General features: G+C 37.0%; 6 protein-coding genes across 8 annotated transcripts in view; 5 read left to right on the forward strand and 1 right to left on the reverse strand.

Moving 5' to 3' along the window:
• The window catches only part of LOC135470477 (NCK-interacting protein with SH3 domain-like), a 9,698-nt gene extending 1,144 nt beyond the window's left edge, over nucleotides 1–8,554 (forward strand). Inside the window, exons 3-11 of the mRNA XM_064749452.1 lie at nucleotides 654–820; nucleotides 1,209–1,885; nucleotides 2,301–2,468; nucleotides 2,817–2,903; nucleotides 3,458–3,596; nucleotides 4,779–4,859; nucleotides 5,700–5,921; nucleotides 6,294–6,466; nucleotides 6,603–8,554. Of these exons, the coding sequence (XP_064605522.1) occupies nucleotides 654–820; nucleotides 1,209–1,885; nucleotides 2,301–2,468; nucleotides 2,817–2,903; nucleotides 3,458–3,596; nucleotides 4,779–4,859; nucleotides 5,700–5,921; nucleotides 6,294–6,466; nucleotides 6,603–6,797 (1,909 nt within the window). The 3' untranslated portion in view covers nucleotides 6,798–8,554. The remainder of the gene's footprint in view (nucleotides 1–653; nucleotides 821–1,208; nucleotides 1,886–2,300; nucleotides 2,469–2,816; nucleotides 2,904–3,457; nucleotides 3,597–4,778; nucleotides 4,860–5,699; nucleotides 5,922–6,293; nucleotides 6,467–6,602) is intronic.
• Nucleotides 8,555–10,489: 1,935 nt separating this feature from the next.
• On the reverse strand, nucleotides 10,490–18,470 carry LOC135470195 (GDP-fucose transporter 1-like). Its single transcript, XM_064749004.1, has 5 exons — nucleotides 18,426–18,470; nucleotides 17,903–18,043; nucleotides 17,345–17,461; nucleotides 16,488–16,596; nucleotides 10,490–14,111 (listed from the first exon to the last, which is right to left on the reverse strand). The coding sequence occupies exons 1-5, from the start codon at nucleotides 18,468–18,470 to the stop codon at nucleotides 13,564–13,566; spliced, it is 960 nt and encodes a 319-aa protein (XP_064605074.1). The 3' UTR covers nucleotides 10,490–13,563.
• A 2,166-nt stretch (nucleotides 18,471–20,636) lies between these two features.
• LOC135471744 (dolichol-phosphate mannosyltransferase subunit 3-like) lies at nucleotides 20,637–24,447 on the forward strand. Of its 2 annotated transcripts, none has more exons than XM_064751069.1 (5): nucleotides 20,637–20,852; nucleotides 22,077–22,196; nucleotides 22,758–22,787; nucleotides 23,870–23,947; nucleotides 24,316–24,447. In XM_064751069.1, exons 1-5 carry the CDS (start codon nucleotides 20,847–20,849, stop codon nucleotides 24,367–24,369), a joined length of 288 nt encoding a protein of 95 aa, XP_064607139.1. In that variant the 5' UTR covers nucleotides 20,637–20,846; the 3' UTR covers nucleotides 24,370–24,447. The 2 variants fall into 2 exon arrangements, with proteins under 2 accessions (XP_064607139.1, XP_064607140.1); XM_064751070.1 differs by having other exon boundaries at nucleotides 20,839–21,179.
• Nucleotides 24,448–30,081: 5,634 nt separating this feature from the next.
• LOC135470517 (G/T mismatch-specific thymine DNA glycosylase-like) lies at nucleotides 30,082–40,394 on the forward strand. Of its 2 annotated transcripts, none has more exons than XM_064749507.1 (9): nucleotides 30,082–30,482; nucleotides 31,691–31,800; nucleotides 32,145–32,252; nucleotides 33,861–34,026; nucleotides 34,316–34,385; nucleotides 34,688–34,820; nucleotides 35,409–35,491; nucleotides 35,750–35,826; nucleotides 36,213–40,394. In XM_064749507.1, the coding sequence occupies exons 2-9, from the start codon at nucleotides 31,757–31,759 to the stop codon at nucleotides 36,969–36,971; spliced, it is 1,440 nt and encodes a 479-aa protein (XP_064605577.1). In that variant the 5' UTR covers nucleotides 30,082–30,482; nucleotides 31,691–31,756; the 3' UTR covers nucleotides 36,972–40,394. The 2 variants fall into 2 exon arrangements, with proteins under 2 accessions (XP_064605577.1, XP_064605578.1); XM_064749508.1 differs by having other exon boundaries at nucleotides 30,202–30,325.
• A 949-nt stretch (nucleotides 40,395–41,343) lies between these two features.
• LOC135471106 (DNA repair protein complementing XP-C cells-like) lies at nucleotides 41,344–58,855 on the forward strand. The gene is made up of 23 exons (XM_064750166.1): nucleotides 41,344–41,444; nucleotides 42,120–42,241; nucleotides 42,906–43,244; nucleotides 43,515–43,605; nucleotides 44,299–44,383; nucleotides 44,620–44,832; nucleotides 45,203–45,259; nucleotides 45,564–45,650; nucleotides 46,419–46,924; nucleotides 47,259–47,416; nucleotides 48,909–48,959; nucleotides 49,369–49,461; nucleotides 50,223–50,378; nucleotides 50,715–50,772; nucleotides 51,416–51,527; nucleotides 52,260–52,304; nucleotides 52,742–52,786; nucleotides 56,018–56,107; nucleotides 56,324–56,405; nucleotides 56,929–57,022; nucleotides 57,527–57,620; nucleotides 57,919–58,008; nucleotides 58,320–58,855. The coding sequence occupies exons 3-23, from the start codon at nucleotides 42,980–42,982 to the stop codon at nucleotides 58,464–58,466; spliced, it is 2,619 nt and encodes an 872-aa protein (XP_064606236.1). The 5' UTR covers nucleotides 41,344–41,444; nucleotides 42,120–42,241; nucleotides 42,906–42,979; the 3' UTR covers nucleotides 58,467–58,855.
• A 3,318-nt stretch (nucleotides 58,856–62,173) lies between these two features.
• The window catches only part of LOC135469986 (transketolase-like), a 13,957-nt gene continuing 7,524 nt past the window's right edge, over nucleotides 62,174–68,606 (forward strand). The window contains exons 1-5 of the mRNA XM_064748664.1: nucleotides 62,174–62,534; nucleotides 64,605–64,722; nucleotides 66,262–66,375; nucleotides 66,889–66,986; nucleotides 68,020–68,211. Coding sequence (XP_064604734.1) covers nucleotides 62,308–62,534; nucleotides 64,605–64,722; nucleotides 66,262–66,375; nucleotides 66,889–66,986; nucleotides 68,020–68,211 — 749 coding nt within the window. The 5' untranslated portion in view covers nucleotides 62,174–62,307. The remainder of the gene's footprint in view (nucleotides 62,535–64,604; nucleotides 64,723–66,261; nucleotides 66,376–66,888; nucleotides 66,987–68,019; nucleotides 68,212–68,606) is intronic.

Genomic DNA, 68,606 nt, shown 5'->3' on the forward strand with positions numbered 1-68,606 from the left:
TAAATTTTTTATCTGGCTGTTATTTGAACATTTGTCTCTCCATGCATAGCAAAATATCTAGCCCATGAACCTACCCTTTTGGAGCCAGTTGAACACTTTATTATCTGAGTTATATGATTCAAGTCTCCCATAACCCATAACCAAGCCTTAATCACTCCATCCCAGAAGTGTCTTGCCTTTTTGATACATATTCATAAATATAGTGGTGAAACAAGCCCAGATGTTTTAAGTCTTATAGTGTCCCCCTCCCATCCCCAGTTAAAACACTACTGGCTTTAGCATTGATGTCCATCTTTAATCCTCAAATTGAAATAGGTTCAGCTTTTCCTTACATCTTGGCTTCTATTTATTAAACAAGTTAAAACTGTGCTTGTTAGGTTGTTAAGAAATTGTTGTGGGTATGGTGTTCTACACAAAGAATCAGTGTACAAATTTTAAATTTTCTAGAGCTATGAATTGCAGTTATGCTTAGAATTTATGAGTTAAGTCTTAAGACATTTGTTGACTCTTGGTCCAGGACCAATTCTTGATCTCCACAACACTTTTTTATTCTCTCCATGTTTTTTTCTGCGTCAGGAAGAACATAATAAGTTACATTTTGTTTTGTGTTGAAATTGTGATTGACATTTTTATTTTGTTGTTTAATAATACAGGGCACTAGTTGAACATAGGCAGAAAGTCTCTGTAGAACAAACTGCTGTAAGATCAGGGCAAACCACTCCTGTGTCACCTCCTAGTGATGTGCCACCTCAGCCAAAGAGACATGCCCCAACCCTGAATTCACCTATTAGCTCTGACCAACAGCTCAGCCATAAAGAAGGTACAGTATTTACAAAAAAAATAGAAACAAAAAAAAAAAAAAACAGAAATATACTTTTCAATACATTCATGTAGTGTAGTTCTTACAGTTCTCATAAGTACTTGAGACAGCATTCATTGCAGAAATAGAGCTCTCTTCTCAGAAATGTCTGAGTTGTTTAAATGGCCAAAAGAGTGTGCCTAAATAGTGAAGCGGAGGCTTGCTTAAAACTATTTTTGTACTATTTTCCTGGAGTGAACATGCCAAAATTAATGATCAAGCTGATGTCACTGTGATTTTGGACATGTTTCCATTTGTTGGAAATTTATATACTTGTTTATCACATTTTGAAAACATGGTGTTTTTTTATTTGTAGTAACTTTACATGTTTATTTATCACATTTTTAAGAGATGGCAGAGAAGAGGCGATCCTTTCCAAGGCGAGAAGCACCTGCTCCTCCTCCTAGAACAACTTCTCAGCTGCAAACACCTCAGGAACCTGAGGCACCAACGCTGATGATGGACACACCCGAGGATGTAACATCAGATCCACTCCAGTCCGACATACCAGAGGATATGGTAGTTGTTCAAAGACCTGTCACAGTGAGTGCACAAAAGCTTTCAGCAGTCTCTCAGTCTGAGACTTCTACCTGTGCCCTCCAGGAAAGACATGTCCCAGAAGCTGAGGTGCATGACTTAGGTAGACCAGTGTTTGATACAGACTTTCCCAGCCCTCCTGAGGACATATCCACGGACTTTCCTCATCCCCCAGATTTCTTGTCCGACGCTAGCGTACCAGGAAGTTTGCCAGAAGACACTATGCCAGTACACATCTATACAGGAGACAGTTGCACTACAGCAGTACATGCACAGCCTGCTGTGAATGCCATGAGTAGTCAGACAGAATCAGGTGATGCTCATGTCCCTTTAAGCCTGGGGCATGACCTGCTTGAGGATGTCCGTCGGAACACAGGTGTTAGTTACGACAAAACCATAGTTGCTGTGGAGACTGTGGTGAAACTGATCAGCTTCCATGTGCCAAGCACAAAACACATCATGGAGAAGGTGTCACAAGTTATATACCAGGTGGGTTGTGCTGTAGTCTTGTTTTGGGTGTGATTGGCATTGTGTTGGGCAGAGATGAAATACTTGACTGTGAGTTAATGTGATATTTTACAAGTACTGTCCATTGCTTGTCTGTTCTATACTGTTTATGTATTTATTTGATTAATGGCGGCCAGCATTATGGTGGGAGAAAACCCAGCAGAGCCCAGATAAACCCACAACCGTCCGCTGGTGTGTTGGTTACCTGATTAAAACCTCTAGCTTTAAAATACAGAAGTTGATAAAATCTGTGAAATTACTGTTGACTGATTTGTGAATTGGATTACTATGCTTCTCTTTTATGACGTGGCACCAGCAAGTGTGGTAATCCTTAGCCTTTCAAGCACTGAAAAATTTGTTTGTATGAACACAAATTGATTGTTATTAATTGTTGCAGGTTCAGGAGGGTGATGTGGTGCTGGCAGGTTGCCATGACGCTGAGAGACTGCAGATCCTCTTTTCAGAACTCCGTGACTGCAAGGATGACTCACAGCAGCGCAGCTGGGCTTTGTACGAAGATGAAAGCATCATACTTCACCATCTGCAGGAAATGATCTCCATCTTGGTGAGAATTGATTTTTAAGTGAGCTCTGCATGAGTATATTTAGATGTAGTTTTGCTTCATTCAAAGACCTACAGATTCCTAAACAAATTCTCAATTAAAAAGCTGAAAAAGAAGAAAAAAAGCATGTAGATCTCCATTTGTTTGGTTGTTTGATATAAGTTTTATGTGGATATCGAAATACAACTGTACACCTCGAAGTTGTACTATTTTTGAGATGTGTGAAATATGTGTGTGTGTAGACAGACAACATGCAAAATAGAATAAGTGAAGTTTCGTTAATATACATTTTCTTGTATAATTTTGTATAATTTGTGTATGAGTTTTTTTATGATTTTATATCCATTTTAGGAAAATGCCAACCCAAAATTATGTAGGAAGTGTATCTCAGCTGATAGTTATGAACCCATCCACACCCTTGTGCAGTATTACCAAATGGTGAGTTCTGAGAGAAAGCACATGAACCTTTGAAACTAAAAAATTTTTGTACTTTTTTTTTTTTTTTTGCTTCAATATCTTCAAAGCTTCTGACCAATGTGAGTCTTTGCCTTTTATTTGGCAGTCTCTAGCATGCTAGTGCAGCACAATGACTCACGAGCCTCTCATCAATGCTGCCACTTTAAGTTCTAATCCAGCTCATGCTGGATTCCTCTGTGGTTGCTCGTGGGAAGGGAAGCAACCTGTGCATGGTCATGGGTTTCCCCCTAGGGCTCTGCTGGATTTACTCCCACCAAAATGCTGGTTACCATGGTGTGACTGAGATATTCTTGAGTACAACGTAAAACACCAGCCAGATAAATAAGTAAATAAATATTCCTAGCCAAACTTTCTGAAGGATCACATTTCAATCTTTTCAGTTTTCTGAAGTGTACATATCAAGCTAAAAGTATTTAATATTTAATTAGTTGACAGCAGTTTTCTTTATCAGTGAACTTTTAATTTATTTGTAACTAATTAATATAATGCTTTTTACCTTCCCATTGTACTTACAGGAGACCAGATCTAGTATTAGACTTACAATGCTAAAAGGATTTGCAGTGTTGTGTAATTTGGATTCCCAAGCGGTCACTGCTCTTTTATATTCTGTGTTACCACTGGAGTTGTGTAGGGATCTACAGAGCAATATCACTGGTGAGGAGACAACTGAAGGGTCCCAATTAAGACATAGTGGACTACAGTTTTGTTCAGAAAGAGGCCACAGAACATGAAATCTGTGTTAATGCTATAATATAGATGTGGGGGCACGTATTGATTGAGTTGTTAAGTTTGTCAACTGCTAGGACACATGAAGTACAGATTCAATCTCTGCCCTGGACAGGGAATTCATGGATTTCATGGTAACAATATGCAGTCAGCAGAGCACTTTGAAGACTACCAATATGGTGTGCATATATATCGGTCGCTAGACAACAGGTTTTGTTCCAGTAGGTATATTCTGAATTACCCCCTTGTTACAAGACAGTGACTATGACATAACGCGAGATTAGTTTTTGAGGCGTGAAACTAAGAGAAGTGGGACCTTGCTTACTAAAGTATGCACTATGTAGGTTATGTCACGACAATTACAAATATTTTCTAGACAACAGAATGTAAAAAAAAAAGCATAATATCAGTCCATGAAAGTCGCAGAAATGTAGAGAGAGCTGTTTCAAAGCTAGGCCTTCAATTAGCTTATGCAGCTTTAACTTCAATACTAGCCATTAGCCATTTTCTGAGGTCCCACCTAACCACAGCTTACTCCTACAAACACACCTCTAAAATGGGAGAGTGACCTCAAGGGCAGTAAATTGTGGATCTTAATTTGGTGCTGGCCTATTTTCCTGACTCATAAATCTGACAGATAACATATAAATAAAAAATTCTTGAGAGCTGCAAAAAATAACAATCTATTAATCAGTCAGTCGGTCGATCGAAGGGTTGATCTGGCAGACTGGTGATGTACATGATGATGTGATTGGGTGGGTGGTCCTGGGTGGTATCATCAGTTTGATGCTTCTGTGAAAACGCCTTTGCAGCAAACCTTACTACTGTTGTATTCAATGAAATAATGTTAAAGTCAATACTAAATCTGTACTTTTGTGAGGCATCATGTTTCTTATTACCACATCTGAGTTACACCATAATAAAAGTATTGTCTCATACAACACTGCAAACTCACGCCTGTATGAGATGAAACTAAATAACATGTAAATAGAATATTTGTTAAGCTATTGTTAAAAAGGCCTTGATTTTTGATGGTAGTGTTTGTTGGAGAAATGTGTCGGGTTCCTACACAGAATTGCTGCTATTACTTCTGCCCCTTAATTTTTACAGATGCAGAGAGGACATGTGCCTCAGCAAGAGTGTTGACAATGATCCTTTCTATGGGGGAAGATATACCAGTCCACCATTATGGTAGGTGTGTTGTTGACACATGATGTAACACATCTGATAAAAGACCATGTTTCAAAGTACACCAGTTCAGTGTTTAATCCACCCACCTAACCACAAACATCACCTCAAAAAGAATTTCATATTTGACTGAAACTACTTTCACAAGGCTAGTTTTTACTGGCCTGAGTCGTGAACTGGAAACTACAGCAAAATTGTTTTTAGCCAAGACCTTAATTTCAGATTTTGACCATTCATGAACATCACAATGTGCTTGTGGTACACGCACATGAAGTATAAAAGCAAACCTGTGCTGGATAGAAATTGAAGAGTCATTGTTGTGTTAAACAGTTATGTCTTGCTTTAGTTTTTTGAACATGTCTCCCTTTTTTTTTTTTATTATCTTTCATCTTGCCTCTGTGACAATATATTCTCAAGATCTTTAAGTGATGAGAGAATAGATGCTGTCCAAAGTCATTTGATTGCATGTTATGTCACCAGAATCTTGGGGCATAGTTAGTGGCTCACTGTTAGTCTTATGTCTTTACTCAGCAGCGATGTGACGTTAAACCATAATCATTTATTTATTCTTACACAACTTTGTTAAAGTCAGGATAAGAGTATAATCGTGTTTCAGTATGCATTGATGCTGCAACAAGATAAGAAGTCTGGAAGTTTTAGGGTCTACAGTCTGTCTGCCCAGCCAGAGTCTTACACCACTGTTACAATGCCAGTGTTGAATGACATTTTGGCCGTAATACTGGAATATGGTTGAAAGATAGCTTATGAGAATATATTTGTGATTATTCAATTTACATATAAGGCATTTATGAGTAATGAAATAGTTCACGATTTGTGTTTCAGTTCATCTGAACAAAGATTTTGTTTCCTTCCTGCTGGATTATATTGAGGCACCTCCTGCTAAGGACACATTGGAGGAAATCCCTAATTATTTCGTGAACTTGATCTTGGCGTTTAACCTTCACTTTTGTGATTTGCAAAAAAACTCTGTGATGGTTGTTCTCGGGGAGCGTGGAACAGCTACAGTGTTTACGGAAAAACTCATGTTACTGGTCAATAGAGGAGGTGAGGAATTAGACTGTCATACATTTGAATATTTGTTTGTTATTGTTTTTAATTTTGTTTCCAAACTTGGTAAAAGTATTGTACTTGCATGAGGGTAATTTAGTTTATGGATGGTCTAAGTAAGACTTTTGGCATGCAGGAAGCCATCACACCCTTTGCAGAGCGCCTGACAAACTTTCAACCTAAAGTGTAATTGCGAATTATAATACGTGTAGCTATAAACTTCTTCACGAAATGAGTATACATGTTGGACTAATGGCCTGGTTAATATTTCATCATACACCACTTTATTATAATAGTGTATTTATCAGTATTGCTTTTGTGAAGAAGTCAGACTTACACTTGTATAGTTGTTGTTCTAATCTGTTTCAGATGACCCTGTACGAATGCTACCTCACCATCCTAAGCCGGCAAACGCTCTCCTCAAATTCCTAATGGATATGTATGGTTCCCCGGTGACCTCTGACCTGTTGTACACAAATGATGCAATGGTTCTGATTGACATCATCATTCGAGAGCTGGCTGACCTTCCAGCAGGCGATCAGGTGAGTATATTATGGAGGTAAGGTGTCTTACCAACCAATTTCCTATTCTGTTTTTGTTTTATCCCAGAGTAATGCCTGGGTATGTGTTATCTTGTAACGCTACTCATTCTATCTTTTATTTGTTGTCCTATTACAGGCTCGAACAGAAAACCTGAGGCTGGTACGTTTGATTCTGACAAACTCACCTTACAGAGAAAGAAAGTATCGACTTGACGATTTACGGCAATGCCTGTTGAACATCGTTAAGGAAGAAGAAGTACCTGACTGTGACGCAAATGAGGTTCAGAAGATTTTCCGGAGTCTCCCTTACCTCTTTCCGTCATGCTGCTAATGCCCAGGTACAAGGAGCTCTCGGAAAAGTTCTTCCCATTCCACTAGTCAATATCTAGGCCTTGTTCAGAGAAAAAAAACGCTATCACACTTTGTCCTGTGTATAAACCTGTGAGATGGGCTTCCATGTCAAATGCAGTCTGTATATATAAGGATTTATGTTAACATTACTACTGCCTATAATTAGAAGTGTTTTTCTGTTGTTTTTTCGTTTCATGCCACTTGCTTCTTGCTTTGGTATGGTTTCTTCATAATATTCTCCGCAATGATAACGTCTTTCACTGGTGTCAGAGATGCAATATTTATTTATCTAAGAATATTGTTTGTATAGTGCTTATGACTGATACATTGTTATAAACATTTGTGTTACTTGTAATGTTCCATTCCATTGTTGTCTAATTTGTCAAGTACGTTTTTTTGATCATGAGGGAATTCTTCATACTCATGGCAGAGCCGAAAGGAAAATATCAATATCTGCCAGGAGTGCTTGACGATCACTTGATGTACGTCTTAAGCTGAAACAGGTAATAAGATAATGATAAATAAAACTCCTTTAATAATCAGTTATTTTTAATTTTTTCAATTTTACATACTATTACATGTATTTAGACAGAAGCTGGTGTTATAAACACGAAAAAGCTGCATAATATGATTGCATGATATTATACTAAACAATCATAACTGGTAGCTAGGTCTTTCCAATTGAATTTAAAGCTAGGTCTTTCTGATTGCAGTTCTATAACTTCGTGTAGAACTGGGAGTTTCTCCTAGGAAAATTAAAATATGAAAAACGAAGTTGGCCGAAGTCTTTGGCAGGTATGCTAATATAAACAGTTGAGTATGTCTAGACATAGATCCTGTTGGATACTGTACCCCTCCTCCCCTACCCCCTTTACTATTACAGAACTGTATGTCAGCTGTATGTCATGGTTTTCTTGATAATTCCGGTGTTTTCTTAATTTACCAGTAAAAAATGTGACAGTAATAATGAAGTGAGAATACCATATAATATATACATGTATATTTAAGAAAATTGTCTGATAGATGTTTTCTTCCTTGAAAGTTTGTGATATACAATGTCTATTTCTGTTAGGCATTCTGAATAGATTGTACATTTCACTAGCATATACCATAGTACAACAGTTTGATATGCCATTGGTGATATTATTGTCTATTTACCTTTCTTACTGCCATTCCAGTTTATGAGCTCGGTGTACTGTAGTCAGAATTTCTATGCTACACTGTTATATATTTATTCCTCATTTTTATTTCTGGTCAGTTGTGTCTGGCATAATATTTCAGTTTCAAATAGCTAAAAATAGCCAGCAGTACACCATTTTGAGTAGAATTCTGCTTGTCAGTGAATTGAATCTGCTGTGCTGTAGATGCTTGATGAAGCTTATTTGTGGAAAGGTGTAGTGCTTACATTTCATTGCTTGTCTGTACTTAAGGGGAGCCGTTTTGTAAAGCAGTCATAACTTGCATCTGGTGAAGCGTCTATGGCAAAGTATGGCACCTGGCCTTGATAAATGCACTTGGCCTAACATTGTGACATCTTTGTGAACAGGCACCTGGATTGCATGCTGATTTTTTGATAGCCATCTTAACTCTTTTACGTATAGATAGGCTTCGTACAGCATTGCTTGTGCTCCTGTAAGTCAAATAAAAAGTAATTCCTAAAACTTGAACTTTCATGTTTTCAGTGTTTCTGTCACACATTATGTACTGTCACAGCTAAAAATAATGTACTTGTGTATGTATACCTTCTGCTTATGTTGCACATCATGACAATGACACTTATTTGAGTTTATCATGACACAGGCATTCCTTGCGCGGACACAAAGGTGAAACTATGCTATGGTGATCATCATCTATGTTTGCAGTGCAGATTTGTTCTGTTGACTAACATATTATAATTCCTGGTTATGATCAGGTATAGTGAATTGCCTGGATTTAGGAAGTCTCAAGCAAGCCTGTTTCATATACAAGATGGATTTCTAAGCTCACGGCATTTCGAAGCCGATACTAGCATCATTTTTAAGTGGTTGACATCAGTAAAATTACAGAGTTTATATTTGTACAGCTTGAGGTACAAGTGTCAACGAGAGATAACAGAGTTCAAAAGATTAACAAAGTATTAAACAGAGGATAAACAATGGAAAGCTAATCTAAAATAAATCAGTTAACATAGTAGAATGGTATACATATAATAGGATTAGGCTCTGTGGGGTTGCTGGAGGATTAACAGATCAGTAGGAGAGGGCAGGTAGATACCGGTGTCTCTATTGAGGGCTGGATTATGGCGTCTGATCTGCAGGGATTCTTGTAGTTTTCTTTGTTTCCAGTGATGTAAGTTGGTGTTAATGATGCTAGTATCGGCATTGAAACGTCGTGTGCTTAATAAAGAAGTTGTTATCCATAAGAAATCTATCTTGTCTCAGCTCAGCGTCCAAATGCCATTGAAAGAAGTCACTGTTTCATATTGCTTTGCCTTAGGTTTGTTTGTTGACTTGCCATATTTTATATTTATTCTTAAATTACATATAATGATATAACACATGAGCGTAAAATACAAGTTTGAGTACCTTAACCATTATATATTTATGACTACATATATGATTATGATGTATTTGACTGAAAACCATTATGTTTTCTGACATTAGTGACTGAGGGCAAGTTGTTACATTATTTGGCATACGCGAGTGTTTACGATTTGACCTCAGAGTCTGTTCCACTTTGGCTGTGTCTTTAGCTTTTGTGTACATTATTGTGGTCTGGTTTTGTGAATGGAGGAAACTAAGCACAGTCAAGCCTCTACACCTCGTCACACCAGGTATAAGGTACAAACCTGGTGGCACAGTGACAGCCGTATTGGCACCTGTGACACGACTGAAGTTCTGACAGAAGCCATTAGTGCTCTCAGCCAGCCAACATCATCCCATTAACAGATGCTGCAATTTCACATAATCAACTTTGGGGGAGGCCTGCAGCCATCCACTATTAAATTTTCAGTTTTGTAACATCATGAAAATGGCAGCTCTAGAAAGTGTGCAGTTACTAACAAACCTAAAAGAATAAGTTGCTGTCACTTGTCTCCAGGTGTAATGTGTATGGGGTTCAGTTTTAAAGTTATATGCCTATTGGTGTCCGCTCTGTACAACCAGTTGATTACCAGTTGAGTTACATGTTTGTAGAGCTTGCCGAAATAGTCTGAAGTGTAGCAGAATAGAAGAATATTTCACTTATATGACGGCGGCCAGCATTACACTAATGGAAGGAAACTGGGCAGAGCCAGGAGGAAACCCACAGCCATCCACACATTAAAAACAAATAAATCTATGTAAATTACTGGAAAAATAATGAAACACTACATTTCAATAGCTGCATATTTAGCTAGAAACTCAAATTTACCACCTTATTTCTTCAACCTTATCACATGCTTGAGGGAAAGTTTAAATGCTACTGGTCCACCTTAACTTTTGGATTATAGCAGCAATTTTTGTTTTGACGTATTTGCTAATATTAGGGATTCACAGATAATTCATTTTTGTCAGTGTAGCCAGAGAAATGCCCTCAACATGTTCTTAAAACAATAGGTTAACATGTGAAAAGGTTTAAGAAATTGTGTACACAATTCAAATTGGATTGCTTCTATGGTATACAGTAACAAAGTCTTTTAAAAGCATTTCCTTCTAAATATTTGAAACATTTTATTATTACATGTACTTGCAACAGTCACATTCACTACATGAAGTGAAAATCCCAACATGATGCTACTTCTAGAAACATCATATGAAAGATGCAAATAATAATGGTTCAATGTGTGTAGTAAGCATAAATTTTAAGGCATCTCTAACAAACATATAAACATTGTTGAGTAAAACAACTGTCTTAGACATACATTAATATCCCACAGGAAACATTTCTTTATCTACATGAACACCTCCCCACCCCCACAAAAAGAAAATAAATTGTAACAAAGAGGAAACATATTCCAGAGGAGAAACATTTGAAATCAAGAGGAAATATATTCCAGGGGATACTTTCATAGAATCATAATAAATGAAAGTTAACAATACAAATGTTTAGCATGTGGGCAAAGGAATGTATAAATTCTACAACAGCAGCCTTCTAAATGACGATAAATAAGACATAATTAAATCTTTTTTTTATTTTCACCTGAATAATAAACAAAGGTGTTAAAACAATAAAAAATTTTGAGCATGCGTTGCTCAGAACAGAAAATATAACCAACACTGATATTATTCTGAATAGTATTTGAATTTCATTTTGCATGAAAGTTGCATCCAATATGATGGATGATCTGCATCATGAAATAATCCCTTCATAGTTGAGACTATTTCACTTATTGTGCATTAGTGTGGGAGGTTACCGTGCAGAGCCCCAGGGTAAACCCACGACGATCCTTTGCTGCCTGACACGCTAACCACCTTAAATAGTCCAATTCATTCCGTAGATCATACTAGTTGTGGCATAAGGGTGTATGTATTTCTTCACTTAGCACTTTCATACTTATAAAAAATGAAAATATATTATCTCATGTTTAGTGACATTTAGTGAGTTTTATGTAAAGCAAAATGTTGTTTACTGTATCTGCTGAAATGGACAAGCTATATGTACAAAAAAAAATCAAAATCACAACAGAACACATTGTTTTCTTCCGTGATGCTTGCATGTTGCAATGTTTGTGTACTACACATGTAGGTGTTTTATGAGGAAATACACACCAATAATTGTGACATAATAAGGAAAGAACAAAAGAGTTTCACGGCTTCTCCAGCTGCTTTGGTTAAACATGGACGGAGTCTAATGAGCTCCCCACTAGCAGGCCTACTTCAGAACCTTGGCCTAATCCACAGCCAAATATCTGAAAACATGTCAAGCCAACAGAAGAACTGAAGTATTAACAGACTTACCAAATGGCATGTGGACATTTGATAAATGATTCATATACTTCACTGAAGAGAAGTGGAGAAGTGAGGGAGAGTAAATTACCCCAGTTCTTCAACTTTTTCAACAGCCTCTGCAAACCAGTATTTTGAAACATTGTGAGAGAGCTAATGGGTGACGAGATCCCATTTACAGTTTTATAAGTTTGCATCTTTACTGACAAAAACAAATCATTTTATCATAATTTTAATAATCATTGTATGCTTAAATTCCACTGCAAAACAGTGCTTTCGTGGTTGAAAACGTTGAAGATTTACAGAACGGAGTATGTATCACTTGCAGAAAGGCAGAGCCAAAAAAATGAAGTCGCTGAGGAGCAACGAGTAAGCCCTGTTCCAGTAAGTAATAGTAGGTACACTTCATTGTAACTCCCTTATGGAGACATGGTAGTCACAATCGGTTTTAAATAAACTACAGTTGATTTCTGGTACGTGGAAATGATTTGTTAGCTGCTGGCAGAGCCAGTGATCCTCTCGACAAATTTTCTGATATGTTAACCTTTGTTCTCACGACTGGTACACTGTAAGCACTAGCCTTCTACTGTCACATTAAGTATTAAATTTTAATATATACTTACTACACATACTTACTATCAAAAACCAGCCCTCTTTTTACCAAACATTTAGACACATATTTTCTTTGGTAACTAACAAAATGTCAACAATGAAAAATATTTGCAAAAATAACCAGTCATTCATTCTGTTAAAAAAAAAGTTATCCCACATTAATAAAAAAATGTAAATAAATGCACTAATATAATCACAATATATTTATCAACCCCCTTATAAATCTCCTCATTGACAAACACCACATATTTGTCTAGAAAGTACTTTGACAACGGCTGTTGTCCATTATCCTTGGCATAGGAGTATTTTCTACTTGACACAGGAACACATGACGTATGCATATTTGCTGCCAGGGTACTGGACAATCAACATAACTTTCACCCAGCAGACAGGTCTGACCCATACTCGTAAATATAATATATAGTTTATGTATCAAAAATCTTATCACTGTGTACATGAGCACTCAAAAAAAAATCTGTGCAACAGAACGCAAGGTATGTCTTAGTTCATATACGTTCAGAGCAATTCAGCCAAAACAAAATTGCTAATAATGCCCACCACCACATGTATGATTGGGCTATCATAGCATACCTGAACTATGTGACTATAACACACATAACATGTGTGCTACAAATGTAGCAGACAAATTATGAACTATGGAAATAGCTAATAAATAATTTACTCTATTTCACCTGAAGTTTAGCATCTTTCAATTTATTATTTCACCTTATAGTTCTACTTACGATTTTTGTTAAGTTTTATTAATTTCTTATCAGAAAAACTTAAATGTTGAAAAAGTGAAGTCTTGAGGCCTTTATACACTTCCAAAAGTGCAGTTTTACACACCAAACTTTAGGTGAAATAAAGTAATACTACATGTATCTGGTTTTCTACACTTTTAAATTCATGTAGAAGCCCAGAATTATATCATCCAAGTACTTTGTGTACCATTATCATGATTAGCGTAGAAATCAACAGGTGAAGGATTGGTAAAAATGTGCACATGGGTTGATTAGCTCACACTAGAACCATGCCAACACAAACTGACACATACTATGGTAGTGTGTGTGGCTTGCTGCACACATATTCTCCCCAAGGTGTTGAGTGAGCCATCTATTATGGTCTGCAGTCTGAATAAAAATCAGAATAGATATGCTGACTAGTGGCTAGTGTTATACTTAATGCTGAATGCTCAAATTGGAGACCTGATGAGAGTATTTCTTATCTGCCCTAAGCCATGGAGACTCTGGGTTTGTCCTGATCCGTATCATGTGTAGAAGATGCTAGTTCAGCTACAGCAGCCTCATGAGCAACTTTCATTTCTTGCCTCTTCACCTCTGTGTACAGGCCTGAGCCCACCAGCACTACAATGTTACTGGTCCACCACAGGGTGGACTTAATGTGAGAATAGTATATACAGGCAATCACAGTTTGTGCACATGCCTTGGCTGTCCCAGATATGTTGTGGGTCAAAGGGGATGTAACTTTGATCTGGAGGCCAGAAACAAAGCCAATGGCAAACCCAAAGCAGCCAGTGATAGTCATAACCATCCAGAAGTATCTGCTGCCCAGCAAGGGAAACGACCAAACAGTGGTTACCTCTTGAAACAATAGCATTAGGGGAATGAACAATACAGTAGCATTGACATTGTTGTAGAGTGTCAGCTTCCACACGTTGTTGTCAACTTTTGGCAAAACTTTCTTGGTGTATATAGCATTTAAGGCCACACAAGCACTCGCAGATATTCCGTACACAACGCCCAATTTTGAAAGATGACCTTTAGGAAAAAAGCAAATACAGTATCAGCTAAGTTTCCCTTATTAAGCCATAAAAAAAAGTCATTAATAAACAAAGTCTGTCATATTATTAGTTATTACAGGTAGTAAGCCAGTATGATTAATGAATCCTTTGTCATACCTACACTGTAATTATTGCAACCATCATTACTAACAGAGCACAGATGCTACATACAGTACCACTCAGGCTAAAAGTCAATTGTTTACCGCTCAAATCGCACACCCAGACACTGAATAACGCTCCACTGACGCGTGACAAATCCTCTGCTGAGCTGTGTTGGAGACCTACTGAGGCGCACAGGATTATCGTTGAAGGTGTCAATATAGACTAATCATGGCTAGTTTGCAAGTCAAGGTGCAGTCCCCGTGTATTCAGCTATGTGGATAAATAATAGCGGTGAAAAGCGAAAAGTAGGCTACTTCCCGTTGACGGGCATGTATAGGCCTGACTGTAGCTATAGGTGTTTTTAACCAGTAACCTGAAATGGCTCGTGTATTTTTTTTTTTTTTTTTGATTGAACTGGTGTGTTAATGAAGTTTTCAAGGTTAGCCTACATTATTGATTGTCTACAGACATAATGGCTGACCAAAATATCACCTGGGAAGTGATACAGAAGAGGTGATTTACAGAGAAACAGCGAATCCAGCCCTAGGAGTTTGAGAGAATAATTCGTTTCTATTGTTCAAGATTTTCAAAACCATACAGTATGTGTCAGTTAATAAAGTTCAACACTTTTGAGTATTATTTACTTACTGCAATACAACATGCCTACTGTTCTTCAAGGTTGGCAGAGCCTCACAGCCAGACACTAGGACTGCATGAGTTCTTCTCCCAAGTGTCTATGTGAAACTTCTGACTAGGTATTTTAATAAAGCCTACAATAGTCTGCTTTGCTGTTGCTGCTAACACCCATGATATTTTTTACACAAATATAGTACACATCAAAACATTAGCATCCAAACCAGAAAAAACAAAAACTTGTAAACATATGTTATCAAGTTGACAAACAAAATTTGATATTAGATTTCATCTGGGTGTTGATTCAAATAAGTAGTGTTAACGATAAATTAACAGATTGGAATTATTTCCATGAAGCCATTTTGTAGTTAAATAGAGTCCGCAAAGAAAGTATTTAAGGAAGGCTACACTGTGCCCGGTAAGACAAAAGTTCAAATAAAATGTATTATTGCAAATGGAAAAATATTTCTGTGACAAAAATATTCCTTCATGCCTTTGCTCTGTGGGTGCTTTTCCAGCATGGTTTGGTACAAACTACAAATTCTCAACAACCTTATATTATACAGACAAAATTTAACTTGTCCTGTATCATGTTTTTCATCTTTGTTCATCTTTGTATTCTGTAAGAAAAGGTCACTTTTTGCCACTTCGCTAGTGACCAGTAAGGCATCGATGTACAAAATAACATCACGAGAGCTCTACTGAAATACTCAGACTATATGAAAAGCTGAAATTATAGAAATCCAATGGATACAAGACCAGTGATTCAAAAATAGGCATTTTCCTATGCAGTAATGTTGGGAGGACCGTTTTCGTCACCCACCCCATTTATTACTAATGAGATCACGTGGTCTTAGCTTCTGATCCATCATACAGAATGTGAAATTCGTATTGAAATACCGGTTTGTTGTTGTTGCACGGCATGTCTGCGTCAAAGTTTCCATTTTGTCTGCTAAATTACCGAGGGGCATATAATTTATCACTGGCAAATGACTCCCGCAAGAAAGAAAACCTTCTACGGAAGAAACGAAAGATATTTCTCCACTTTTAAGGGAGATGAAGAATGAGCTAATTTTAGCAGTTGTGGTGATCTAGTATGAATCACGCATGGATTCAATCACTTCTTTTAAAGAAGACTGCTACGCTGCAATCAAAAAGACACCAATCAGATATTTTACCTCAGTTTCATGTATGGTGTTAAGTCTTTCAATAATTCTTTTAAATCATTGTAATGAAGACCTAAATATTCAGTCATCAATTTTCCACAGCCAGCGCGTAGGGATAACAATGCTCAATCACGTGTGAGTGAATAGTCAATGTGGACGGATCACTGACTCTGCAGGTGACTGTCTGTGCGGGACCTCTACAGGCACTCTACAAACTCTCTAAAAGACCTCTAGGATAGCACTAATCTGCTGCCTAGTTTTGACTTTTAGCCTGAGCTGTACTGTAGTCACCTATTGCTGAAAAAGCATTGTAAGCTTCTGCTAATATTAGTATGTCACATACAACTTTCTGTCCAAATATGTGGCCACATGCCTTCCATAAGTATATATATTTACCACCGACAAGGATTACAGTCTACAAGCTTGACAAAAAACGTTTCACAGTCACGTACCTGTGCCTCCCTCTTGGTCAACCCCTAAAAGAAATCCTGCTATTATGAGGGCACAGCATGCCATAGCCTTCCCTGATGTCTTCGTGTTCAAAATCACATAGGTAAATAACTGAAAACCCGAAGAAATACCAATATTAGGTCAGGTGGATACATGGTAATGTGAATTCATTTACTTGTTGTTAAATTCCATACTCAAGACTTCTTCACATAAGATGGTGGCAGATATGTTGGGGTGGAGGTGGGATGGGGTGGGGTAAGGGCAGTTTTGCCCTCATAGTGGGAATGCATCATTGAAAACACTGCTTGTGTTGACTAAGTGCCAGTAGTAGTTCAAAAAAAGTTGTTGCTAATGCTGTTTATTGCGACTGTATGTATGTGCATTTGGGGTTTTACATCACACTTAACAATTTTTCAGAGGACAAGGAGTCATACGACGACAAGAAGTCATCAGGTATGTGTGCATATTCTGTTTCTTCTTGTGGCAGAGCAACATGATCCCACGTCTCCTGAGGCCGACACTCTAAACATTAGGTCACTGAAGCAATCTGTTCGTTGTGATAAATTAGTTATAGAAGCATGTTGCGTGGGTAAACGGCCTGAAACTTCATCCCCCAAGACATATAAATACTCTTGAGGAACCATCACACAGTATATACACACAACAGGAACATACACCATACAGATGAATGAGTGCTGAACTTTGTACATGTAAACAGCCTTTTCTTGTGATAAATTCTCCACAAACAGCGAGAGCAAGAGAATGCACTAATTTGCTGCCTAAGACTGGGATTGAACCCACCTAGTCATCTCCACAACATAGGGGTTGGAACATTTAGCATACATGTACAAACACTTACCACATTGAACACTGTGGTTAGTGATCTACCCAGGAAATAGAAAGCCACTCCGAGGAACTTTAAGCTGAGGTTGTTAAATGTTATCATACCAACAAACACCATGGATAACGGTAAACACTGAAAAAAGATAAATTAATGATAAATGTATTTACAAGAATGCTGAAACAGGCTGATGACTATGCAGTATCACAATCTATATTAATATGTACCTTTTGACTGTGTTAATGATTTTAACACATCATTATTTTTTGCAAAATCCTTGTTTATTAAAAAGGAAGTTTCAAGCGTCAACATGGTGTTGGCCCTTTGTGCCATGATGTTGTTGCTTTACATTTCACGAGTGAATAAATACAATAATGAAAAGTATCCACCAACACCCGTTTTTTTTCCTGAAATATCTATTTTACAGCATTCATAAGTAAATCAGGTAATTAAAGTGATCTAGTTCTTTCAATTGCCATTCTTTAAAACAAATATTCTATCATGACTAACTTCTACATTTAATTTCTGGACAAAAGCATGGCAAGTCAATCTGATGTCCATCTTTATCAACACTACCTCTTTACACAGTTTGGGGTCTATCTTGAATGCTGGAAAAGTGATGAAGTCAGGGAGTAATGAAGATGCAGTGCCCAGTATTCCACATAAAACCACTGTAACCACGCACTGGTACCAGGTAACGAAAAATGGTGCATCCAGCTGAAATCATTACAAAATACAGTGGAAATCATGACGTCTAAAGTATGAATACAAAGAATGTTTCAAGCACAACTCTTCCAAGGGCTATAAAATTCTTAAAACATCATATCATTTAGTTTCACCCACCCACCCACCCGGAAAAAAAAAAAAAAAATTACATTAAACTACACGATTTCTACTCCAGTGGGGCTAGATGATGCTCATGTGAACAGTGGAAGATTAATATTTAAATTGTACTCCTACATCCTTGTCATGGTGAATGTAAAGTCTGACAACTAACAATTTCCCAGTTTCCTGGGACTTGTAAAAGAAATCTGTATTGCAATTCTCCATTCCTTCTGTGTATACAGCTAACTCAAGTACACAAGTGAAACACACTTACTTTTAATTCCTCACTGTTCAGCAAGTACTTGTTAAGAAATACCATGGATGGAAATTATCCTGGAAAACAGCAAAGTTCAACAAATCTGAGTTTAGTTTAATACATATATGTGCTAAATATCTCACACTAATATGTAATCCTCAGTCTATTTTCTAACATTACTTAACATTATGGTAATGAATTAAGGGAGATAACTGAAGTGATCTGAAAAAATTCTCTGTACCCCAACAACTCACGTCTGCAAGGCAGGCAAGCTAATTGTTACAAGATGACAAAGCATTATTTAGTGTCCTGAAATGACTGATAGAGACTGATCTGTGACCACCAACTGCTGTTCAAGTTACCTTTGTATGTAACACACCAGGTCACAAAATCTCCACATTTCCTGAAATGTTAATATGGGTTTAAACCCAATATTATAATATTACATACTACCATTTTACAGATTGACTTAAGTCAAACCCCCCTAGTCTACTAACTTATTATTATTTGTAAAAATTATCACCACTTATCACAGTAATTTATTCCCCCAGTCAAGTTCTTGTCAGGGAAGGATTTTTTTTTGGGGGGGGGGGGGGGGGGGGGGTGGAACGCCTCTATCAGCTATCTACATATAAACATACCTTAGAAAAATGACATAATCACAATCTTAGCCAACATTCAAAGAGGGAGGAGGGTCATACAATTGCAAGTTTATTAGTATTCTGGGAACATCTAAGCATTTGACGCAGTACTTAATTGTGCCTACATGCTTTCCTCTCGCTGATGGAAAGTTACCAGCACAAACAAAAATTTAAAGCAAATGTTGCCTACGTGCACTGGAAGAATAAATGAAATGGTTTGTTTTTTATTTCTTAATATGCAGTTAGGGATGTGTCCTAACAAACAAAAGAACAAGAAAGCTTCTCAAATTTTCTTTCTTCTTGGAGAGTAAAAATGGCATTAAATTAAAGTTTTCCGAAGAAATAAACGGTGTTAGCTGTCAAAACAACTCTGTAAGGTGAAGAGTCTGAATTGTGGTGTGCTAAGCTGACCTGGGATTCTCAGTGAATTGATTAATTGTTTATTCCAGTTGAAGTCATTTCCAATAATTTACAACTACGGACAGAAAACATACATAAAATAAAGCGTTTATTTAAGTTGTTAAAACATGATTTTTTTCCCCAGGTGTCACAATTTCTTACTTTCCTTTGAACCATAATCTTTGTTGGAGAGTTCCTTTTCATGTATCCTTTAACATTGTATAATTTCTGGATATTACCAGCTGTAGTTCTCAGACTAACAGCTAATGTGGTTACTGTTGAATATCATCTTTCACATTACCGGAATTGTGTTCCAGACTAGCTGAAACATGCTGTGACATGTATTAGATGGTCTTTATGCCAATAGAGTTATAGTTGCAAACCAGTGCTGTAACTCTGATTCCCTGGCTGCACCATTAAAATAACATATTTGCAACTATAATGAGAGTAATCCATATATGTAAACAAATTTGAATGAAGCATAATACATAAAAAACATATTACAAGTTTGGTGGAACTCGATAAGCCTTCTTATGAGTTGGGTGTGGTCTGACCCCGAACCCACCCCTAGCTTACAGGCCAGTAGCTACGGCATGTAGCTGTTAGTAATACAAACTACAACTATGACTGACTACAATGTGACTATATCATTATTTTTGTGTAAGATTCATCTTGTTTTTGCACTTTCTAATTATTGACAGTTCTTTTTGGATAAACGCTAATGTCCATCATAGTGACTATTAACCATACTGACAGAGACAGGTACATGTACAAATGTCAAGCTGTGAAAATAGTTCTCAGTATCGGTGTTCACTTTATTTGAACTGGTTTGACTTGCTGGATGATCACTACCACCAGTAAGTGGTGTCAGTCGATGGACTAAATTTAATTAGTTGCTCACCAATAAGCAGACACCACGGCTATTATCTTGAGCGACTTAGCAAACAGCGACTCCATCTTATCCTTGCCGTTGCTGTACGAAAGAAAAGATGCTCTCATAACTTGTATGACACGTTTCTTAAGATCACCTAATACTATTCGACAATCCCGCAAATGTCACACGTGAGAAAACTGTAATCCACTTCGGTATTGGTCGAAAAAACACACACGTGTCCAATGAGCTTGATTGTAACATCATTCACATAAATCGTCAGCGTTCAATCGGGACCGTATCCCGATGACAATTGTTACCAGTAGATATTGCACTCTATATTTCTTGGATTTAAAGTTTTATTTTTTGTCATTTACGTATGGCCCCTACAACAGATGGCAAACATTGATTGGTCAAGTTCTCAAATTGTAAACACCGCCAGTTTGTGGTTGTCGTATTACCCAGTGTGGCAACATCCCGCATGGTATGGGATTTCTGTCGCAAAACGTGTGTTGAGTTGACAGCAAAATGCCGGTAAGATCGTAATATCCGTGGAAAACTTTCCCGATAACATTCATATAATTTAAGACACTATCTCAATTAATGCACACCGAGAAATAGCCGGTAAAGAACGGCTGGATACAGCGTTAAACAACAACACCATAATAAATAATAATGATATCGACACATCACCACGTAATGTAAAAGGTTTCACAAGCTTTACATCCACATGCCGGTATCCTAACAAACCATGCACGCAACCACCAATCCTTCTACTATTGCTACTGTACCTGTGTGCCATATGCTCTGTCGCGATGGAAATTCTATGGAAAATCATTATGGACAAAGAAACCCGCTGCAGTAAGTTGTGCCATATTATGTTAGAAACCTTTAATTATAGGGGTAAAATTCAATATTTTCTTAAAGTAGATGCAGTCTTTAGCTACATGATACAAGATGGTCACATTTAAAGTGATTCTGCCAGGCCATGATTAAAAGAAACGTAGTCCTAAAAATCAAACAGTGGCATCGTTTAAAATGGTTTGCAGCCCCCTAGTCACAGATCCATTGAACCTGCATTTTAATATCACTGGTGAGTGTGGCTCAATACTGCTGGTTATGTCAGTGCATCGTTAGATCAGTTGAACCACATTTGTATGGCTAATACCTTACAATTCTTCAATTGTGTAATGAACAGACACCTTTTAAACCCGTTGGTTCAAGTTTCCTCTTGACACGTTTTTTTTACGTAATGAGAAAAAAAATAGCCACGATGATTTTGTCCAAAATAAAGTAAACACACAAGACCAAAAGTATAAATTTATTCCCACGGGAATTCATATCAGCATAACTCTTGTTTTTGTGATATTCCACAAGCACCTCTGAAAATACTGAGACCATTTAGATCTATTTTCACACCTCTTCCTAAACAACTAATGAATATAATAACAAATATTTGGCTATTTGTTGTCTTTTCTTTTAAACTTGCTTTGTATTCAACTTGTCATGGTGGAGTCATGTTGTACTGAGTGTCAGTTCAATATAATGAAGTCTGGAAAATGGTGTTGAGTGAGTGAGTGCTTGGGGTTTAATGTCGTACTCAACAATTTTTCAGTCATATGACAACGAGGAAAATGCTGTTGTGAAGGACAGATATTAGCTGTACGAACATTTACCAGTAGCTCAGGAATAATAATAAGTATCTTGTCCATATGAACCCCTCTGCCCTGATGTACATGTGTATTTGTTTATCTTCAGATGTCCAAGTTGATGGAGTGGTTATTGGGAGGAGGCTTGTTTCTTGGAGTGTGGTCAGCCATTGCATTTGAATATGTTCAGCTAAATTTGTCATCCTCATCACATTTTGTTGTTCTTGCAGTAAGTCCAATTCCTTTATATCATCAAACCACAACACAACATGTTACTGCTGTTACCATTGAAATGCAAATGTTATATATGTAAAATTCGTGAAAGAATTTGTGTGTAACATTCTTGAACTTTCATGATACAGTACAAGGCAGAAAACCAAGAAAGGAAAGAAAATAACGTGTTGTGCTCAGGATGCTCTTAGACTTCAGGAAAACAGGCCATTGTCTTTTAACCCTGAATCCATTGCATTCCTTTATTATGCTACCCACAATTCCAAATCTCTTAAAACTGTGATCTATGTGGCCCATGAAGGATTATTTAACTGTTTTGTACGCATCACTGGTTTGGAAGAAATGTAACAAACATGTAAATGTGGCTGACCCTGGTCTCATAATAAAAAAGTTAGTATGATTACAAAATTTGTTGACGTAAAAGCAACCTACTGATAGTTTTGTTAATGCTACTACAAGTAATGAAATTCATATTTCTAAAATGTTGGGTGAAATCGTGTAATCCATAGGACATCTTGTTCAGTAAATTTGTAAATATGAATATCTTTTTTCTTTGCAGCTTCCTATATATCTCCTCATTGGTTTTGCTGTAAGTACTTCCCAACATTTGATTCAGAATTGTAGATTCAGCACAAGACTGAGCTTAACTCAAGACCATGCACTAACTACTATACACTTATGGAGAGAATTGAGGCTGACAGGAATTGTCTAATTTTACATGATGAACTCCATTTTAAATATGCCTTATTCACAAAGGAAACCTCTGCTTCTGAGTGGTGAGCATGCTAGCAGAATACATTGATTAGGGAACCTCACAATTGAGATCACTGTGAGTTTAAGTCCAGCTCATGTTGCACGTGAGAACATTCCCAGCAACCTGCAGAATGTCTTGGGTTGCTTCAGGGCTCTACCAGATTTCCTCCACCATAATATGGTCAAGGTTGCATAAGTGAAATGTTCTTGAATATGGCAAAATTGCCAGTCAAGTGAAAAAAGAAATAAATCTTGTTCATAAATGTTAATATGAATCTTTTTCTCTTAGAAGTTACCTACAAAATTTTTGATCAAAAGCTCAGTTATCAGAGTAAAAACATGTTTATGTGCATAGTTTGTATATTATATTTGGCTAAGAATAAAATGCACAAATCAACACAGTTTATACAAAGTCTTTGCCCAAAATGCAATGGCTTTTCCCCCCATTTGGTTTTGGATAGGCAGGACATTAAAGCGGCCCTTGTTCATTCATGTGACAATGATAGCCACTTCACTAAAACTGGCCACCAAGAATGACAACATTTTAAAAGCAAAGAAAGTTAAGAGATGGACAGTTTCTATTCAACAGACAATTGTAAACTTGCATATGAAAAGTACTTAATGAATTTTCACTAAGCAAATTTCCAGCCTTAATAAATGGAGAAGCCTGTTGAAAACAATTTTTGCAAACACTGAAAACATTGCAGTTCACCTTTAATGTAATACATATACAGTGTATGCTTATACATGTACCATGTGAAAATGATCATTTCCATGTGACTTCTACTTATTCTGACTCACAGTAGGGTCTTCCCAGTTTTCATCATTCTTGTCACTGGAAAATGATATTATTACACCACTGTAAATGTAGATTTCTTTATGCTGGTTTAAATTCCTTTTTTTCCTGCTCCATTCCAGTGTTATTCACTTGCTGTGATAGGCTACAGGGTTGCCACTTTTAACGATTGTGCTGATGCTGCATCTGAGCTTCAAAAGGTAAATAAAAGTAAACAACACAAGCAGGGTAATGGGTTCATTGTTGTTCATGTCTGGCCTCGCTGCTCCAGTTGACTTGAGTTTAACGAGTGGGGTGCCTGCTATTAAAAATTGTAAGTGTTACCTGTGCACATCTATAAAAAATATTTTATTCTTCAGAAATACTTGTCTTTTGATGCAACTGCCAACACTGCAAGATTAATTTTGTTTTGTCAATTAATTTAACAATGAACATTCTGAAGCTTTACACTAGCCAGTCATGGTTATCCTTGTAGGGAATGACCAACTGACAAGTGTTTTCTCTTCTTGTTTCTCCACAGCATTCACTCCTTGTAAATTTGTATTGTTGTTCTTGCTTTCTATTTCAGCAAATAAATGATGCAAAAGAAGATTTGGCACGAAAGGGATTCAAGTTCTCCTGATGGTGGACCATTATTAAAAACATTGTTGTGCACTGTATATTCTCATTATGTAAATATTTAAATAAACTATGAAGTTCATGGAACTTGTCATGTTTTAACTTTATGTATGGAGGAAACCCGAGCGGCCAAAGTAAACCACCGACCATTTCCAGTACATACACCTGTGTTCTAAGATGGGATCCTAGCAACAGCGCCAGTGAGCTCCGAAGTCACAATTTTAAATTGATATGAGGATTACATTTATTTTTGGACCCTGAAAGATAAAATTGTGTACATATTGTTATTTGTAAGACAAATCTATCACAATTTGTGCTAATTTGTGTTAAGGTCACAAATTAATTTTAATCATGTCCACTACCCAGTGTGGGAATATTCGGTGTTCAGTATAGGACAATTGTCAGTAATTAAATTAATAAATTAGTCTGAGAGCATTAAAGCTTGTTTTAGAATTTTCATGTTTCATGATGTACCCATCAAAATAATGACTTTATAAAGTCATTATAAATCAGCATTTTCTGCCTTATGCAGAATTCCTGATGCACAGGTTCCTTCCAATCACAAACCTGAAATACTCTTGAACAGTTTCAAATACTACGTAATCAAATATATATCGGTTAGTGGTACATGGCTTAGTAGTCAAGATGCTTGCCTTTTTTAATTCGTTGACTCACAAGGTGCTGTTTGAAATGAAAATAAGTGCCTGATTGAGCTCAAGTGGTTGCTTGTGCTCTCTTCAAATGTCTTCCACCAATATCTATTCTTTATTTGATGTTTTATGAGGTACTGGAGAATATTTCATATATACGAGTGTGTCCAGCATTATGGTGGGAGGAAACAGAATAGAAAAGCAGAATTGGACGAACTCACAGTGACCGCATTGGTGAGATGCTCTTGAGTGACTGTGCGGCGCTAGCACAATCTGCCACGGAAGCCCCTCAACAAGTTTCAAGCTTCACCTGTATCCACGCTGTGGCATATGACAAAAACCAACAATGCTGCATCCGTTCAGGAGCACTGACCAAGTTACCCAGGGTGCTGGGGCTTACCAGCTGGGGATTTGAACCAGCAATCTCTGGGTTACAAGTCCACATTTCTACCACTACACTATAAAATGGTAGATCTAGCAGGGATGTAGATAGCCCCTGTGTATAACAATGTCAAATCATCAACGCACCAGAATCATGATCTGGATAAAATGAATGTAACTACTGTTAAGGTAAACAGCAAAGACATGAATTCAGATTTAACTTCTTTACTTCTGAGCACAAATACATGTATAAATATGAAGCACAATCTCTCACACACTCATATAACTAAACTGTAACTCTAAAAACATTACAGCACTCCTCCATGTCCACAAGAAATACAGGAGGACATTGCAAGAACCTACACAAAAATATTTACATTAATACTAAAGAAAGTTGCACACTGTCAGGTTTTCTTCTGTTTCCTCTTCATTTCTTCTGCAACTAGATCATTCAAGTCCTGAAATAACACATGGTTATCGGTTCATCACACTACCCCACAAAACACATGTAACCTAGAAACTAGCATACATAGTAAACTACAAATGAGATGATTCCCCTCCTTGGACAAACATTCTTTTAATATGGATTCACATATCTTGTTGGACTGTCATTTACAGTGCACTTATTGAACTGATGGTTTAAACTGTATTGAGGAATTTTTCACTATATCACAAAGAAGGAATACCACCAGGATCCTGACAGGACTCCAGACTTAAACCAGAAGCTGCTGTCGCACCAACCAGAGCCAAAGTTTATCTCACGACATCATTGGTTAACTGCTAATGAACAGCCATAGGAGCAACCCTTCATCCAAAGAGAAGAAGTTGGACAAGTGACCGATTCATTACATGGTTACACTTTACACCTGTTTTATTTTCTACACCAAGATGTTTGAATGAAACTAAATCCCTGTAAACCCTGTCTTGTTGTTCTATGGATTCTATATATTGATGAAGTAATTGTTCATCCATTTGATCAGTCTTTTGGGCAGCACTTGAGTTTACTTGAGTTACACAATATGCTTTAAAGCTGCTGTCACCTGGTGTTTGCCAGATTAATTCAGGACTTTCCGCAGTACCATGGAAAGTTACTGAGGAATATACAGAACACTGACCAGTACTGTCATTCTTCATTTATTTATTTGATTGACATTCTACTTTGAATATTTTCACTTACACGACGGCAGCGACGGCTGTGCTAACCCCTTGGCCACGGAGGCCCCCTGTCATTTTTCAACCTTGTCGCATGTTTGCAAGATGTTTTATTCCAGATTATTGTTTTGACTGATAAAATTATAGTTTTTGCGAAGCCCTGAAACAGGCCAATCCAACCTATGTAGCTTATTAACACTTAAAAATGTGCATAAATTCATATGCGAAAATGTTGAGGAATTAAGTACCAGCTCTGGGACAGGTGAGAATTAAATAGCAAAACATCTAACCAGTGGCTAGCTATTATCAGTCTTCATTTGCAATAACACATGCAAATTACATGCACTTACATCCAAAGGTTTGTAGAAATAATGAACAGTTTGAGCTCCTGCAAACATGGACAAAGAGGCAGCCACTACGAATTTAATGTACTTCGGCCATGATATACCTGCAGGCATTCTGGCTTCTCCACTTCTTCTGCTGAAACATTGAAAATAAATGCATTTGATTAGTTTGTAACGTTGCCTAAGTTATATTTTCAGCCATGAAATTAAGCACTTACTTGCACAGGTAAAAACAAGACTTACAGTAATACCTCATTCACAGTTATATATATTTGCATTATGCTACTCCAGAAGATACTGGATTATTAATGAAATATACCTTCTGTATCTACTGCTACTTTTCTACTCTGTCAGTTGTTTCAATCGATTCTCAATTTGACGTTTCTTGTACACTTTATCTGAAAATATATAACCATCAAGAAATGATACATCATGATACAATCCTCTTGTTTCAGGAAAAGAGAGTTAAGATTAAGAGAGAGCTAAGGATATATGATATCGTCCACTTGAAGTTATGGTGAATATCAAGAAATACACTATATATACTAGTAATTTGCTCAGAACATTGCTGCACCCAAATCTGGAACTTACATAGGTCCAAGTCAAAATAGCAGAATTGAAGACAATACAACAATGACATTCAAAACTTAATAAGATATGAATAGTGGTAATAAATTTGAACAGCAGTAATGAATGCATAATGCCCCAATTACTTTCACACAGGAATATATAGTTTTAGTAGGACTACAATTAGGGAGTTGAGAAATATCACATCAACATGTATAGAACAAAGTTGTAGGCTCTCAATTTTACCATCCATTCATACAACCTGGACTTTTGAGATAACATGTGTATATGCCACCTTATGGGAGACAACTGGTCTTTTAGATTTCAATGGAGTGAGCCATGGGAAATGAAACTTCTTACTTGTATGCTGCAGAGAAGGAAAATGTCACCAAATACAATCTTAATACTAGGTCTGACAATACCCTCATTGAATAAGGCACCCTGTTTTCAGTTTCCCATACTTTAAAACATAATGCAAAGATGGAAATAATAATGAGACCAGATTTTGCTGTACAAAGCATTCACATCCCATGTCCATTGGATTAAAATGTCTATCAGTTTTCAGAGCTTTGTGTTTATTTCAGACAGATGACAGCCTGATTGTGGAGATTGTCTCAGAACTCAATTTCCGGTTGGCACACGCCCCACACTTTCAGATACATCTTCTTCTTCAACCAGATCATATACTCATGTAACAAGTGAATTTCAGACAATTTTCATTACGCTACTGAAATCTAACAACATACATGTATCCAACGGACTACATTTTCCTCCCAGGTAACTAAATATATGTAAATGTCAACAATCTAAACATACAATACTACATTCTACTTTGTACATGTACTTACAAAAATTCACTTCTCCAACATGCCAATTAATCATTGAGAACTCCAAAGCCGCACCAATGACAAAGAATAATGGCAGAAACCTGTACACGCCAAATCTCTCCCGACCAGGCCAGCGTGCGACTAATCTCCTTATTTGTTTACTTCCTCTGAGCGGCATTGTTTGTGCTCACTTCATGTCTGTGTCAGCTCCCCTGGGATATAAAGACTGGGAACTGCAAATAAGTATAAAAATGATCTGATGGACTGTCATAAGTGTAGATGAAACTGCATAAAGTAAAACCAAAACTGTCCGTGCCAAAGACAACACAACATCTTAATTCTTACAGCTGCTTGTATCATGCTAAATATTGCTAACAAGCAACAGATAAAACTCCAAATGAAGGTAAACACAATAGGGAACATAAGAATCTTTCCTGACCAAAACTAAAATGCCCTAGGGTTTCCTCACCGGAACACTTCTTGTGACAAATTAATCACCTCATCTTTCACCTAAATATGGTATATTCTTTTGAATTTCATTCATCCTCTACCTTATCTCGTCATGGGCCGATGATAATCAACACGCTGCTACGGAATAAAGCTGTTATAAAGGTGAGGTTGCCAAAATTGTAGCATGCTTATATATACGCCATTGGCATTTCAGGAATCTTACGAGTTCACGCAGATTGACTCCTGAAATGCAGACTCAGCTTAGTAGTGGAGGTCTGTAATAGTATGTTCACAGGAGACACACAATATTTGTCTAAGGTGCGAGGTGGCAGAACTGGCACTACTCTAAGAAAAGTAAATGTAAGGATGTATGCCCCCACTTTTAGAGTAAAGATGGCGTTAAGCATGACCAGGATACACCAATGAATCATGATCACACTTTGCGATTTTCTGCATATAACGAGTTTGAAATGGATTTTAAGTGATTGAAAAGATTCATCCTTCCACTAGAAATTGGTGTGTGATGGAATTTTAGAGTTGATTTAAAGCCCCCCTTTCCCCCATCCCCGCCTCTCCTCATTCCTCCTTCCAATGATTAAAAGTTGAGGCAGGTATATATCAGAAATTATTATACCTCATAGGGTTATTCTCCGTTTCCACTGGTCGAGAGACGGTAACATGATATTCCGCTAAACATGACGCACCACGATCGTGCGGGCCAAGGAATGCTGCCTCACACACACAAAGTATTATCCCACTTTCACAAGGCAATATCCAACAATCTCGTGCTAATATCCAACGATCACGTGAGTTTATTCCACAGCAGTTATCTCCCTTTGAAAGTTCACTGGCATCTGCTTGTTCGTAAAGTAAGCAACCGGACAGTGGTTATAGCTACCATATCAACATAAAAATTTGGCGATTTAAAGCACAACTCGAATAGTTAAAACATATGGTGCATACTGTGGGGTGGGACATCAGCAACTGTCACCTCTCGACAAGTTATATTCAACTCGAAATATCACTTCTCTCCAGCTGACAATTCCTGATGTCCCACCCCACAGTATGCACCCTCTCTATAATGTTGAAAATATACCTCATTCACTTTTAATTAATTTATTTGTCAAACACCGGTCACACGTGTTTGCATTTGTCGGACTACTGGTACCACTGACCAACACTCGAGATTTCCCCTGGCCTTACGCTACACACCAGTGTCAGTGCTGTCATTTGTACTGTACTTTGTACTGATACCCACCCAGGAGCAGTCGATGCGTGCCTCTGTCAACACTCCACATGGTCTGTTGCAACAACCACACATGTGCTCGGCAGCGCCACCTACAATCTTCAAGCAAAGCCGCAGGCGGTATCCCAAAGCAATTACAATTGGACAAGGATTTCGGTTCAGGGCCAATGAAATGGCTTGTTTCAAGCTTCGTGGCTGACATAACTGTTGTTGTAGGGAGCTGTAGGTTGGCCTGATCATGACGGATTGTCGGACTCCAATTTTTTTCCACGCTTAGCAGAAGCCAGAAAAGAACAAGATCACTCGCATGGTAGAGAGCACTAGTCTTCGAAGCTTCACATAGGTATATAATCGGTTTCAAACGTGGCACAGTCCGCCCAGCGTGTTGTCCATAAATATGGGGCAAGTCTAAATCTGCACCCTTCCCCTTTTGCGGTTCGCAGACAAAAGAACGACTACTGCATCTGCGCCATGTGTGGGTTGAAGTACTTATCCCGCCGGTAAATTTGATAAATTTTTTGAATGAAAGTTGTTAAAAAGTTTGATAAAGTAAACAGAATTTCGTGTTGAGGAAACTGATCACCATCTTAAAATTTCTGTAAATTCTTGCGAAAAGGAACATTGTCAGAGGGTTCAAAACCATGAATGAATGAAAGTTGAAACTCACTTTGAGATCACTGATCAGTCACAGGTTCCGTTAGAGTGTAAGATATGGTTTCAGAGAAAGCAAATGCTGTTTGACATACAACAAGTTTGTACGATTAGATGATGTCATTGGGAAAAAAGTTGTTCATAAAACTTAGGCCTATCCTTTACAGTCCATAGACTACCTGTATGCACAGGCACATCTCCATGCATTTGTATCAGCTGTCTTTGTGAGTTCTTAATACCTGCAGAAACCATGATTCCCATATTTTGAGAATGTGCAAAGATTTACGGAGCCATGCCAAACTACTATGTTCTACCTAAAGTAGAATTTTTCAACTGACACATTTTTCTTTATCCTCATTTTTTTTTTATCCACCTTATAGGGTTATATAAGACTTTTATATGAGAAGATTAATTTTTTATCAGGAACACTTGAGTCTGGCATCATATGTATCATTTTAAGGCCTTCCTGTGCATCTGAAAGTACATTTTTACATGCCAAACTTGATGGAATACAGTAAGCCAGAAAAGTAATTCAGTTGCAAAGTTATAAGTAGAGATCACTGAAGCCATGATGTGGATGGCTTCAGCATGCAGATGTCAGTGGTGAAATAAAGTAAACATGATTGTGTAAAATCATATAATTTTGGAAATCAACTGGAATTTCAATAGTTCACTTGTCTATATTCCCTGTAAAATTTCATGTGTTACATATTATTTATTGATTTATGCTTTCATTAGTTCTGGGGGGTTTTTCTTACCTTTTTCTGCCCAGTGTAAGTTACATTGGCATGTGATATGATCAGGTGATCACAAATTTCTCATTGCTAATGTTTTATATTCAGATGTCCAGTATTGTATTTGTAGACATCTCTGAATGTCTACAAACACAATACTGGATAGCTAAAACAGGGCACATGGAATTATTTTCCAGGTAAATAGTATCTTAATTAGGTGTTAAGAATTGATTATGTGAGATTGTCAGATATACAAGGAGTGTATAATAATAGTGTAAAATTATATAGAAATGATAGAAAAGTTTGTTTCCTTCTCTTTGTAGATTGGTTTCAAGGTTACCAGTCTTCCAGCCATCCTGAACAGCTTTGTTAACAAAAAAGCACGTCATATGTTTAATCAGATCCCAAATATGGAAAATTATAGTCCCTACTAGTGAGTATGATAAAGTTTTATTCTGTTCACTCTGGTCTTATTGTTTTAATTTTTTTTAGCTGCTGTAAAAGTGTACTAATTAATCATGTAGTTATTTTTTTTGGCACATTGCTACTTTGGCAGAACCATTGCAGAACACTTTAATATGTTGATATTTGCACTTTATAACGTGTCTTACACCAAAGAGTTTCTATCAAGTTCTTACATATGTATACTATCTTGAACACTATGACTTCAGCAGTTAGGTGATTGAGACTGGTGTTAAATCTTGCACAGTTTTACAATATTGTTAGAAGTATACCTTCATAAAGTGCTGTGCTTATTTGAGCTCTGTTGTCTTGCAGTTTTGATCCCCAAATGGAGCAGCTTCCAGCACAAAGTGCAAATGCACCAGCTCCTGCAAAAAAGGGACCAGGCAGAAAAAGGAAAATCAAAACAGAACCAACAGATGGGTAAGTAGTCTTTAACATAGCTCATGTGCTTTTGCCATCATAATCAACCAGGGTGCCATGAATACTATAGCCATGTTATATAGACAAGCATTAATCCTGAAATCAGAAACTGAAACCATGTGATTTTAACATAAAGGTTACATGAAATGCTTGGATTTTTTTTCTTAATATGGAGTATATGATGTGGCCTAACATGAAACGTGACGTGAAAATGTCTTGAGAAATGTCAGTCTGGAAATTAAGTATCCTTTTGTGGTGAAGTCAACAGATAGCTGTCAAAGCAACTTTATTGAGTGAATTACGGCTGCTAAGCTGCTCATATGCATAGATTTAGTCAAAATTTGTTATCAGGCCCTGTCATTTCCAATTTTGTCCTATTTTCCCTATCTCTACCATGTTAATTTTTTTAGTCTAAACCGTCTTATGGTCACACGTTCCCAGTATGACTAGTGAAAATGTCATTTTGAATGTTTACAACCATTGGGAATATTTAAAAAATATAAAATAAGCCTTATAAATGAAAAAATTTTTCTCATTGCTTTTGCATGTCTTCTTGCACTTTCCTCAAAACCATACTTTTGATTTTATAGTACCTTTTCATGGATCCTTTAATTTGTTCTGCTCTCTTGGATCAGTGTTCACCAAGCATTGATATCAAGATTCGTATGTCATTGATCAATTTAAAATTTGATGACTGAGTTAACTTCAAACCCACCAATTGTCTACAGTTCCCATATAGAGAAAAGATTTGATATGATGTGTGTCTTCAAAAAGAAGACACACATTTATTTACATGCAAATGATTTGGTTTTCAGATTGCAGAGTCCTATAATGCTATCCAGGTATAATACAGTATCGTTATGTCCTTTCGGTGCAACTATTCTCATGAGGGCCAGTGTTGGTGTCTTAGGCCTGACACTACAACAAAGCCTCCATGCCCTAACTAAATTAAAATTAGACAACTATTAAATAGCATGCTAAACATCCTGAATCCTTTGTCCATATCTACTAAGTGGTGCTGTAGTGTAAGCTTTTACCATTTAATTTTTAAATGCTTGATGGATTGATAATTTTAGCTCAGGGGAAAGGGTGTGTGAGTTGTGACCACGTTGCAGTTGTTTGGTCAGAAAATTATGACTGGAACTACTTATCAGGAGATTGCACGATCGGGAATTTAAGAGGTCAGCTTGAACAGTGGTTGTTGAAGAGTTAAAGCCTAACCAGGGGTTGATTGTCAGAGGCCAATAGGACCAAGTTTCCTGGTCCATCTCAATACAACTAATATTTTAGTTAAGAACAGAAAACGTGATCAAACTGTAAAAGGATCCATCTCTGACAATGTATAACTTACAGTGAAGAGATATTTTTAGACGACTGTTTGTATATAAATGTAGTTATGGCCACTGGGAATGGGGAGTTTCATGTTGATAAATGTCAAACCATTGCTTGTTTAACTCTACTGACTCAACCCATATTTCACTGGCTTTGGACAAGCAGACCACTACTAAGTTTAATCTCCTGATAGTTAATATGAAAATATCTGCAATTAATACATGATTGTACAATGTATATCAACTGAATAGCTATCATGCATGGTTGTGCCCACAGAAATACTGGAGAAGTCAATGGTACAAATGTGAAAGTCAAACAAGAGAAGATCACTGGCAAACTGACAGTACGCAAGAAAAGGGACCGGTTCAATGGAATGCCTGAAGAGGAAGTCCTGGCTCGTACCTTGCCTGATCACATGGCTCCTAACTTGGATATCGTTATTGTAAGCCACAGCCTTACATATTTTTTGAAAAAAAGAAAGAAAAGAAATATTATTTGATATTAAAGAAATAATATTTGACATATAGTACTACTTTTAGTTTAGTTCTTACTCTTTAATTAATTGTTGGACACTATGTGGTGAATATTATATCAGGACAGAATTTAAATATAAAGTTTATATTTATATACATGAAATTGGCATGATGTGTTGTTTCATTTTCCTTTAGACTCCTGTTATGTGCATGGTAATAATATGTATAATCAAATGTGTCTTGTACATTCCATCACAGGTGGGCATAAACCCTGGCTTATATGCAGCTTATGTGGGTCATCACTACGCAGGACCAGGAAATCATTTTTGTAAGATTTTTTCCCTTTTGTTTCTTTGTAGAAATTTTTGCCCAGCTGATAAAGCCATTTCTGTTCTGAAGTGTGTCCTAGTTTTCTTAGCAAAACTATTTGAAATGAGTTTCAAGGGATAAATACATAACAACATCTCTGAGTGTAAACAAGATCAATAAATTAAAGGTTTTCTTCATAGAATTATTTTAAGGTGTATACTCTTGCATGCAGCAGCATCAACCACAAAAAAAATGTATTTCTTTAATCATTTAGAGTTATAAGTATAATGAATTAACAAGGGATGTTTTTGTGTTTGACAGGGAAGTGCCTCTACTTATCTGGACTTATCCCAGAACCAATGACAGCATATGAAGATTCAAAACTCCTTGAACACGGTATAGGATTTACCAATATTGTGGCCAGAACAACAAGAGGTAGTAGCGATCTCACTAGGTGAGTCATCCTTCTGGGCAGTCTCTGCAGACATATTTCTACTGTTTGAATGCTACTAAAGTGTTGTAGTGTCAGAGGTATGCAAATTCAAACTTAAGCTGCTATACGTGGGAAAGTCTGCCAGCAACTTGTGGATGGTTGTGGGTTTCCCCCAGGCGCTGCCCGGTTTCCTCCCACCATAATGCTGGCTGCCGTTGTATGAGTGAAATATTCTTGAGTATGGCATAAAACACCAATCAAATAAATAGATAAATCAAAATTAAGACCATTACCAAAAGCAGGACCTTAAAAATGCTTCCTCCAAGTTCTTCTATTTACAGAATGGACTGATAGAAGTGTTACACTCAGTTTACCATGATAGGTACAGCAGGCATGGCAGTTTTCCCTCCAATTTAATGATTTTGTCAGAATATGTGAATACTAATAAAATTTGGGGATAGGGTAATGTATTTTCAGGCTTTCTTTAGACTATTTTCTGACCAATAGTTCCCGTGCCTGATACATCTATGTGTGGAATTATTTTGAAAATGACACGTGTAGGCCTACATTGTTTGAACTATGTAAAAAAAAAGTATGTTTACATTTCAGGAAAGAAATCAAAGAAGGGGCTACAATTTTAGCAGAGAAACTACGTCAATACAAGCCTAAGATAGCAGTGTTTAATGGGAAGGGTATGTAAATTTCATTCAGATGACACATATCTTGAACATGTAAAAGAGAAAGCTACTCTATTCTCTTTGAAGAATGTATAAATACATAATCAGTCAGTGGTTCACATTGCACTCAAGCTGTTTCCGTCAACAACTTAACATTGATCCATCTCATGGGTGGAGGATGTTTTGAGTTTTTAATGAAACATTTACATCCTCATGATAAATGTGATTGTCTACCTGTATTACATAGGTGTTTTTTTTTGTTATTCCATGTAGGTATTTATGAAATATTTTTGGGACACAAAAATTTTCACATTGGAAAGCAGCCTGACCTGCTAGAAGGAACAGAGACGGTAAGAAACAAGATTTTTCAGAAATCATAGCCATTTTAACTGTTAAATTTTTATCCCGATTTCTCAAAAGAGGGTAGGAAGATAATTGTGGATAGCAGAAGTTGACCCTTAGGTGTTGTATAAAATTCAAAGACTAAACACACCAAACTTCAATCCATATTATGAGTGGATCCAGAAGTTTTCAGAATAAAAACGCAGCAGCTAGCAGGACATGTACCAGGTACTCGCTACCTGATATTGGAAAAAGCCTGTGCACTTTTGTACATATGCCAGTGTTTACCAAGCATATGTACCTGTGTTTGATTGATATTTGTCAGAAGATGTGCAGTACAATGTAGTTGTAAAATAGTCATTTACAGTTTACTCTTTTTTCTTTTACTTTACAGACAGTGTATGTGATGCCATCTTCTAGTGCCAGGTGTTCTCAGCTTCCACGTGCTGTAGACAAAGTGCCATTTTATGTAGCACTTAAAAAGCTCAGGGACTACTTGAGAGGCGACATGAAGACGCTTGATGAGGCAGAGGTGATTTTCCCAGATCTTGAACTCAAGGTGAAGACAGAGAAGACAGAAGAGCCAACAGAATCAACTCAAACACAACAGATGATGCCAACTCCACAACCTGATTGGTCAGCTTGTAATCAGTCGCAGCCTGGGAGTAATAATGGTAATGGGATGTGTTCAGTAGTCAAACAGGAGAAGTCTTACGACCCAAGGGATTATGGCATGATGCCAGCTGTGAGTCAGAATTGTTACACAGGCCAACCTCCATCAATGGGCTTCCCTGCAAACTACCCTGGTATGCAGGGCATGTCTGGTCATAGCCAGGCCTCGCCCAACATGGGCGCTTTCTCTGCATGCCAGAGTATGGGCATGTACCCTGTAAAGATGGAACCAGGAACTACGTGCATGTATGGAGTGATGCCACAACAACAACAGCAGCAGCAGACCCAGCATGCCCATCAACAGCAACATTCCCAGCACATGCCAAACTTCCAACAAATGTCAGCCACTCAGCCCTATTATAGTGGTCAATCCATTCCCAATTTCAGTGCGGTTGTAAAGAGAGAGCCCCCTTCTTTTGGCTATGGTGACTGCATGACGATATCTGACCCCAACACAGGGACTACGCATATACAGCTGTAATAAGCTTATGTACCTCACAATGAATCTCAATAGGTTTTTTTTCCATATTGAATACTTATTATAGTATACTCCATTGTCAGGGTTAATAGAGAAATGCAAGTGGACATCAGTGTTTGTAGTTAAACTGTCATGCCCAGCATTAAAAACATCCTTACATTTTGCCCATCAATTGACGCTAACTTGATTTTGTCCCTAACAGTATGTCAGTTTGGCAGTCTCACTGAAGACTCCGCAGCAACATTGTAGGGTAGACACTGTTGACTCTCCAAAGCCCTTGGGCTGGTATTTAAGTGCAAACTTTTCTTTTGTTTTGTATTTTGATAACTTTTTCCGGGTGGGAAATGCTGACATCTGAAGCCCTTATTGATTTCATTATTTTAAAGAAAGTAAAATAAATTGTTTCTTTGATAGACTTGTACACTCCGTTTTAGATAGCAAAACCTCGATGGTGTGTACTGAAGACTGTTGATGTGGAAAGAAAGGTCTCCCGTGACATGGTCAGATCATGATTTCTAGTCTCTAGTCTTTGATTTACATGTATATTCCCCTGAAGCTGCTAAGGCATTTGAATCCAATTGTCCTGTGACACTGTTCAAACACTTGACGTGCAATTATTCACCAAAATTTCCATCCTAAGTCAGTGATTTCGTCCCACTCTATTCCACACCTCCTCGTTTCAGCCATTCTCTTCCAGTAGCCCATGTAAAGCATTTCCACATTTAATTGTGGACATTTCTTGCTTTGTATTCATAACTGTCATTGTGTATGTTATAATGGGCTACATAATTCAACATAAAATCCATTAAGTCATGTACTTGTAAGTCCTCCATGTGTGTATTTTGTTATCATATTAAAAAAAAATTTACACTACTTTAGCCATTATTTTAAAACATGAAATACTAGCAATAACTTTAATACATGTACAGGTGTATCACATTTATGATTTTTGATATTTATTTCTAGCTACATGTATTCATAACATGTTAAATTTGTTATATTGGTGCATCACAATATATGATATCTCCATCATTTATTTAAAATGTAAGTATTTCTGGATTTCCCAGGCCATATTATATTTCTGGGCTGTACACAATTTGTATCTGCGTGGTGTTTGTTGTCTTCAACTAAGCTGTACATAACTTTTTGGCAAGTGTTGTGAAAAGTTTATGCCAAACCAGATACAAATGATACTCCTTGTGGTTCACATTGTTTTACATCTTTAAAGTTTCAGCCATATTTTGCATCAGATTTTAAAACTATGATCTCAATTAATTATACCACCAGATGTGCATCTTTAATACATATGCAGACTTCATATTAAAGGAAACAAAGAGTTTGCTGTCTGAAATGATCAAGTTCAGAGAAGATTTCTGCAAAGGTGGTGTTTTTATTGTCACTGGTTGAAGAGACATCAAAATATTGTACACTAAAGACTAAAAGTGTTACGCTATGGATTATTCAGCTAAGTCAATATTTAAATATTGTTCATGAATTTTCAACATTTTTTTTATATACTATACATTTTACACTTGATTTGAAACTATTGATCTTCCGTTAACTACCAGTGATTGTTCCCGGCAACACCGGTGTCGAATGGGGAATTCTACTCACTGAACAGTCTATTCAGTCTGTGATTGTATTTTTGGTAGCACCAATTAGTCACCCATCACTATCAGCAAGCAGCTTTTACTATGTTCTATTTCCTTATTCTTATAATTGTGCAGGTAATTTCATTTCATATTTTTGTGGTTGTCATTTTTTTGTTTTTTTTTTTGTCATGAACTTAAATTCTGTAGAGGAGCTGTATATTTTAGTTGAGTTAATAATTTGTCACAAAGGTGTTGATATTCAGATTCACAGTTGTATTAATGTTCAATATTTGGTCTAAGCAGGTTGTATTTTTTCTGTAATTATTACTGCAGTATGGAAAAAAACACTGCTGTTGATCTGAAAAATGCATTTTATTGTTTTGCAGCATTTGTTTTTTTTTTTTCCTTTTTGTGGCCAGTAAATGTATTTACTTGTTGCCATGGTAACAAGAATATCAGTGAGAATGGTTAATAAATAAAAATGTATATATATTTATATATGTATCTTTTTTTTATTTCCTGATGTTTAGGTATGCTGCTGTAATTTTTGTCAGTCAATGTTAATGCATGAGTCTTGTTTCAAGATTGGATAAATACTGGCATTGGTTTTTAGACAATTACAAACATATTTTGTGTTAATAGCACAATATGTGCTTGTACATTTTTTGCATCTGTCATTGTTTTACTTAATCTATATTTTTAATGTAGCTTACATTGCAGCTTTGTACGGGTATTGTAATCCAGTTTATGTTCATGACCTGTTTAGCTAAATTGACAAAGGAATGTCAGAATAGATGGTGAAAGAAAACAAAAAAAAAACATTACACATGGTATCAAATTTTCGCATGTGAAATCAAATCCGCAAAGGTCAAGCTTCAAATAATGTGAATTGTAGAATTCATTTAAAATTAAATGGGTGTTTACCAGTATAGTACATTTAGCATGTTTGGTAAGGGAAATGCGTGTTCATACATAAAATCAAAGATAAAACAAGTTGTGCTTTATTTTGCCTTTGAGCTCTTGTCAAAGAGAAGTTCTGAATGAAATTGTCCATAAACTAGGTTTTGATAGTCTTTACTGTTCTTTGTGTTGTTGTATGAAATGACTATGTCTAATCTTCAACATTCAGGACTGAACTTTTCTGTGCTGTATTGCTGTGCATAAGAAGGACTTAAGTGTCATGTTGTCTTCGGTTATTTATCAACTTGACCAAGAATCAGACTAATGTAATAATCATTCTTTTACTGCTGAGCAATAATCTCTCTTTGATCACTCACAGACTACAGAGTACAAACAATATTATGGCGTGTATCATAGGTTTTTGATGGCATGACTTATGGGATGATCTCTCTGGATTATGAGATGATTTGAAGATATTCATTGCTGACTTCTTAGTGTCAAGATTTATACTAGGATGTGCCAATTCATGTCTGTTTTTGCATAGACAAAGTTTGATCTCAAACTGGGTTACCCCCCTTTGATTGCAGAGTGCATCGCTTTGTATGCTCTGCCTAGCAAATTGGTCACTATAAAAACTCATCATTATTCTGCTGTGGGAATAACAACCCAGTGATTGTTTATGAATATGTACTAACATTTTAGCAGTCTAGAAAATAGCTTTTTTGTAGTACTTGTATCAATACATTTTTACATTTATGTATATTATGGTCATATTTACATGTGTAAGTTTAAATTATTTATGAACCTATACATGTACAGTAAGAAATGTTCACATTATAAGATACATGATGAAAGATATGGCTTGAATATGCATGGAATGTAATGACAGTTCCATGATTAATGTATGAACTTCTGTGTTTTAATGTATAAATAAAGCGAGTATAATGTCATTGTTTGCTGCCATTTTTCTCTCTAATCAAAGGTTATTACTAACTGTTGCCTTACCAGCTTACATGTCCTTCTGTTGCCATATGGTTAGAGCATTTGCCTAGAAGTCAGGACCTGGGATCAAACCCAGGTCGGTCAAACCAAAGACTTTTTACTGCCCTGCTTGACACTCAGCACTGACAGGTTAGAGCAAGGAAACAGGACTGGTTGGCCCAGTGTCCGTGTAATATGACTGGGTGGGGTGTCATGTCTGGTGTCTTGGGCGGCTGCACTCTGGTGGCATAAACTCACCCTGCCAAAAGAAGACACAGTACATGTAGCCTACACACACCTTATGACTTGTCGTATGGCTGAAATATTGTTAGGAAAAACGTTAGACCATAACAACCATATGTGCTCTAGATCTACCGCACAACTGTTCTGTAGTTGCATTTATGTATACACCCAATAAGAACAAAGTACGCAGTATTTTTTTTATTTGATTGGTACACGTTTTTATCATGCTAAAGAACTGTTCACGTAAGCTACATAGGTGCAGGAAACTCGGGTAAACTATGGCTTTTTGTAAAGTACACTTACAGTACTTGACAATCAAACTGCCCGACTTCAGGCCCTAAGGTGTTTGGTGGATTCGAGCCCGACGTACTCTATATAGCCTTCAATCTTTTTTTCTCAAAAAAAAAAAAAATGAAATAAGATAGTCATCACTGGATTATGTGACGGTTCCCTCTCACCATATATAATACTGACCGCTGTCGTGTAAGTCAAATATTCTTGAGCACCGCGTAAAACATCAATCAAATTAACAAATACAATGTAGTTACGCACTGGCTGCTTTGGTTTGATACCTCGCGCTGGTAAGAACACCCCCGCTAGACTTCATCGTCTGTCATGTCTGCTTTTTGTTACGAGAGGAGACTTACATAAATACAGAAAAAGCCACGTGGTCGAAAAACGCGGGAAGGGTTGTCAGTAGTTGTCGAGCTTGCAGATTTCTCAGGGATCGTCCCAAAGCAATGTGAATTGATCAGGATAGGTGAGAAATCGTATGAATTATGTAATGTTTCACCCCAGGTTAGCTACGTTAGTTTGATGACGTTTTCAAAGATATATTTGTTGTTTGTATGGCATCGTTTAATCTGATTAACTATATGAAGATTATCGCAAGGTGTGCGTCGTATCAAACAACAACAACAACACCATGTAAACGCAGTTGATCTCGGCAGGGCCGAACTTGCCCTTTCATTAAGCACGTTCCCATGGAACAAAGGGGGGATTTACATGCGTTAGATAAGTAAAAGTACGAAATCGGATTTGTAAACTAATTGTGGTGTTGTCTGTCTTTTGCATGTGAAAAATAGCTCTGTTGTTTGGCCCAGGATACACGTGCTGTTTTCGTTCAGGACTGTGCTTACATAACATTACCCTGAGTATGAATAGTCCATCTAGATGGACTCAGTGTGATATTCTAAAATTCTGACTTAGCATCCACCATTGTTTTTGCCTAGTTACACGTAGACTAGTTGAGCTCTATTTTCAACAATTTGTATTCGTTTATACATTCTGGATTTTTTAATGCACCTCATGCATACAACGATTGTGAACAGAGGGAAGTCAACATTGGTGTAGATTTTCCGCAAATAATGAAACAGAAATAGGGTTAAACTTGAATGAGTGATTGAAAATATCCCTCTCTTCTCAATCCTCACAGGAATTTGGCCTGTGGCAGTGCTGCCATTTTAGAGTGGATTTAAAATCCAACTTCTTTCCCCAAAGTGCCTTGCAGAATGGACTACCAGGATTGTTAGGTTCAGTCATTCCATGTTCAGACAGGTAAATATTAGAAATTGTTGAAATTCAACAACTTTAACGTTTAATTTAATTGAACTACACACCAATTTCACGAAAATAACAACTTGCTGTCTATTTGGTATGCGCTGATTTGCTTAATCCCGAAAGACTGCAACTCCTTTTTTGAACTGGCCTAGCATCGTTGGAGTCTCGACACTAATGATGTTAATTTCGTACTCAAAGAAAGTCCAGGCCAATGTTCTTTGTTATTGCATAAGTCAGGCCTTTTGCGTAGCTGCTCAAGATGGTGACAGTGGTCAAGGAGTGAGAGCGCCTGGAAGCCTTCATGGATAAAATAAATCTATTCTGAAGCGAGTAGGGACATGTGATGGTGCATTGGGAAGCAGGTTTTTAGGTTGGTGACTTTTATTTGCACAAGACTTATTTGATAACAAAGAAAATCAACCTGGACCTTCATTGAGTATGAAATTAACACTGTTACCATAAATGCTTCAATGATGCTAGGCCAGAATAAAAAATGGAGTTAGAGACTTTTGAGGCTCTCCTGGCCCACCTAGCAGCCTCATTTACATATTAACCTTTTGAATATTGTGTATTTCATTATGTAAGAATTGATTTCAAAATATTCATTGGACGTCAAACCACTTTAAAGCTGACATGAGAGAGGATAACATTTCTGTTCCAGGATTAAACAAACAAGAATTTATACTGGACTACCGGTATAAACTTACTTACACCTGAGGTACAAGAGAATTAAACATGCCTTGCAAAAGACGCAAGCGTAAGCTCCCAGTGCCAGAGGATTTGGGTCACGGTTCTCCTGGCAAAGTTTGTGTCAAATCTCAGAACCTTGATGCACAGAGATCAGAGGCCAAAGAGGGGAGCAGCAACAGTACATCTGAGGATGATATGTTTGCTGTTTTGATGCGCATGGAGGGGCCAGGTGTTGCGAGAGAGGGGAGCAGTGCCATGGATTGGAATGGTGACTCTAGTGAAGAGGAGTGTGAATGGGAAGAGGTGCCAGGTTGGTTAAGTTATAATAACTAATGTTAAAAAAAGGTGTGAAATTTTTGTTGTTAACATATTGTGGTAATGCAAGAATTATGAACAAGGGGAGATGACTTACTAAACTGAAATACAGTAGAGGTATACAGAGGCCTAGTATATATACTTAATGACCAGTCAAATTTTGTTACATGTTTTCTCTTTTTTTTGGAGAAATTCAGATTACCAGTGTTTGTACGAATGTTAACAGTACAATCTGTCAGGTCCTAAGTTCCATATGTTCTTGTAGACCATCCTTTACTAAGCACTGAGAAGTCCCAGTTGCCATCAGGCTCAGTTAAGATACGACTTGAGGTTCCTGACATTATGAAGAAGAAACGGTAAACAAAAACTTTTCTTTATTATAAATTGAACAAAAATGTAATATACTGTATGTTACCTAAGTTGAAGCCTGTAAAAATGTGCGTTCAGTAGCACATAAGGGCATCTAACATAGAGTTTGGACGCCAACAATAGTTTTTCTGACAGAAACCATTGTATTTCACCTAAAGTTTGCTATGTAAAATGCACTTTAAAGAGCACATAAAGGCCTTCAAATGATACTTTTGATGGCAACACTTGAATTTTTCTGTTAAGAAAAGTCGAAGGATGCTAGTGCATTAATCAGTTTTCTGTCATTTTGTTGAGATGGGTGAGGTCAGGGAATTGGGTGTAATGAAACCTCAGTAAATACTATTCATTTTTGGCTGCCATTGCCATTTTTTGTTGTCTACATGTTTTGCAAGGGATATAAAACTTAACGTTGACGCAACATTTCTTTTGAGCCCATTTGACCTGTGTGACAAAGCACTGATTCATATATTTTTCTTTTCCTTTTTGTGTTAAGCATATCCCATGCCTCTGTATTTTAGTGATGGAGTGTGGCACACTTCTAGTTAATGACTATTTATGATGTAGGACATAAGAAAAAAAAACATGAAAATAAATGTTGTACTTACAAGAGAGTTTTTCAGAACATTTTAACCATAACTAAGTGTTGTTGTTTCCTTTCCAATAACATTTCATATTTCCAGAAAACGAGATGCTTCATGGAGGGAAAAATATTATTCTCAACTTCTCAATCGCTACCTGAAAAATCGCCAGATCTCCCTGCATAAGGTACAAGATTACATAGAAGTGGAGCTTTCCTGTTTTGTTTTTACATGTGTTTATTCCATGTGTATGTAAAGAAATCACAATTAATCTTGGGATTAATTCTGTAGTGGAATGTTACATTCTGGTCTTTTAAGTGCAAGGTGAGAATCCAATGGAAAGGTATATTCACATATATAGTACTAGTATGTGAAAAATGGCATTGAACACCCATGAATTAATCAATAAAATCTGTTATTCAGGTGCACCTGCTCTGCCTCTTGGCTCACGGATTACATTGCGTCCATCTGTGCAATAGCCCCGTAATAAGAGCCCTGGCTCTGTCTTTGGAACCATGTGACATTCCCAGGAAGCGTGTCCGCTTGGTGGAACTCCCAACTCTGACAAAACTGACCAAGTACTTTTTTGGATTGATAGTGATTGACCCTGAGCAGCATAAATCACCTGTAAATGAGGTAAATACGACCTTGAGAAAGAACATGCAAGCTTTGGAAGAGTAACTCATTGCCACCAAGGTAAAAAGAGACACTTTGCCATCAGTTTCAACTGCATATGTGGACAATCAAAGTGCTGTGATAAGTATGGAAGTGCATCTGAAATTAGCAGGTTGAAACCTGGACGTGAGAAGAGAATCCATGATAAAACCATAAAAAAATATCCATCCACAAGAACGGAAGAGTGGATTTCCACTAAATAAAACATACCTACTTGCTGTGGGTAGTAGTTGTCGTCTTCTGCCGGTGCAGTAGTTTGTGGTTGGGGTTTAAATTGTCACACTTTGTAAAGTGTCAGGCCTTCATCACAATATGGACTTTACTCTTTCAGGATACACTTGTGAGGAAGTTCTGTACAAAAGTGGCCACAGAAAAAGAATTTGTTTTGGTGAGTTTGATTAATTGGTGTGATTTTTGTTTGACAAGATTATTGTAAAATTGTACAGATCAAATTAGCTTTACCTTATAATGTAATTCATTGATGTAAAATGTGTAATGAAATTTACTTTGAAAGTGTGGAAAATCCTGAGAAGACTTCAGCTTCAAAAGTCTTTTCATACAGTTAAATAACCTGATAGCAGATCCTTTTTTTGTTTTTGTTTTTTTCTGATTTAAATCTCACTCCATGGAAATATCACAGGGTAATTTGTCTGTTATTTTGTATAATGTTAATCTCTGCTTCTCTGTTTCAGCTTTTCTTTGCCTTTCTATCCATGCTAGGATTTGACACTCGACTTATAATGTCACTTGTCCCATTATCTCCGAAAGTACCTTTGCAGGTAACTAATGTCACAGAATAACTCCTGAGCAGTTACCTGGATTTGTATAACTATTACAAGTATTAGTATATCAAACTGAAATTTCCATTGAATGATCTTGATACATTAGTGTATTAGCCAGTATATTCTGAGCTGTACTATAAGTGAAATATTCTTGAGCATTGTGTAGAATACCAGTCAATAAATAAATAAATGTATAGGCTGGAATCAGGTTCATGCTAAATTCTTTGGCCTTAGGTGGGAAAAACTCCTGCCAATATACATGTTGCTTGCCCAAGGAGGGTGGGTTTCATTGCCCAGTCTCTGTCCACCAACCCATAACATATTGGCAGTATATTGAGCTGGGGGTGTAGGGCGACATTAAAAAAGAGGCATCGGATAGGTAACAATAGTGTGAAGGAGGGTAATACATGTGTATATTTAGGAATAAAGGAAGACAAATTTTGGTGTAAGTGAAGGATTGGATTGTAAAAAAATCCTGGCACTTTTATAAAATACACTTGAACCTAGGGTTTGCTGATAAGAGAAAGGATTGTCCTTTGGTTTCATGTACCAGTAATCCACATAACATCCAGTTCAGTTGCAAAGAATCGAAAGCTTGGACATGATAATGTATTAGAAAAATCCCAGATGACATTATTTATGTTATCTGGGATTGGTCTGTTTTGATAGGATAGTTTTGACTAGCACTGTATGTGGAAAGTATAACACATGTATGTACATTCCAAAAGGTTCTTGTAATTCTGCATTTTATTTTCTTGGCCTCAGAAAGTGGCCAGTGGTGAAGGACAGAATTCTGGCAAAGAGAAGAAGAAAGCTGAGAAGACTCGGGTAAAAGACCATGCAGACTCAGCCATAGCTTGTAGCAGCAAAGATACCTCTGGTGGCAAGTCATTGCATTCATCAAAGTCTGCTAAAGGGAAACTTTCTAAAGCAGCGAGAAGTGAGGATAATCATGATTCAAGCAGAAAACAGTCTAAATATTTTAAGGAAAGACATAATCTCAAGAAAAAAGGGAGTGAAAAGAAAGCTAAAGGACAGACTGCTGAGAAGATGGAAAAAATCCCAAAAGTATTGAAAAGTGGAGGAGAAAAGGAATCTCATTCTGGTTCTCGCTCATCAGAACCTCGGCGGTCTTCTCGTAATTTTCGAAGTAAAACGAGAGAATGTGGTGACAGCAATTATTCCCATGAAAAGACAAAAACTGAAAGATCTGCAAGGAAAGGAAAGGCAAACAAAGAACAGACAATGGAGCCAGAAGAGATTTTGTTGAGGTAAGTCTTCTAAATTCTGCCATGAAATTCTTCTCTTATTTTTGTTTTCCTGCTAGTGTATGTGTCTATAATAAAGAAATCTGGGTATGTTTTTGCAATTTTTTTTTTTTTTTTTTTCTTTTTTGTACCTCAAAATATACATCATCATCAGTGTGTCTGTATACATAAATGTGTAATGGTTTGCATAATGGATTATACATGTATGTTTGTTTTATTTTTTTTCACATGGATTTGTCTGTAGAAACGCATGACAATTTACTTCATTGGCGGTCACTGTAAATGTGATGCATCATATATTGGGTCTGTATAAATTTGTGATGCCATGTATCCTCAGTTCTTCTGACGATTTTGAGGAAGAACCTGCCAAGTCAAGGACTCCTACTTACAGTTTGAAGAAGAAGTACAAGGGAAAAAATGTGCCCAGGAAGATACTGTCTTCTGAGTCCTCAGAAGAAAGCCTTATGCAGACAGAGGATGAGCAAATAACTCAAGGTCAGTCACATTTAACAACTGTATGTGGAAATGATCAACAAATTTTGAAGTTTTTTAGTTTTTACCCCTCAGCCAATATTGGCTCAATGATTTCCAGCGACCTTGACCTTTTTTCAAGGTCATTGGGGTCATATAGGTTAAATTTTATGAAAGGCTTGCAAATATGATGTCTGCAGAGAGGTTTATGCCAAATTCACAAAACTTACACCAAATTTACACTTTGTCTTGAGGAAGAACCGTATTGATCTTCAATGACATTGACCTTTTTCTTCAAGGTCATTGAAGTCATTTAGGTTAAATTTTCTAAAAGGCTTGCAAACATGATATTTCTAGAGAGGTTTATGCCAAATTCAAGAAACTTAAAGCACACATACACTTTGACTCTTTTTTTCAGTGACCTTGATTTTTTCTTCTAGGTAATTGGGGTCATTAAAGTTAAATTTTATAAAGGCTTGTAAACATGCTAGAAATGAGACACCTAAATTTAAGGGTGATGTAAAGGGATATGTTTTGTGTAGGGGCCGACACTGTTTTGTGACCTATAGTGGGTGGAAATCGTCTTCAACAATGTTATTCAGTCACATTTATAGCAATAACGTCAGACACAAATATACAGAATATCGAATGTAATTTAATGATTAATATTCTAATTAGCACTATATTCCCATGTTAAAATCAACGAAACAATATTATTTAGAACAGTCCATATATATGAAAATTATCTGAATGACTTTTCATTCAAATGTGATCAGTCCTGATACTTTTAGAATGAAGAAAACATAATAATATGTAAAATGTGTGAGCCCTTTGTCTTTACATGACAATGTGGTTATATGTAACTGAAAGTAGTTCTATCGGCAGTCAGATGGTTAAGATAATTGTATGGGTTTGGGATTCCCATACACTTTGGTGGAAGGTGACGTCCCTCAGAGGACAAAGAAGTTGCATAGGTTGCATAAGATAAAGGGGAATAGAATCATGGGTGAGCGAATGAGAGGATCAGTCCATCACTCTGGCTTTTGTAGAGGTGATCAAAATTTTCATCTCCTGACTGAAAATCCAGGGGAACGATTTGGCGATCTTCTAGTTCGTCCTTATGTCGAGGCCTGCTTTGCCAATTATAATTGTATATTTTGAATCTTGGTTGAAGTGCAAGAACAATGTCTCCTGGGGGAAGAACATATTTATTATAAATTTATGGTCAGTGAGATTTTGTTGGATCTGATACAAATAGTGATATCACATATTCTTGACTTCCTCTTCTGTCAAATGTGGGAAGGTCTGCCAGCAGCCTGAGGAAGACTGTTGGATTTCCCTAGGCTCTGCCCAGCTTTTTCCCCACCATAAAGATGGTTTATCTTATTGAAATGTTCTTGAGTATGGTGTAAACATCAGCTGTTGGAGTTTGTAAGCAAAATTTGTTAAATAATGTAAGTTTATTTATGAAAAAAGTCATTCAAATGTTGTCTCACAACTTTTTTTTTTCCTTCAGGAACATATTTATGGGTGGAGGTCTACTTGGAAACTGAAAGGAAGTGGATTTGTAAGTGAAAGGAGTATGCTTTAAGATCAAATCAGCATACTGATTCTGGGGGTTTCACATATAGCCCTGGGGGCCTCCATGGCTGAGGGGGTTAGCACTCCAGCACGGTGCAATGACCCAGGAACCTATCACCAATACAGTCACCTTGAGTAATTCCAGCTCATGCTGGCTTCCTCTCTGGCCGTATTTGGGAACATGGGTTTGTTTCCACACGGGCAGTGCCTAGTTTCCTCTCACCGCAATGCTGGCAGCTGTCGTATAAGTGAAATGTTCTTGAGTACTGCATAAAACATTAAACAAATAAATAAAAGATACCGGTTGTATTACACTATGTAAATTTGTTATCACGCGAGGTCTGGCGGATATGACGTCTTATAAAACATTAATGTGTGTTTGTCATTGTTTTCAGGTGTGGATGTCATCCATAACGTGGTAAACAAGCCAGAAATGATGGAGAAGTGGGTTAAGCATGAAATGACTTATGTTGTTGGCTTTTGCAATGGTGAGTGCATACCTTACCTGTTAAAATTTTGGGGGGCGGGAGGCATTTAAAACACATTACACCTTTAGTGTGCTAGCACAGCACAGTACAGTTGCTGTGAGTCCAGCTCATGCTGGCATCCTCTTCCAGCAACCTGAGGATGGCCAAGGGTTTCCCCCCAGACTCTTCCCAGTTTTTTCCCACCATAATGATGGTCGCCATCGTAAAAGTGAAATATTCTTGAGTATGGCAGGAAACACCAATGAAAAAAAAAAAGTTAAATAAATAAATAAAATACATCACAAAAATTTAGACCTGACCAAAATCTGCATGTGATAGCCGGATGTTACACAGCTGTGTGTGTGTTTAGGTGCTGTGTTCATGTTTAGGTGCTGTGTTTATGTTTAGGAAGAGTCAGCATAGCTTAGGATCTGGTTGTTGTGTTGGTGGGTTTCTTTCATTTCTTTTTTGTAATACTGGCGGCCATCAAAAAAGTGAAATATTCTTGAGCAAAGCGTAAAACACCAAAACCAAGGATATTCCCAATAATGCACATGTAGAAAACTTCGTCAGTAGTTATATTCTTTAGTTTTAGCGTAAATAAGAAAAAAATATGTACCTCTTCATAAGATTTCTGAAGTGGCAGTTGTAGTTGGATTGAGGTAATAGTGAACAAAATTTTATATTATGTAATCAATGGAATTGTAAAAATAACCACAATCTTTTGATCTGGCAAAAATAAAGTTGTGTTCAAATTTTTTTTCTTGTAATTCTAACGTCAGATGGTAGCGTGAAGGATGTCACACCATTCTATGCATCACAGTGGTTGACGCACACACATAAACAGCGTGTGGATCCTGGGTGGTGGGATGAAACATTGGCCCCTTATCGTAGTCATAAAGTCTCAAGGGAGAAAACAGAAGATGACTTTTTGAGAGGTAAGAAGTATAATATTTAAAAGTACCTGTCAGTGTTAAAACCAGCTTGAGGGACATAGGCCTTGTTGCTTGTGCTAGTTATCCAACACTTCCATTGTTCATTCCCTGTGTATTAATTGTCAAATTCAGAATTCGTAAATTACAAGATTTATGACATTCTGCTTTGTTTTGCGTATGATAATCCATGTTAATGGTAGATATTCAAGTCCTTAGTGTATTGAGTTGAAGTCCTGCACTCGTGTCACCTAGAGGTGAGATCTTGCTGCTGCCAAATATATGCTGAATATTCCACACCAAAATTTAGACCTATATATGTTGTTAATTTTGCTCTTCCAGTCCAACTGATGATGAAAGCCTTACCAAGTACTATCGGAGACTACAAAAACCATCCACTGTAAGAAGTCATTTCATACTCGTGGATAGACAAAGAGGCTCTACCTGCTTGTCTTAGCAACAGTGTCTCAAAAAGGAGTTTTTCAGCCTATCATGAAAAAAGGATGGCTGGTTATTAAAAGTGATGGAGTTACAATGTTATGTTCCGGTATGCCTATTGATGTGTGAGGCAGAATAAAATGTCATAAATGGTGTGCAAAAATAAGTGTATATTGTTGTAATATAGATTAGAAAGTGTGTTGTAAAAGCGGTACAAAACTGCTTCTTTCATGAAATACATGTAGGCAAGCCTATAGGTCACGTGATAAAGTTTACTGTATACAAAACGTTGTGTAAGCCACATACCCTAATTCTTCGATCTTCTGGCACACCTGGTCTGCACTTTTTAGCCAATACACATGTAATTGTAGCAGGACTATTTAGTTTCTTTTTTTTTCACCTGATTAGTTCATCATATGTGAACAACATATTCATATCTTTACTTTCCAAAAAATTGGGAGAAAAATGTAATTTTTGCTTTTAGTATTAATAATATCTGCCCTAAAAATTAGAAGAGTAGTGTGACCAGTATTGTGACCTATTTTGAAGGCTACGAGAGAGGATTCAGTTTGTTTTTACTAGATGTTCTGTAACACATTCAACAGGTATGCACTTTCTCGACACTTGCTGAAGTTTGAAGCCATCTACCCAGAAACAGCTGTACCTGTGGGATTCATCAAAAAGGAACCAGTGTATGCCCGTGAATGTGTTCATACGGTAAGGCCTGTAACATAAGCACAGCTGTTTACCATAATCAAGTTACAGTTTTACCAGAGTAAATATTTTCAACATTCGTAAAAGTTAAGGACAGCTTTATTCTTCCTGTCAAACTAGTGTGCAATGAAAGTGAAGTACTAAGACGTTCAGCCCTCCTCATGGCCTTTTGTAGAGCCATTTTTGTCCTGGAAAACTTTTAGGCTCTTAAATTCCAAAACTGATGAAGCTGTATTAAAACGAGTAAATTGAACAAACATATGATTTTTTCAATAAAAAGTTACTTTTGTTTTTTTTTTAGATATGGCCCTCTTCTTAGTTCCATTTACAGAGAATGTCTTTTTGATGTCTTTGAGTCACTAGACTCACGGTGTTGTTAATCATTTAAAGTGCAGATGTGATTGAAATTTTGCTATTAGTTTAGAACAGCCCAAATAGTTACCTTTCACAGAACATTTGCCTTGCCTGTGCATATGTTACGATTTTAATATCAGAAATGAAGTTTCTAAAATTTATAAGCAGATTGTATTATGACTTTAACCAACTTTATAATTAATTTAACAATATAAATTAGAACTGCTACTAGTCTTGTACTTACTAAAAGTCTGTAATTTCAGCTATTCTTGCTAAAATGGAGGAAATTAGATTTAATTAGCAAACATGGATTTTTGTGGGAAAAAAAACTCTGGTATTGCCTCTAAGCTGTTCTTTAATGAATGTATACTCTGTATACAGTTGCACTCCAGAGAAAACTGGATGAAGGAAGGTCGTGTGGTGAAGGTAAGATTGATACCAATCTTGCAGTACCTGTGTTAACTACTTCATATAATCTAACACAAGATGTTATTAAGCAGATTTGTATTTGGAAAGAGTTGGGCCTAAGTACACGAACCTTTTTACTCAACCATTCTGCCAGTGCCATTCTTAGCTGAAGAACAATTACATCTTACATGTTTGTCACCAAAATATCTTGATCAAATTTGTGGACATTTGTACTTTTATGATATTGTTTTTCTCTTTGGAATATCCCTCTTTATATGAATATACAGCCGTTTTATCCAAATATTTGCAAAAGTGCAGGACCAATAGATTTACTGACCAGACTAGAAATTGGTTCATATTTCTGTTTTTTTCTGCTGTGACCTGCATTCAGCAAAAAAGGACTTTGGTAAGTGCACCTTCAAGTCCCTGATGTGTTCTTACATTTTTGTTCACAGCTGGGAGAAACTGCGTACAAGATGGTGAAGTCAAGACCAAAATGGGTAAGAGCATTATCAGGAAGTTCACCTTTTCATGGCAGGCTAACAGACTTATAAAGGTTGTTACGGAGTTACTGTTGAAAAACTGATATTAAAGTTTCTTTATTAGCTCGCCTGTATAAAGTACAGGCAAAGCTGATGTCGTACCCTGAGCGTCTGGGTTGGCGTCCAGTAATAGAGAAAGCAATGTTAAACAAAATGTTAGGGGTTATATCTTAAAAAGTGTTGCAGGTATTGAGCTCAGGGTATGAACACGTGTAGAGCACAATAGCACAAGAGGGATATTTAGTTCAGGTTGCACACTGTCATTGAAAGTGCTTGAAAAATACAGTTTCATTTTCAAGCACTTGAAAGTCCTTAAAAAAGACAAATACTCCTTAAAACTGCTCCAAAATCTGTGTTTATCCTGAACTTAAATATTGTCTGCTGACGGCTGAGTCTGTATATCGGGAGCTCGCTGATAATTCTCCCATAATCAGGGCTTCCGCTGGCACTCGCCATTGTCGCAAATTTAGAAAAAATTTTTGAAATTGCTATCAAATTTGAAAAAATGCGAATGTTTTTGGCAACAAATTTATTTACTTGATATGAAAAAATACAAACATATCACAAAATCTACCATGAAAGTTTTCTGGGGTTTTTAGCAGATATTCGCTATTTTTCTTACGGAAATAATCCACTTACTTTTATTTCGAACGGCCTCATCTCGCCCGAACAACAATAACACAGTTGTATGGCAATTACTTGACAGAAATCTACAAAGGGGGTTCAACATTGTTGCAAGTTGACTTACATTAAATAACACTTGAAATCATTTTTGTTAAGAAACAAGTGAGAATCATGGCATATTGGGGGATACTTTTCATCACCAATTGAAAAAAAAAAAAAAATTATCAAGGGAAATAAATCAAGGTAGAGTTACACCTGTATATGAAGTTACCTCCTATATTTAAACTTTTCCACCTAATAAACTATTTTTTGGGAGCTAAAGTAAATTAAATGTTTTAGAATATGTGCCGTTACATAAATGTGTACGCCTTCTGGTTTTCTCCTGTCAGACTTTGTTACTCCAATGTGCTTATCATAATGTTGCATTTAAGTAAACTGAATTTTTAAATTAATTCCGTAACAAATTTTTCTGATAGAGGAAATTACATTTTACTAGGATTCTACAGATAGGTTGAAAAAAGGATTGATTTTTTTTTTTTCAAAAAACAAAAACATGCTGCCAAGCATTGGTCCATTATCTTTAGTGCAATTTTTCTAAGCATAATGTTTGATTAACTCTAGATATATCGGGAAGAGACCCAACTGATTCTAGCAGCTACACCAAGGCAGATAAAAACGGAAGGAGACATATAAGAGTCATGGCCGCTAAGGAAGTATGGCTAAATAAAAATAGTATTTACTACAAAATCTGATGAGTGGCTAAAGTTACTGGCTAGAAAAAATACTGACCCAGAGGAAGCCCTGCATAATGATATATGGCGTGCATTTTTTTGACTGAGCCAAGGCTGGGTCAAAGAATGTGTCGCATTACAGAGGTGAAGGGCAGATATTTCTTGCAAAAGCAAGTGTGCTATTCAATATATATGCGAGAAAATTAAAACTTCTATAATTCAGACTGAAAACATAGATTTGCACCATTTTATGTTCAAACTAGTTTTGAAAATGACCAAAGAATTCCTGGAAAACTCTCTGAATTCCATTTTCATACACCTGTACGAACCCTGTAGTTGTTGAGTGCATATTTAGTACCGTAAACCTTGTGTTCCACTGATTAGTTTAACGTAATAAAACGAGTAATGTAACTCTGAAAAAGAAAAGACTCATTTTGACTCAATATTTTGGCACTTTATTTTGCCGTCATCAGGAGAATTAATTTCATGTTGAACATTACAGACATACAGGTATGGAGACAAGGCCACAAAATACAAACTAGGTGTTAAATCAATAGCAAGATGACATAGCAGCATGTCACCTAAACAATATAATGGTTTTAAAGCCATGGGTAAAATGTGAATATAACAGATATATACAGGTATGTGATCGTGACAAAATGTAAAGTAAATACTAAACAAACTTACAATGTAAATACAGGAAACTAGAACAATGAAACATTATCTGAATAGTATTAATTCTTTACTGGCTTTAATCAAGAGATGGCTTACACCTGCAAATATCAAATACTTAAAAATAGACCATTGGCATGCTGTGTTATAGACTTATATGTTGGCTAGAATAAATTCCAACATTTCAATTGAGTTGTTGTTACTTATATTGTCTGGGAGGCTTAGTAGATCATGTATATGTTTAAACCCACTGCAGTTATTTACATGATTAAATATTTCACTCTGATTGTTGCCAACTGCTTAATTCTTGTGATGAGATTACGATCTGTTTTGTCAATACTTGCTGATCTACAGGCAGGACACGTGAATCTGTATACAATAGAGCTTGCGTTGTTCTTTAGGGGTGGAGTTCTTGGTGTTGGTGAAGAAATTAAATTTCATAGTTTACCACTGAACAATTTAAAGTCACTGGTTTTCCTATTAGTCTTTTAGTGAATTTCTTTGCAAGGGCTTCTCCTTGTTTTCCAATGTAGTGCAGGTTCATCCAGATTTTATGTGGGTTTAGGGTATTGGTACATTGGTTCAGTGGTCTGTGTTGTGAAGCGAATTTATCTAACAGGCAATCAGCTATGAATTTTGTTTTTGGGGGGTTTTTGAATTCTTGACTTATTGTGTATTATAATCACAGTTTAAGCAAACACATAAATAATTAAACAAAATGTATGCGGAAACAAAATGTTAGGGTTGGTATCTTAAACAGTATTTTATGTATTGACCTGAAGGATTACATGTACATTAAGCACAATGAAGCAAGGGGGATTTTCCATCACTGATGCTCTGTGAGCACATTTATTACCTTAAATTACCAAATTCACAATTTCAGTTCTTTATGCATTGAGCTTTTTGTGTAAAGTTTTGAATACATATGTCTCATACAGGCGAGCTCTGTGGTAGCCTTGCTACCAGTTCTGAGTTTACTCTTACGTAACCTACCCAGATCTTTGTTGTGTTTAATATTGCAAGATAGGTAAACACTAACTAATAACTCTGTCATCTAACTGTTCATGTATGCATGGAGCTGTTACTTAGATGTTTTAATGGTATTAGCTCTTTATGATTTTATAACATGATAATTTTAGTTTCATCATTTGTTGGCTTGCAGAAGAAACCTAAAGAGAATCCAGATGAATTAGATCTGGAACTCTTTGGAGAATGGCAGACGGAAATCTATGTTCCTCCTCCACCTAAAGATGTAAGTTCCTCAATGATTTGTGTCATTTACTTCTGTTAAAGGCAGAAGAAAGTTGAAATACCGGTATTATGAGCAAACTTTTACTTCCTTTCTTTTCAGCCATTAAGAATACCAACTTGAGTATTTGGAAGTGATTTATAAAGAAATGTTATTTGACCATAATAATACAGTTGCCAGGATAAAATGTTTTGTAACTCTTAAACTATTTGTTTTCAGGGGAAAATCCACAGAAATGAATATGGTAACATCGAACTGTTCAGACCTACTATGTTACCAGCAGGGACTGTTCATATAAGGAGTAAGTAGCACGTTCGACATTTTGTTTCAAAAAATGTCTGCAATGAAGCTCCATGATTGCACCTGCAATTGAATTGTCAAACTGAGCCAGGTCACATCTAGGATTTAAAATTTGTTTTGGTAAATGATACCTTATTTCCTGGCGCTGACCATGAAGGAGATAACTGAGGAGTCTGTTGTCAAGGCCTATTCATTTTACACAGTGAACAGGGTTACAGCATAGAACATCTGTCATACAAGAGGCCAAGCGTCATTTCTCTATACATTGTACATCCAGCAGCTCTCCTTTGAATACATTGCCTTCTACTTTTTTGTTGTGGACAATGACATAGCTATATGCATCTGCCAGAATGCTTGTTTCACATTTGAACAACCTTCAGTGAACCATTTTTTGTTGAATGTGCAATGCCATCTAGCTATCTTTTTGTCTTCTCTTCATTATAGCATTTTGGGGGTGAAAGTATTATAATAAAGAAGCACCTGTACTAGTTTTTCCTCCCTGATGTAGTATATATGCATTGTAGTTGATGGTCTAAAGAAGGTAGCCAAGAAGTTGGACATAGACTGTGTGCCAGCAATGGTGGGTTGGGAACACCATATGGGATATGCCCATCCTATGTAAGTAACAAACACTTGATGGGCAGCTGGTAGTCAATCAGTGCAAGACCCGTCTTTTTTTTTTCTTCCTGGCTGTCTGCCAGTGTTCACATAAGTGTACTGATGTCTTGTGCCAGAAACCCATTGAATCTCAGCATTTTCATTTGAAAACAATGTATAAGAAAGCAATCATTAGAATTCCATTCTATTTATCTTATATTTGTTTTCAATTATGAAATATTTAATATTATTAGAGCAAGAGACTGTACATTCACTGAACAGTGATCAAAATTGTGTGAGCATGTTTATGGCTGGAGTATCCAGATAATAAGGCAAGAGACTGGTTGTTATCAAATATTTCTTTTGTTAAATCATTTGCTTGAATATTGTGGAAAGTTTAGAAAATTTTTGTCAGTTTGCCATAAAGCTAAATATTTGGGTTTTTTTTATTCATCTGACAGTTGCACAAGGTGTGGACATTTTTTCCCTTCTGGGTTTATCTTGTACCCTACTGCATTGTTTCAGCTTGGATGGATTTGTGGTGTGCAAAGAACATGAAGAATTACTCCTCACAGCATGGGATGAAGAGCAGGAAATTCAGCGCCAGAAAGACATAGAAGTATGCAGTGTCTTTGGCACTTTAGCTTCATTTGAATTATCAATAAGTTAATCTGTTTATTGTATTGTAAATCAAATAGTGACCTCTGCAAGTAAGATTCCTGACTCATGAAGAATCTTTGATTTTTGTCATTGAGTACCTTTCCATAACTTTGTACAGATTTCACCGGATTAAGTGATATAGCCATATAGCACTACAACACAAATATCAAAATACATGTTAAGTGAAATGTCAGTGCAAGGTTGTTGAATGTGGAGCCACATGAAGATTTCACAGTGACCTTTCCATATCTTTGTAGAAAAAAGAGAAAAGAGTGTATGGAAATTGGAAACGTTTGATCCGAGGGTTACTTATTCAGGAAAAGCTGAAGAAGAGATATAGTCTTGAGGTATGTACATGTTCAGACATTAAAGAGAAAGTTGGGTAAAGTAGCACAGTAGAGAGTTGCATCAGGGAAGGGATTGAAGGGTTTGTTTTGGTTGATGAAATACTGGTTGTGATAACACAGTTTGTGTCTCATATTTGCTGTCTAAAGCATATCTTTGTTATTTGCATGTATATTTTGTAGCTTGAGTTTTGTTATTTTTCGCAAAATGTACTAAGTATTGAATCACGTTAGTTTCATGAGTTGAATTTCCTTTTTCCAAATCAAAGCTTAAACGTCACAACTCTGAGAATGTTTCATTGTTTATGTTTTAGACCCCAGCTGTTGCCAAACGCTCTAGCGCAAAGGCATCAAGTGACGAGAAAGCCACAGATCTTGCATTGACGTGGCCACAAAACAGACGAACAGCCAAAGGCAAAGGGGCTCCCAAGAAATGTATTGTTGAAGTTGAAACACTATAAATAAGTGCATTTGTTGTTTTGGGTTTTTTTTGTTTTTTTTTAAACCTTCCGTATGGCTTTACCTAAGGTAGCCATCCAGTAAAGAGGAGCGGAGTTAGGCGTCATATTGCAATAAGAATCTGCCACAAAATTATCAAAACCCGAAGTTGGCAATGGAGAAATGCGGATGAACCATTTTGAATGTTACACATTAGGACGTCAAGAGCAAAGCAGTTCACAGGCAGGTTCTTGGACCTGGAAGTCTTGAAGTGTGTAGAGCTACAGATAGATGACCTTGGAATCTTTGTGATGTTTTATGTACATAATGTCTTGACAAAAAAAAACAGAAATCTCAGGGAAAAAGACCTGAAATACAGTTCAAAAAATTATTGGCGAAATCATGTTCACTGTGATCAGATATTAACAAATTGTACAGGTCTGTATAAAATGTACATGTGTATATGAAATTCCATTTGTTTTGTGTTTTGTTGTCTCTATACCATGCTTGATGCTTAAAGTGGCCAATAACGGTATTCTTTACTATGCAGCTCATGTGGAAACATCATTGAGTCTGCCAAAATATGAATATAGAAAAGATGGCCAATCACTGGCATTAATTAAAGATTTTCCAAACAAAGACGAATGCTTGTTATAAACTGTCACAGCATAAAGGCAGCTGTTCAAGTCGAGTAATTCAGTGTTGCATGGCACTGTCACCGAAAAAAAACTGCAGTTTCAGAACATCATAGGTCGTCTATGCACTGGGGTCCATTTAAAAAGCCGTTGCACCACTAAGCCTAGGGCTTTTACCATGGTAACGTATCTCATCGCTATATGTTGTCAAGGAAGTTACGCGACAAAAATTCCCAACCGGCCCCTAGACACCTGCGAGCAAGGATGATACCACCTATTAGGCTTGCGAACTTCGAGTTTAAACTTAACTCGGGTTATATTGATGTTGACAGATCAACTATTTTTGATCTGGTTAAAAATAAGTAGCTCTTTTGTCCTGGAACATATAGAAGAACAATATTCATTAGAAGAAATACGTTTATATTCATGCTCAGTTCGAGTTGCTATATATAGCGCCAACTCTTGCTCATTTTGATGTGATTTAGTCGGTTAGTTTATTATAGTAACGCCAACTCGCATGCCTTCTACTCGCGTAGGTCGTCGACAGTATATAGCAATACCCTCGGTAGCAACATCAACGCCATACTGCTGAGAACGGTGGTATCGAAATGCTTAAAATAAGGACACCAGTCTAAACTACATTTGTTATAGGCACCAACTTAAGCAACTCCTATGACTTTTGAAACCTGGCCACTTCGGTATTTTCAAGGTACCGATTATATTCTGATACAAGCAGACAGTGATGTAATCACTCAGTGTTAGCCAATGAACGGTCGATACGGGTCTTTAATATTCATCATCAACCCAGAACTGGCAAAAGTAAAATGACGTAGGCCTATAAAGAACACGCATTTGAGGACGTTTGCAGCGGAGCTGAGGTCATTGTTTATCACAAATTGGATACAAATGACTCTATGACCTCATACAAATACAAGGGGAAAACACGAAGTATTAAGTCTCATTTTTATGTAGGAAGAGCATGCCTGATCGAGACCCTCGAGAATTGATATACACGCAGAAAAGCTGTCTGAATATTGTCGTATGTGTGGTAATGTTATGCGGAAAAATCCAGACAAGGCAAAATATTAGTTTCTTACAACTTGACATTCACAATGATGTTATCGGGGTCTAGCCAACTTCCATCTGTGATCGATGTCCACATATGTCGGTGCTGAATACAAATCTTCGTAACGGATCACAATAAATTAAATAATGACCAGTACCTCGAGTTTGTTCTAAAAAATTAAAACAGATAAACCGGTATGAACGCAAACATGTGAACTATTAAACGTTACCGAATCTTATACAATAAGCTATTAAATTCAGTAACTGTAGAACATTTGCAAGCCATATAAACCCTATAACTCCTGGCGATTTTGTTTCTTATTGCAAAGAGGGCATAACGGACGCTAATTAAAGAACTCATGACTTTCATAAACACTAATATTAAACATGTACGTGTATTTTCTGCAAGCCAGTCTTCTTTGTCTTGTTCGCAAATATACAAAGGCTTCAAGGTTTAAAACATCATTTATTTCAATTTCATCCACGAAGAGAAGTACACAAACTTACAAACGTTGTCAGCAAATGTCCACGAGCCTGACCGAAATCTTTATCAAAACACGTGTCCTAGCTGTTCGCCTGCAACAATCTCGCGAGAGCGCTTGAACCTAAGCCTGATCAAGCCATATATAAATCTAATCTCCGGTCACAAAAGAGAGCGGCCCTCACGGTCTCGGTAACGTACATTGAACAGTTTGAAGCCTAATATTTGTGCCTCCTACTCTTCCTCCTTGGTCAAACCACTTTGCCTATTTCCTTGAGAATATCATGTGTAGAAGTAAATAACATTTTAAACAAGAACATTCTACTGGTAGTTGAAAAGTAGGCCCTAATGACCGCAAATCCATGGTTTGTATGTCTCATAAAGGCAACAATCTCTGATGTGTTACATTACAGAGAAAACAACTTCATGACGTTAATACAAATTTCCGTTTATTAAATTTCGCCGTAGTGAGCCATTTTTAAATAATCATAAAACCGCCAATACATATAATTTATAACTGTGGAGTTTAAACAAGGACGACATTCCCGTTCGATGGGAGCAGGATTTACCCATATTCCATTTCATTGCACCAAAGTTTATAAACCCCTGCCACGATGGTACACAATAGAATGTTGCCCTTGCAAATTTCACCATAAGCAGTGGTTCACGGATTAGATAAACTAATAAATAACAAAACTAACTTCAACAGAGGCGTGTATTTATAGCAGTTAATCCTCTTCAGTGTGTATTTTTAAAATCAGAGGGGACCGAATGCGCACCTATGTCGACCAGCAGTGCTTTTCGAGTAATATAGGAATGTGGTGTTTACAAAAATCAAACTTGTTAAGAAACCGCTTATGGGGCCCTAATTGCCACATGCGCACATTCAGTTAAGTATTTCCCCGATCTTTTCTGAACTGTAGATCGTTAGTTGTGCGGAAATGTGAGTTCATGGAATTCAAACATGACCAATTTTGGATATTTCTGAAAAAGACCCATGTATTTCAAATGGGCAGTTTTCTCGATTTTCAATCATCATTTTAAAAACAAAAACTAAATTGAGCTCTGGGGCTTATATCCCGTCAATACCAGGTTAATGATACAAACTAATGCTCCCAGAAAAACATATTTTTATCGCACTAGGCCTATGTACGCCGGAAAATAGTGAAAAAATAAAAAATGTTCCCGACAGCTCAATAAATAGGCCTATCACTGTCCTTTACATACTATGTCTTCCGATACAATAGTCCTATAGATGTGATGAAAATATCCACTTAGACGCACAAATATGACCTTACAAATTTGTTGTGTGCGGAATGTGGAGTTGACGTTTTAAGTGCGCATGATAGCATCCCGTGAGGCAGCTCACCCTAAGCCCCTCTCGTGAACGCCCTGTGAGGTGCGGTATTATTGGACATCAAAGGTTGCTTTACCACAGGAGGGTTCATTGAGAGTTGAAAGGCACAGTGGGTGTGTCTGGGCTGACTGGGCGAGTTGTTCCTCCTTCCATATTTACCTCCATGGACAGATCATTTTAATCCCAGCTAGGTGTAGTTTATCTCGGGTTAAAACTAAAATTTGGTTGTATTCATAGATTGCCTGTCAGAAGGCCTGGGGAACCGTTATACGCTACTTTATGTAGATATGAACTGGGACTAATAATATAAAACACCGGTATCTGTTATGTTAGTCTCAGATACAAGAGTAAATCAGGTGGTCTGCGTACATCCTTCATTGTACCACCAGGTGGCGCTGTACCAACACTCCATGCTTTCCTCCTTCCCTGATAACCTGGCAAGAAGGATGGCGGACTATCACCGACCCGATCAGAAAAAGGTTCAAAATTTACGCGATATAGCCAACAAATTGCGGGTGCATAGCATCAATTCTACGAATGCAAGTAATTCTGGGTGAGTATGCAAACGAAACTGCATGTCATCTTTGGTAAAGACAAATATTTGAACAAGATGAAAAGTGCCGGTCTGTGCACATGTGCGCTACCGGCGCTTGTGTACCAGTACTACTATTACTGTAGTAGGACTGAAATCACATTCTGTGTGATTTGTGCCACCTTTACACACTATCAGAAGTATATAAATATTTACGTACTAATACAATTCATCTAGATTACGTGATCTAGGCATCTTGCTGATATGTTTTTACCTTTACACTATAATTATGTTTAAGTATAATTTTAGTACATGCATATAACGCGCGGTATCGTTACTTAAACTAAGTCTCTGCGTTTTAAATATATGGAATATCCGGCTTCTGTTGATTTAGTTTATGGTTGCAACGTGCATTATATAATTTAGCCCTATATATGCAACTAAATCCTCGCTGACTGCCCCAACGACCAGACTATGTTCCATGGGCTAACTAGAAATTTTGCATGTCATGTTCTGGATAAAAAAAAAAAAGAACGTAAAATAGCAGTGTGGCCAGATAATAAGGGTTCCATTAACTAATTTATTTACAATATCTTAATTTAAAAACAGCATTTGCTTAATTTGCCTTTAATACATAGAAATGCCAAAAAAAAAATCATGTGAAGTCCGGGTGTAGCACAAGACTAAAGCGGACATGAACATTGTTCAGTTACAACGCGAGTTTTAATTTAATAAAAGGCAGACAAATAATTCAACTTTACAAATCTATTTGGGAACAAAATCCATACATGCCCTAACTTATACCTTGACTGATCTAATTAGAGGTTCACAAAGGAAAAGCACCAACAATTATTTCAGATGAATTTGTTGAATGGAGCTGTTATAAATGTAAAAACGTCTGTTTGCCTTCTGTGTATTTTACATATAATCAGGAAGTGAACTCAGACAGAGGTTTGAGGGGCCAACAGAGCTGCTTATTCATCCTGAACAGCTTGCTCTAGTTTCCTGCCAGTTGACATAAGGCTCTTACTTCATCTTCAGGCCTCAGTCTGAGCCATAGGGTTAGGTTAGGCAGTGTATGCATCATAGAGCAGTGTTTTTAGTAGTCATTTAAGTCTAAATATAATTACTTTGCTTACACATGAAAGGGGAGAGGACCTACCAGTTATGTAATGTTATAAGAGCATCTATGAAGTTAGGATATATATAGTTGTGGGAACACCAGTGAGTGAAATAGCTTGTTTCGTAATGTATGCACATTTACTCATTTTATTCAGTCTGTCCATTGGCCCTTTGATGATATGATGGTAAACACATTTAAGAAAATCTCCCTGGATTAGCGTTATTTAACTTCTCCCGCCTAGTATGTGTGCAGTGCACTTGGCAAAGCGGGTCCACTTGGGTCTGTTTTATGTAACATAAGGGGAGAGAACTATGGATGGGATTTAGTCAGAAATCTTAGTGACTGTGTTATGCCATGTGAACCTGTCCTACTTTTGACTCGTCTTCAGGGCTAGTGTTGACAATACATGTCACATGAGTGCAGTCTTTTTACAAAGTAACTTAACAATAGACTCTCTGACGACAATTTCAGTGTTGGAAGATGTACCTCAAATACAAAAAAATCATGGTAAAACTTAATTTAAAAATTACCGGTTCGATTTTCCTTAAAAATTATATTTTCTTAAAATGGGAAATGTAACATAAAATTAAAAGTAAAAACACCTCACAGAAAAGTGTCACAATTGATGTTTGTGTTGGACATGGAGCAAATCCTGACAATATCTAAAATCCTCAAGCAAATTAAATGCAGATTTAATGGGAGCCACATTTATCTGCAGCAGTAATTACATGTACATCAGTATGTCAGCTGTGCAGTCATCAAACAATGTTTGTCACTAGACATGGAAATAAAGCATAGGACACCGATCAGGAAAGATCGTTCAGTGATTTGCCAAAGGTCCGTGGTTCTTGACCCATAACACTCACGGCGATCAAATAAAACATTGATCAGTCAATCTGATTTTTCTGCCAGCTCCAAGATTACAAGGTTACCTAATTATAAATGAGCTTTCGTGTTGACTGCTTCAGACATCCAACATCATGCTGCTCAGCAGCAGAGATCATGTCTGTGCTCTTCTTCCAAACCATGAAGTATACGGTCCAGGAGCCCAGATCTCCATACAACGATCGATTCATCTTGTCAAAGGTATGTATGAACTCAGGTGGAAGTTACATTTACATGTATTTTTAAAGCTTCTCATATTTTTTGTTGATCTTTTAAAGGTATGTTAAGGTTTGATTAAAATGTAGGAGGTTATGCATTTTTAGGGGATAGATTTTTAGTGCACAGTATAACCATGTAACCTCTCAAAGCATTGCAATTGTCAATTGACTCGCTGTCTAAAAATATTTGCATTCAATTTGTGATGAGTTGCCTTTATGCTGTAAAATTAAACGTAATTTTGTACAATACATGTCAGGGCTCAATTCTAACGATTATCCTGTCTGTCGTCGTCATATGACTGAAAAATTGTTGAGTACGACATTAAACCCCAAGCACTCACTCACTCCTGTCATCTGACACAATTGAAATGTACTGCGGGCAACCATAAATGCCTGTCTGGCTTGCCAGTGGGGCAAGTGAAAAATTACCTGTAACGTAAAAGCAAACACCTGCTGGTAAGCCTTCGGCGTAAGTCACCGTGCCGTGTAGTGGTGATTGCCCACTCTCCAGATGTTAAAACAATCTGTCCTCATTAAAGTCTGGCAGTCATCGTATCTGGACTCAAACTTACTTCCATGTTGAGTACCACCATTGACACAACCAGCATTTATCAGGTTTATGGCCGGTTCCTTGTGGACAAACTGGGCGTACTTAATGGAATTCTGCCCATTATTGCCCAGCAGTGATGGCTTCGAATCACACCATCAGCCTACATGTACATTTGGACATTTCATGATGTTTTAACTAGTTTGAGGAAGAAAAAATAAGTGGCCAAGTAAGAGGGGTACAGTTTGTGAAAAAAGTTACGTTTGATAATATTCAAATCTCACTCAAGTGTGATTTCACCTGACATGAAGTTCATGCCCATGGGCCTGTTTCTACGGTCTGTCTGTCATTATTTAGCATACTTCTAGCTTGTGAGTCGTATCACAAAAGTAAACTGTTGCCTCGCTTGGCACTGAGAGGTCAGAGCAAGGAAACAGGACTGGTTGGCCTGGTGTCAGTATAATGTGACTGGGTAGGGTGTCATGTGTGGTGTCTGCGGCATGTTATTTTGGTGGCATGTACTCGCCCTGCCACAAGGAGACACTTCGTCATATGACTGAAAAATTGTTCAGTATCGGCACGACGTTACATCCCAAACATACATACAAATTGAAAAGAAAAAACAAAAGTCGTGACAAAACAACTGATGAGTTTTGGTGGTTTGTGAGCTTTGAAAAACTTTTATGCACTGAAAAAAGCTAGTTTCTTCCTATTTTTCTCCAATCTTTAAACATTCAGAAATGGTACACACAACATTTCTAAAGCCAAATTTGCTACCAATTCATATGACTAACAGTATTGGGCTAAGTTTCAAAATCTAAGAGCGAAAGCTTTAGCTGATGGCCCAACATTATCTGCCTGAAAATTGCTAGTCCGACCTGGATAGCTGTTTAAGCTTAACATTTAGCGTTTTTGTGAAATGCACCCCAGTAAAAGCTTGAATGTTATTGTTGTATTATTTTGTACTCCTTACAGGGTCACGCAGCTCCCATACTGTATGCCGCTTGGGCGGAGGCAGGGTTATTCCCAGCATCTGAACTCCTGAATTTGCGCAAGATTGACAATGACCTTGAAGGACACCCTACTCCAGTGAGTTAAGAAATTTCTCTCATTATTACATGATCCATTTTTGAAAAATTATGTCGTGTTTTTTCCCTATTGAAAACTTTCCGTGTTTTTTTTTTATTTTATTGTATTGAATGAAGATCTGAGACAACTTATGAGACAACGAGACATCTTATGAGACGAGAACAAGTTATGTGCCAAGTTTGTTTTTTTGTAGTATTCTGTCTATTTTCATGTCTTGTGTTTTGTCTGTTCACATATTTCTAGAATTAGTTCAGATTTTTACATTTTTCTGGACTTGCTGTATTACTATTTACACAATTATGCATAGTTTATGATGGACTTCAGTAACTTTTAGTCGACTTTCTCTCAATGTCTATATGTCTGATGTATATATCTTTCACATACTATCTATGAGATTGTCTTGCTAAAGACATTGTGTGGTTCTGAACACAGTGTACATGACATCACTGTAATTTCACCATCCTACCGATTAAGTTCAGGTAAAAGTAATGTATAATCCAATGATGTCTGCAGAGGCTGAACTTTGTTGATGTGGCCACAGGATCTCTTGGACAGGGATTGAGTGTTGCAGCTGGTATGGCTTACACAGGAAAGCATTTTGACAAAGCCAGGTGAGACACTATCACAACTCATTGTATGAAAATACAGCTAATGTGAAGCACAAATGCTGAGTGGTTGCATCCCCATCAAAACATTTGTGAATTGAATAGGATTCCAAAGGCAAGAGACTGCAAGAATCCAAATCTCTTAAAAACATAACTCATTAGGAAAAATGTACTCTCTACCGAAATCATTAATCCTCAGCCTTTTTTCGTACCTGGATTAGTAAATGTAGTTTGCATGTAAATTGAATGAAATTTATTACTTCAAATAATTTCTCAAAACTCTCAAAATATAATAAACTATACATTTTCTATGCAAAAAGGTTGAGGATTCAAGGTAATTTGTATTATTTATTTATTTGGTTAGTTATTTGATTGGTGTTTTACTCAAGAATATTATCAGTGATTTTTTATGCAACTGACTTTTCTACACTGCCATGACTGTCGCAAGAGTTTTCTGCTTTTTACAGACTGGCTCGCCCGTCTCATACTCAGTGCACTTTCTATGACCATCTGAATCGATGTGCCATCGCAGGTTTTGCTTCAGGAGGTGCTGCGTGCCTTTTTATCCGAATGTTACAACGTCCATGACAGTTTTACTTTCGTATGATTATTTTATCTTCTTGAAATGTTTCTGGGGTCCTCCGTGGCTCTGTTGGTTAGCGCGCTAGCGCAGCGTAATGACCCAGGAGTCTGTCACCAATGCGGTCGCTGTGAGTTCAGGTCCAGCTCATGCTGGCTTCCTCTCCGGCTGTACATGGAAGGTCTTGCAGCAACCTACGGATGGTTTTGGGTTTCCCCGGCTCTGCCCGGTTTCCACCCACCATAATGCTGGCCACGGTTGTATAAGTGAAATATTCTTGAGTACGGCGTAAAACAACAATCAAATAAATAAATAAATCGAAATGTTTCTGACATATCAGAAACATATGTATACTGAACATATGTTCAGTATAGCATTTGTTGAAGAGTGGGGCAAAATTAGTAGTTTTTATAGCAGGGTCACTCGAATGTAAGTAATTGTCCAAATTGTTTGCTACAGCTATCGGGTCTACTGCTTGATCGGGGATGGTGAAAGTGCCGAAGGGTCTATCTGGGAGGCCCTTGCATTCTCAAGTTTCTACAAACTGGACAATCTGGTTGCCATATTTGATGTAAATCGCTTGGGGCAGAGTGATCCGACTAGTCTTCAACATGATACGGAAGTCTACAAGAAACGCCTGGAGGCCTTCGGGTATGTAATTACCACATTTACTACAGAATGACACTGCGCTGTTTTCCACCTTGAAAACTTATGTTGAGTGTAGTTGTGAGTATCTTATGGACAATAAGCACACATTAGATCATGCCATGTAGTTCCAAGAAACCTTGCGGTAGATAATTTTCTCAAATTCCTGTATTATGGTATGGCATGGTCTGTTCGTCTGTCTGTTTGGCATTACCATTATTTCTGCAGAATTACTTCCCTTACATTTCTTAAATTTATTGACTTGTTTCTAGAGCAGGTTCATATGGCTTTATAATTATTACAGTTATCTCCCTTACTGTGAAATATTGAGACGTCCCTTCAACAGTGTATATGAAGAACTGCTTTGCTTTAAGAGTTTGAAATAGGACGATCCTTTTCTG

The sequence above is a fragment of the Liolophura sinensis genome, chromosome 7 (genome assembly GCF_032854445.1).
Source record: "Liolophura sinensis isolate JHLJ2023 chromosome 7, CUHK_Ljap_v2, whole genome shotgun sequence".
Classification (NCBI taxonomy): domain Eukaryota; kingdom Metazoa; phylum Mollusca; class Polyplacophora; order Chitonida; family Chitonidae; genus Liolophura; species Liolophura sinensis.

Excerpts from the sequence above, each read along its gene's own strand:
- LOC135471744 (XM_064751069.1), top strand. Across the intron at positions 22,197-22,757 it reads CACATTTTGTTGTTCTTGCA|CTTCCTATATATCTCCTCAT; the intron begins GTAAGTCCAATT and ends TTTTCTTTGCAG. Across the intron at positions 22,788-23,869 it reads ATCTCCTCATTGGTTTTGCT|TGTTATTCACTTGCTGTGAT; the intron begins GTAAGTACTTCC and ends GCTCCATTCCAG.
- LOC135471106 (XM_064750166.1), top strand. The coding sequence starts at position 42,980 with ATGCCTTGCAAAAGACGCAAGCGTAAGCTCCCAGTGCCAGAGGATTTG. Across the intron at positions 44,384-44,619 it reads GCCAGATCTCCCTGCATAAG|GTGCACCTGCTCTGCCTCTT; the intron begins GTACAAGATTAC and ends TCTGTTATTCAG. Across the intron at positions 58,009-58,319 it reads AGAAGAGATATAGTCTTGAG|ACCCCAGCTGTTGCCAAACG; the intron begins GTATGTACATGT and ends TTTATGTTTTAG.
- LOC135470195 (XM_064749004.1), bottom strand. The coding sequence starts at position 18,470 with ATGGTATTTCTTAACAAGTACTTGCTGAACAGTGAGGAATTAAAA. Across the intron at positions 18,044-18,425 it reads TGAACAGTGAGGAATTAAAA|CTGGATGCACCATTTTTCGT; the intron begins GTAAGTGTGTTT and ends TAATGATTTCAG. Across the intron at positions 14,112-16,487 it reads TGACCAAGAGGGAGGCACAG|GTCATCTTTCAAAATTGGGC; the intron begins GTACGTGACTGT and ends TTTTTCCTAAAG.
- LOC135470517 (XM_064749507.1), top strand. The coding sequence starts at position 31,757 with ATGTTTAATCAGATCCCAAATATGGAAAATTATAGTCCCTACTA. Across the intron at positions 34,027-34,315 it reads CTAACTTGGATATCGTTATT|GTGGGCATAAACCCTGGCTT; the intron begins GTAAGCCACAGC and ends ATTCCATCACAG. Across the intron at positions 34,821-35,408 it reads GGTAGTAGCGATCTCACTAG|GAAAGAAATCAAAGAAGGGG; the intron begins GTGAGTCATCCT and ends TTTACATTTCAG.